Source organism: Theropithecus gelada, chromosome 4 (assembly GCF_003255815.1).
Source record: "Theropithecus gelada isolate Dixy chromosome 4, Tgel_1.0, whole genome shotgun sequence".
Classification (NCBI taxonomy): Eukaryota; Metazoa; Chordata; class Mammalia; order Primates; family Cercopithecidae; genus Theropithecus; species Theropithecus gelada.
In genome coordinates this window covers 31,958,663-32,022,585 of record NC_037671.1, presented here as the reverse complement: position 1 = coordinate 32,022,585, position 63,923 = coordinate 31,958,663, and the positions used below count along the sequence as shown (strand labels likewise).

At 38.1% G+C, this 63,923-nt stretch overlaps 1 protein-coding gene across 1 annotated transcript; it reads left to right on the top strand.

The window, feature by feature from the left end:
* The first annotated feature begins 27,152 nt into the window (after positions 1-27,152).
* On the top strand, positions 27,153-28,091 carry LOC112623425 (olfactory receptor 2B6-like). Its single transcript, XM_025383840.1, has one exon. The coding sequence runs from the start codon at positions 27,153-27,155 to the stop codon at positions 28,089-28,091; it is 939 nt and encodes a 312-aa protein (XP_025239625.1).
* Positions 28,092-63,923: the final 35,832 nt, after the last annotated feature.

Genomic DNA, 63,923 nt, shown 5'->3' with positions numbered 1-63,923 from the left:
ATGAGATACCATCTCACACCAGTTAGAATGGCGATCATTAAAAAGTCAGGAAACAACAGGTGCTGGAGAGGATGTGGAGAGACAGGAACACTTTTACACTGTTGGTGGGATTGTAAACTAGTTCAACCATTATGGAAAACAGTATGGCGATTCCTCAAGTATCTAAAACTAGAAGTATCATATGACCCAGCCATCCCATTACTGGGTATATACCCAAAGGATTATAAATCATGCTGCTATAAAGACACATGCACATGTATGTTTATTGCGGCACTATTCACAATAGCAAAGACTTGGAATCAACCCAAATGTCCATCAGTGACAGACTGGATTAAGAAAATGTGGCACAGATACACCATGGAATACTATGCAGCCATAAAAAAGGATGAGTTTATGTCCTTTGTAGGGACATGGATGCAGCTGGAAACCATCATTCTCAGCAAACTATTGCAAGAACAGAAAACCAAACACCGCATGTTCTCACTCATAGGTGGGAACTGAACAATGAGATCACTTGGACTCGGGAAGGGGAACATCACACACCAGGGCCTATCATGGGGAGGCGGGAGGGGAGAGGGATTGCATTGGGAGTTATACCTGATGTAAATGACGAGTTGATGGGTGCAGCACACCAACAAGGCACAAGTATACATATGTAACAAACCTGCACGTTATGCACATGTACCCTACAACTTAAAGTATAATAATAATAAATAAATAAAAAAAAAAAAAAAAGAATGAACAAATTCTTGAATAAATGGTAGTGAAAGAAGTAAGTTAGAGAGGCATTCCAGTACAAGGGAACAGCCAAAGGAAGGGTCAGGGACATAATACAGCCTGGGAAATAGGGTATCTGGCGGCTAGTACAAAAATAAGGCTCTGGAGGCTGGTAGAGGCTGGATTACATTTCTGTGAAATATATGATTTACAGTCCAGAGATTAACAATCTTTTCACTCTACAAACTTTTTAAAAATGTCCAAAACTGCACGAGTACCCACATGTTAGTAATTATACTTTTATTATCTGTTGATAAATAGTGAAAAAGGTTATAATGAATTCATCAGTAATTTTAAATAACGTTTCGTTTTATTCATTAAAAAAAGACATATAAGCCCTCAAACACAATTTTGGTATACAAGGTCTTGTTTATTATATATTAGTCATTGTTTTGGATCAACTCAGAGAAAAGTATACAGCCCTTTTTGAATTACTTAAAACTTAACTTTTGTTACTAATAATTGGTTATAAATTAGGGCATGCTTTATTTAAATACACTCAAGCACTGAAAAGGAATAGGTATCTGTGTTCTAGAGTAGGCTGTGGTAAACTGGGAGAACAGGCCAAATCCAAAAGCTTCCTGGTTTTGTAATAGAGTCTTATCAGAACACAGCCAGACACATTAATTTATGGATTATCAAAGGTTACTTTCACACTGCTACGAAGACAGAGATGAGTGGCTGACAGAGCCCATATGACCACAAAGCCCAAAAGATGTATTAACTGGCCATTTAATTAAAAAAAGAAGGAAAAAAGCTTGGCAATCCTGTTTTGTAGTATGGTGAATTATAAAGAATTACTAAATGATATCTTACATTTGCTCATGAAGTTAACCTTTGATTTAATAACGTTGTATATTTGATCACTCATTCTAACACTTGATAGCAAATGACTTTTTATTTCAGCTATTCACAAGAAGGGACATTCACCAGCAGTTAGTAATTAATTATATCTTTTCAATCTTCAATTAAATAGAGAGTTCACAGAATTTCATCTGGGGCCTGTTTTCAAACTATGCACACTTGACAAAAGGAAAAGAGCTCAGATCCAAACAGGACACGGGTATCAGTGTTTTATAAATCAAAATTTCTCACCCTTAGCCCTATGGACATTTTAGACCAGATAATTATCTGTTGTCAGGGTCTGTCCTCTGCATTTTAGGATGCTCAGTAGCATCTTTGGCCTCAGTGCACTAGATGCTAATAGCATCTCCATTCCCCCTAAGTTGTGACAAGCAAAAAAACCTCCAGACGTTGTCAAATATGCCCTAGAAAGCAAAAGTGCTCCTGGCATAGAAGCACTGCCATAAATCAGGGCATACTGTTATATCAGGAGGCATGTTTTATTACGTAGGAGTAAGCCTACAGAGTCAGTGAGACTAGCAGCAGTCATTCCAGGGCACAAAGCATAGGTGCGCACGTACAAACACAAAAGCACAAGAACATATGCAAACATATTTGATAAAATGTTTTTAGTGTCCTTTTGTTTTATTATGCATGGTTTTAAATTTTCATTTTTATAAGAGAAAAGGCCATTTTGACATGTTGAACTATCTTTTTCAGAGCAATGTTATTTCATTTAAAAATTTTTTGAAGGAAAGATTTTACTTAATTTTATATTATTAAATATTAAGGCATGAGGTAAAATCTGTGGAAATGAGAATGTGAGGTAAATGCTCAGTGATTCCAATTGCATTCACCTCTCCACCATGGCATCTGCTGTTTAGGGAGGCTGGGTTATCCAGTTTCTGGATCTGGGTGTGGGGATGGGATAGTCAGATAGGAATGGCACGAGTTGGAGAAACATGGGTAAGAAAGGGTGACAGGTGAAGTGCTATCTCTGAGGTAGGTTAGAGTCGGACATCTGGAAAGTTGGGGAAGGAAGGAGCCTTAAGGTGATATAGCCTAGGGCTTTCCCAACTACTTTGACAGCCATTTGTTCTGTTATGAAATCCTAATGTCACTTGAACAAGACCCTCAGTGGGCCTCATGTTGGCTCCATTACTTTCTGAAAGTGTTTTCTTCATCTTCTGTTTTGTTCTTGGGTTCAACACCAGATGGTGCCAGGAGACCACAATGCATCCAGCAAATTCTTCCTGTCATATCCAGCCTCCTCTGCCTTACCCAGAGATTCTTGGGTTTTATTGGTGAAATTTCTCCTAATTCCCTTCCTCTGCCAAATCCTCCTATTTCTCTGTTGAAAACAACAGTAATGTCTTCCCTATCATAAAAATCCTTGTGTGCCTTTATAATCCAAACATATTAGATGACTGTACAACGACGATACTTGTCATTTGTTCTGTGACTATCCTTTAATATATTAAAATTTATTTCTTTATAAATAAAAATATATTTCAAGTATAAATAACTGGTTGAGTTTGCCATTTTATATAATTTGGAGAGTTTCTGAGGTCAAGAATTTAGAACCATGGAACTCAACACTGAAAAGCCACCAGTGAGGGCCAGCACATACCCAGAAGTTATTGTTTTGGGAATGGTCTGTCAATTTGGGGTCCGGGGTTTAGTGGATGTGCATGTGGAGGAAGGAGAAAGAGAAAAGACTTTTGAATAGCTAGAGCCTTCCGTGATTGAGCAAAACAATAGTGTATTTACTGGGCCTTTTACCTTAAGACCTTGGTGAGTTTCTTAGCCTAGATTCTCTAAAAATCAGAGCTTAAGGCAAAAAAGGAAATATTAAGACTTTATTTGGGACATACAAATAGAGGGCAGCAAAGGTGAGGAAAAAAGGGGACTGAGAGAAGGGAAATATGAAGCAAGGTGAGGTGATGCATTTTCACACTGGCTACCACTTCTTGAGAAACTTTAGAAGGCTGGCTCACAGATGCTTTAATCTGCTCTTGCCACCCTCCTTCAGACAAGGTAGGAGGAGGAATCTTGCTTTGGGTGAAAGAAAAAGAAAAGAAAGTATTAAAGTATATCAAAGTAGAAGGAGCTGTGTCAAAGTCTGCTAATATAGTAGGTCAAGTGAGATGAAGATTAAGAACTGACCATTGGATTTAGCAATAAGGAAGTCTTCTGTGACACTAAGAGAGGAGTTTTGCTAGAGAAAATGAAGGCAACAGCCACACTGGAATGGAAGCAAGAGAGAACAGTAGGAGACAACTTAGAGACAGAAAGTATAGAAAACTCATTAATGGTGCTTTGCTGAAGGCAGAAAGAAATGATTCAATAGCTGTAGGGAAAGAGGGGGTCAAGAGAAGGCAGAAAGAGTTTTTTTCTGTAAGATGGATGTAATGGCAGCATGCTTGTGTTCCATGGTAATGACCTATAGAGTACGCAAAATTACATAGCAGGAGAGCAAGGGTGAACTCTGAAACAAAGTCTTTAGGTCGGTGAGGGGGTGGATCCAGGGCAGCAAAGGATTGATCAGCCTTTGCTAGAACACAAACAGTTCATCAATAGGAACCAGACAGAAAGTAGAACACATGGATATAGAAGTAGCTGGGTGTGTTGAGGTAGCATTGAAATCTGATAGAAATTCCTTTCTGATTTCTCCAATTTTCTCTGAAGTTTTGAAAAGCAGGGGCATCAGCTGGGAGTGAAGAAAAGGAAAGGATGTGCACTTGGATAGAGAAGAGAAGGTGTGAACAGACACCTAGGAAAAGGGAGAGTACAGAAATTATGAAATACAGAAAACTAATGATTTTCTTTTCTGGATTTTCCTTTTGTTTTGTTGCATTTCGTTTTTTTCAAAGGTTTATCTGGTGATATGATCCTGGGGGAGGAAGAGCTGAGCTCTACATTTGGCTCAGCCTGTCATGGTGTTTCCCCATAGGTCTCTTTTTTTTTTTCACTATATCTCTGACTATTTTATCATTTTCATCAAATGACTTCTTAAAACAATTGAAATAGTCATTTATAAAAGTCATTTGTATATAAACATTCTATTGTTTTCATACCTGTGTTTTAACTACAGTAAATACAGCACTTGATATACAGAAAGTTAGTTCCAAATGTCTTCGATTGTTCAACTGCCTTTATAAATCTCCCACTATAACTTATTTAAAAAACAGAATATTGTACATGTACTATCTAGAAATTAAAATGATTTACTCTTCCCCAACATTTAGATAATACATATTTAGAAAACACCATCCTAAGAGTTTTAATTCTATTAAGCTTCCATTTGAACTCCTGTATGACAATTTAACAGCAATGAAACTAGAATAGAGAGAATTTTTAATTACTTTAGGACAACAGTGATATGGCTGTTTTTCCTGGATATTAAAAGTAGGTTCCCAGCTGCATCCATGTCCCTACAAAGGACACAAACTCATCCTTTTTTATGGCTGCATAGTATTCCATGGTGTATATGTGCCACATTTTCTTAATCCAATCTGTCACTGATGGACATTTGGGTTGATTCCAAGTCTTTGCTATTGTGAATAGTGCTGCAATAAACATACGTGTGCATGTGTCTTTATAGCAGCATAATTTATAATCCTTTGGGTATATCCCCAGTAATGAGATGGCTGGGTCATATGGTACTTCTAGTTCTAGATCCTTGAGGAATCGCCATACTGTTTTCCATAATGGTTGAACTAGTTTACAATCCCACCAACAGTGTAAAAGTGTTCCTATTTCTCCACATCCTCTCCAGCACCTGTTGTTTCCTGACTTTTGAATGATCGCCATTCTAACTGGTGTGAGATGGTATCTCATTGTGGTTTTGATTTGCATTTCTCTGATGGCCAGTGATGATGAGCATTTTTTCATATGTCTGTTGGCTGTATGAATGTCTTCTTTTGAGAAATGTCTGTTCATATCCTTTGCCCACTTTTTGATGGGGTTGTTTGTTTTTTTCTTGTAAATTTGTTGGAGTTCTTTGTAGGTTCTGGATATTAGCCCTTTGTCAGATGAGTAGATTGCAAAAATTTTCTCCCATTCTGTAGGTTGCCTGTTCACTCTGATGGTAGTTTCTTTTGCTGTGCAGAAGCTCTTTAGTTTAATTAGATCCCATTTGTCAATTTTAGCTTTTGCTGCCGTTGCTTTTGGTGTTTTAGACATGAAGTCTTTGCCCATGCCTATGTCCTGAATGGTACTACCTAGGTTTTCCTCTAGGATTTTTATGGTATTAGGTCTAACATTTAAGTCTCTAATCCATCTTGAATTAATTTTCGTATAAGGAGTAAGGAAAGGATCCAGTTTCAGCTTTCTACTTATGGCTAGCCAATTTTCCCAATTCTGTGCTATTTTTCAAGGAAAAACATCTGGGTGGTCTTAGGAGATGATAAGCATATGTAAATAGAAATATAATGACCAGATCATGGAGGGTAGCAATCTCACTGTACTCTTTCATGTTGTAGTAGCAATGTCTCCTCAACTTTACCATACCAGCCCTGAGATTTCATTTATCAAGAAATCTAAAACCAAATCTAATCATGACACTACTCTCCTTAAAATTTGTCAAGACTCTCATTTCCAGGCTGGGTATGGTGGCTCATGCCTGTAATCTTTGCATTTTGTGAAGCCAAGGCAGGAGGATTGCTTAGGTCCAGGAGTTTGAGACCAGCCTGGGCAACATAGTGATACCACGTTTAAAAAAAAAAAAAAATGAGACTTTGGTCTTTGCAGTAATAGGGGTGGAGCTAGAGGCCATTATGCTAAACAAATTAGTGCAGGAATGGAAACCCCAATACTGCATGTTCTCACTTTTAAGTGGGAGCTAAATATTGAGTACATTAGGACACAAAGGAAAGAACAATAGACACTGGGACATATGGCGTGGGGAGATGAGGATCGAAAACCAACCTTGGTTACCATGCTTATTACATGGGTGACAAAATAATCTGTACACCATACCCTTTAGCACTGGGCATTCATAGAGCCCTAAATCTGCACACAGCCATATGCATGCATATGAATTTGCTTGCATATGAAATGCAAGGAAATGTGACACACACTTTACCTATATAGCAAAACTGCACATGTACTCTGAACCCAAAATTAAAGTTTTTTAAAAAAGAAAAGCTACCTATTGGATATAAAACTCATTACCTGGGTGACAAAACTATCTATACACCAAATCCCCATAATAAAAAATTTACCCATGTAACAAAACTGCACATGTACCCCTTGAACCTAAAAAAAGTTAGAAAGGAAAAAAAAAAAGAAACTCACTTCACCTACAAAGATACATAAAGAGTGCAACTTAAGTGTCTAGCAAGAGAAGAATGGATAAAGAAAATGTAATAGATATTTAAAGTGCTGAAGGAGTTGGTTCCAAGATGGCCAAATAGGAACAGCTCCAATCTCCAGCTCCCAGCGTGAGCAACACAGAAGATGAGTGATTTCTGCATTTCCAACTGAGGTATAAATGAGGGTTCATCTCACTGGGGCATGTCGGACAGTGGGTGCAGGACAGTGGGTGCAGCCCACCAAGCAGGGGCTGAAGCAGGGTGAGGCATCGCCTCACCCAGGAAGTGCAAGGGGGAAGGGAATTCTCTTTCCTAGCCAAGGGAAACCGTGACACACAACACCTGGAAAATCAGGTCACTCCCACCCTAATACTGCATTTTACCAAGGGTCTTAGCAAACAGAACACCAGAAGATTATATCCCGTGCCTGGCTCAGAGGGTCCCACGCCTACTGAGCCTCCCTCATTGCTAGCACATCTGTCTGAGATCTAACTGCAAGGCAGCAACAAGGCTGGGGGAGGGGCACCCGCCATTGCTGAGGCTTAAGTAGGTAAACAAAGTGGCCAGGAAGCTGGAACTGGGTGCAGCCCACCGCAGCTCAAGGAGGCCTGCCTGCCTCTGTAGACTCCACCTCTAGGGACAGGGCATAGCCAAACAAAAGGCAGGAGAAACCTCTGCAGATTTAAATGTCCCTGTCTGACAGCTTTGAAAAGAGTAGTGGTTTTCCAAGCACAGAGTTTCAGATCTGAGAACAGACAGACTGCCTGCTCAAGTGGGTCCCTGACCCCCGAGTAGCCTAACTGGGAGACACTCCCCATTAGGGGCAGACTGACACCTCATACCTCACATGGTCTGGTACCCCTCTGAGACAAAGCTTCCAGAGGAACGATCGGGCAGCAACATTTACTGTTCAGAAATATTCACTCTTCTGCAGTTTCTGCTGCTGATAACCAGGCAAACAGGGTCTGGAGTGGACCTCAAGCAAACTCCAAAAGACCTGCAGCTGAGAGTCCTGACTGTTAGAAGGAAAACTAACAAACAGAAAGGACATCCACACCAAAACCCCATCTGTACGTCACTATCATCAAAGAACAACGGTAGATAAAACCACAAAGATGGGGAAAAAACAGAGTAGAAAAGCTGAAAATTCTAAAAATCAGGGTGCCTGTCATCCTCCAAAGGAATGTAGCTCCTCACCAGCAACGGTACAAAGCTGGACGGAGAATGACTTGGATGAGTTGAAAGAAGGCAGCTTCAGATGATCAAACGTCTCCAAGCTAAAGGAGGAAGTTCAAACCCATCACAAAGAAGATAAAAACCTTGAAAAAATATTTGACGAATGGCTAACTAGAATAACCAATGTAAAGAAGTCCTTAAATGACCTGATAGAGCTGAAATCCATGGCACAAGAACTACGTGACAATTGCACAAGCTTCAGTAACTGATTCGATCAACTGGAAGAAAGGGTATCAGTGACTGAAGATCAAATGAATGAAATGAAGGAAGAAGAGAAGTTTAGAGAAAAAAGAGTAAAAAGAAACAAACAAAGCCTCCAAGAAATATGGGACTATGTGAAAAGACCAAATCTACATCCGACTGGTGTACCTGAAAGTGACGGGGAGAATGGAACCAAGTTGGAAAACACTCTGCAGGATATTATCCAGGAGAACATCCCCAAACTAGCAAGACAGGCCAACATTCAAATTCAGGAAATACAGAGAATGCCACAAAGATACTCCTCGAGAAGAGCAACTCCAGGACACATAATTGTCAGATTCACCAAAGTTGAAATGAAGGAAAAAATGTTAGGGGCAGCCAGAGAGAAAGGTCAGGTTACCAACAAAGGGAAGCCCATCAGACTAAGAGTGGATCTCTCAGCAGAAACTTTACAAGCCAGAAGAGAGTGGGCACCAATATTCAACATTCTTAAAGTAAAGAATTTTCAACCCAGAATTTCATATCCAGCCAAACTAAGTTTCATAAGTGAAGGAGAAATAAAATCCTTTACAGACAAGCAAATGCTGAGAGATTTTGTCACCACCAGGTCTGCCCTACAAGAGATCCTGAAGGAAGCACTAAACACGGAGAGGAACAACCGGTACCAGCCACTGCAAAAACATGCCAAAATGTAAAGACCATTGATGCTAGGAAGAAACTGCATTAACTAACGAGCAAAATAACCAGTTAATATGATAATGACAGGATCAAGTTCACACGTAACAATATTAACCTTAAATGTAAATGGGTTAAATGCGGCAATTAAAAGACACAGACTGGCAAATTGGATAAAGAGTCAAGACCCATCAGTGTGCTGCATTCAGGAGACCCATCAGTGTGCTGCATTCAGGAGACCCATCTCACGTGCAGAGACATACATAGGCTCAAAATAAAGGGATGGAGGAAGATCTACCAAGCAAATGAAAAACAAAAAAAGGCAAGGGTTGCAATCCTAGTCTATAATAAAACAGACTTCAAACCAACAAAGATCAAAAGAGACAAAGAAGGTCATTACATAATGGTAAAGGGATCAATTCAACAAGAAGAGCTAACTATTCTAAATATATATGCACCCAATACAGGAGCACCCAGATTCATAAAGCAAGTCCTTAGAGACTTACAAAGAGACTTAGACTCCCATACAATAATAATGGGAGACTTTAACACCCCACTGTCAACATTAGACAGATCAACAAGACAGAAAGTTAACAAAGATATCCAGGAATTGAACTCAACTCAGCACCAAGCAGACCTAATAGACATCCACAGAACTCTCCACCCCAAATCAACAGAATATACATTCTTCTCAGCACCACATTACACTTCTTCCAAAATTGACCACATAGTTGGAAGTAAAGCACTCCTCAGGAAATGTAAAAGAACAGAAATTATAACAAACTGTCTCTCAGACAACAGTGCAATCAAAATAGAACTCAGGATTAAGAAACTCAATCAAAACCACTCAACTACATGGAAACTGAGCAACCTGCTCCTGAATGACTACTGGGTACATAACGAAATGAAGGCAGAAATAAAGATGTTCTTTGAAACCAATGAGAACAAAGATACAACATACCAGAATTTCTGAGACACATTTAAAGCAGTGTGTAGAGGGAAATTTATAGCACTAAATGTCCACAAGAGAAAGCAGGAAAGATCTAAAATTGACACCCTAACATCACAGTTAAAAGAACTAGAGAAGCAAGAGCAAACACATTCAAAAGTTAGCAGAAGGCAATAAATAACTAAGATCAGAGCAGAACTGAAGGAGATAGAGACACGAAAAACCCTTCAAAAAATCAATGAATCCAGGAGCTGGTTTTTTGAAAAGATCAACAAAATTGACAGATTGCTAGCAAGCTAACAAGAAAAGAGAGAAGAATCAAATAGACACAATGAAAAATGATGAAGGGGATATCACCACCAACCCCACAGAAATGCAAACTAACATCAGAGAATACTATAAACACCTCTACATAAATAAACTAGAAAACCTACAAGAAATGGATAAATTCCTGGACACCTACACTCTCCCAAGACTAAACCAGGAAGAAGTTGAATCCTTGAACAGACCAATAACAGGCTCTGTAATTGAGGCAATAATTATTAGCCTACCAACCAAAAAAAGTACAGTACCAGACAGATTCACAGCCGAATGCTACCGGAGGTACAAGGAGGAGCTGGTATCATTCCTTCTGAAACTACTGCAGTCAACAGAAAAAGAGGGAATCCTCCCTAACTCGTTTTATGAAGCCAACATCATCCTGATACCAAAGCCTGGCAGAGACACAACAAAAAAAAGAGAAGTTTAGACCAATATCCCTGATGAACATCAATGAAAAAATCCTCAATAAAACACTGGCAAACCGAATCCAGCAGCACATCAAAAAGCTTATCCACCATGATCAAGTGGGCTTCATACCTGGGATGCAAGGCTGGTTCAACGTATGCAAATCAATAAACGTAATCCAGCATATAAACAGAACCAAAGACAAAAACCACACGATTATCTCAATAAATGCAGAAAGGGCCTTTGACAAAATTCAACAGTCCTTCATCCTAAAAACTCTCAATAAATTCGGTATTGATGGAACGTATCTCAAAATAATAAGAGCTATTTATGACAAACCCACAGCCAATATCATACTGAATGGGCAAAAACTGGAAACATTCCCTTTGAAAACTGGCACAAGACAGGGATGCCCTCTCTCACCACTCCTATTCAACATAGTGTTGGAAGTTCTGGCTAGGGCAATCAGACAGACATGATTCTGTATTTAGAAAACTCCATCGTCTCAGTCCAAAATCTCCTGAAGCTGATAAGCACCTTCAGCAAAGTCTCAGGAAACAAAATTAATGTGCAAAAATCACAGGCATTCTTACACACCAATAACAGACAAACAGAGCCAAATCCTGAGTGAACTCCCATTCACAATTGTTACAAAGAGAATAAAATACCTAGGAATCCAACTTACAAGGGATGTGAAGAAACTCTTCAAGGAGAACTACAAACCACTGCTCAGTGAAATAAAAGAGGACACAAACAAATGGAAGAACATACTATGCTCATGTAGAGGGAGAATCAATATTGTGAAAATGGCCATAGTGCTCAAGGTAATTTATAAATTCAATGCCATCCCCATTAAGCTACCAATGACTTTCTTCACAGGATTGGAAAAAACTGCTTTAAAGTTCATATGGAACCAAAAAAGATCCCACATTGCCAAGACAATCCTAAGCCAAAAGAACAAAGCTGGAGGCATCACACTACCTGACTTCAAACTATACTACCAGGCTACAGTAACCAAAACAGCATGGTACTGGTACCAAAACAGAGATATAGACCAATGGAACAGAGCTGAGCCCTCAGAAATAATACCACACATCTACAGCCATCTGATCTTTGACAAACCTGACAAAAACAAGAAATGGGGAAAGGATTTCCTATTTAATAAATGGTGCTGGGAAAACTGGCTAGCCATAAATAGAAAGCTGAAACTGGATCCCTTCCTTACACTTTATACAAAAATTAATTCAAGATGGATTAGAGACTTAAATGTTAGACCTAAAACCATAAAAACCCTAGAAGAAAACTAGGCAATACCATTTAGGACATAGGCATGGGCAAGGACTTCATGTCTAAAACACCAAAAGCAATGTCAACAAAAGCCAAAATTGACAAATGGAGTCTAATTAAACTAAAGAGCTTCTGCACAGCAAAAGAAACTACCGTCAGAGTGAACAGGCAACCTATGGAATGGGAGAAAATTTTTGCAATCTACTCATCTGACAAAGGGCTAATATCCAGAACCTACAAAGAATTCAAAAAAATTTACAAGGAAAAAACAAACGACTCCATCAAAAAGTGGGCCAAGGATATGAACAGACACTTGTCAAAAGAAGACATTTATGCAGCCAACAGACACATGAAAAAATGCTCATCATCACTAGGTATCAGAGAAATGCAAATCAAAACCACAATGAAATACCATCTGACACTGGTTAGAATGACAATCATTAAAAAGTTGGGAAAAAACAGGTGCTGGAGAGGATGTGGAGAAATAGGAACACTTTTACACTGTTGGTGGGACTTTAAACTAGTTCAACCATTGTGGAAGACAGTGTGGCGATTCCTCAAGGATCTAGAACTAGAAATACCATTTGACCCAGCCATCCCATTACTGGGTATATCTCCAAAGGATTACAAATCATGCTGCTATAAAGACACATGCACACATATGTTTATTGCTGCACTATTCACAATAGCAAAGACTTGGAACTAACCCAAATGTCCATCAATGACAGACTAGATTAAGAAAATGTGGCACATATATACCATGGCATACTATGCAGCCATAAAAAGGGATGAGTTCATGTCCTTTGTAGGGACATGGATGAAGCTGGAAACCATCATTCTCAGCAAACTATCGCAAGAACTGAAAACCAAACACTGCATATTCTCACTCACAGGTGGGAATTGAACAATGAGAACACCTGGACACAGGAAGGGGAACATCACACACCAGGGCCTATTGTGGGGCAGGGGAAGCAGGGAGGGATAGCATTAGCAGATATACCTAATGTAAATGACGAGTTAATGGGTGCAGCACACCAACATAGCACATGTATACATATGTAACAAACTTGCACGTTGTGCACATGTACCCTAGAACATAAAATATAATTTAAAAAAACAAAAAAAAGTGCTGAAGGAAAGCAAACAAAAACCTTTGACCCTCTAGAAGTTTATCTAGCAAAAATATCCTTCAATCATGAAGGTAAAATAAAGACTTTCCCAGACCAAAAACAAAAGAAGCCTCTTGAGGCTGTACCCCAAGCCCCAGGCTATGATCACTTATATTTGGCCAGAATATACCTCTTTAAATTAAAAAAGAAAAAGAAAATGTTATATATATATATATGTATGTATATATGTATATATGATGAAATACCATTCAGTCATAAAAAGGAATGAAATGCTTTCATTTGTAGCAACATGGATAAAATTGGAAGTTGTTATGTTAAGTGAAATAAGCCATGAACAGAAATATAAATATATCATGTTCTTACTGGTATGTGAGAGCTAAAATAGTGGATCTTATAAAGGTAGAGAGTAGAATGGTGCTTATCAGAGTCTGGGAATGGATACAAGGAAAAAAAGATGAAAAGGAGTTTGTTAGTGAGTACAAATATGCAGTTAGATAGAAGGAATGATTTCTAGTATTTTATTATACAGCAGAGAAATTATAGCTAACAATTGTTTGTTGTATATTTCAAAATAGCTAGAAAAAATTATAATTTTCACAACACAAAGAAAAGTATTTGTAATGATGGGTATCACAATTACTCTGATTTAATCATTATACATAATGTGCATCAAAACACACGGCAACTGTGCATATGTGTATCAAAACACAACTACCCCCAAAATATGTACAACTATAATATATCAAAAAATTAAATAAATAAATAGAGTGCTCATCTTAGAAAACCAGTGATGCCTATAAAAAGGGACTAATATGTAAATATAAGCATCAAAACAAAAAAAATCAAATATTCTGAAATACCAAAGAAATACCAAAAAAGAATTAAAATAAATGTGAAATATTTTATATACCTTTTACAAATATATATGTATACATTTAGAAAGGTATGTCATTAATTTACCTGACTGGGGCTTTTTGGAAGACCACATTTATGAGGCTAACTGTATTTGAACCTAACTCACACCTTCACCAGTGCAAAAAGCATTTTCCCAGCAGGCGTTTGTTGAAAATAATTTCAAGTGACTGCTTTAATTTCACTTCTTACTAAAGCAATGTACCACCAATGGGGCAAACCACAAATTAATCAAAAAACTAAAAACACAAATCTAAGGAATGACATGGCCAGAGGGATTTTCAAAATCTTTGCCATATGCAAGGAAATTAATATGCATGCATATGGCTGTGTGCAGATTCAGGGCTCTATGAATGCTCAAGCAAGAAGTGAGAAGATCCTAAGCTCTCATCTCTGGCTGACCTTCAGTATTTCAGGAGGAAATAAGTGGAGGCTAAGGTAGAGATGTAAACTGCCTGACTGGGTGTTGAAGTCATGCGTCAACATGCACATAGAGGTCTTTGACAAAAACTGGAAAATTTATTAGTCCCAGGCATTGAAAGAAATTTCTGTCCAATTATTTGCTGGCCACTAAGCTACCTGAGTACAGACTTTAATGGCCCTACACCACAAAGAAGGCAGACTTTAGAGAATTATTTGGGAGTATTCACTAAACAAGCAAGCAACAACTACAATAATAAGCAGCAAGAACAAATTCTAGTGAGACAGGGAGAATCTGGTTTCCACAGTTGCCATTTCTAGTATTTAAAATATCTAGTTTTCCAAATTTACAAGAAAGTAAAACAACCCCATGAAAAAGTGAGCAAAGGACATGAGCAGACACTTTTCAAAAGAGGACATACATGCAACCAACAATCATATGAAAAAAATTCAACATCACTGATCATTAGAGAAATACAGATCAAAACCACAAGGAGATAGCATATCATACCAGTCAGAATGACTATTATTAAAAAGTCAAAAAACAGATGCTGGCAAGGTTATGGAGAAAAACAAACATTTATAAACTGTTGGTGGGAGTGTAAATTAGTTCAACCATTGGGAAGGCATTGTGGGAATTCCTCAGTCTTAAAGACAGAAATACTATTTGACCCAGCAATCGCATTACTTGGTATATACCCAGAGGGATAGAAATTATTCTATTATAAACACACACACATGCTTAAGTTCATTGGAGCACTACTCACAATAGCAAAGATACTATTGAAAAATAGCAAAGACATGGAATCAACTTAAATGCCCATCAATGATAGACTGGATAAAGAAAATGTGGTAGATATACACCATTTTACTATGCAGTCATAAAAAAGAATGAGATCATGTTCTTTGCAGGAACATAGACGGAGTTGGAGGTGATTATCCTTAGCAAATGGATACAGAAACAGAAAATCAAATACCACATGTTCTCACTTACAAGTGGGAGCTAAATGATGAGAAAATACGGACACATAAAGGGGAACAATACATACTGTAGCCTGGTAGAGGGTGTAGGGTGGGAGGATGAAGAGGATCGGGAAAAATAACTAATGGGTACTAGGCTTAATAGCTGGGTGATGAAATAATCTCTAAAAAAAGCCCCATGACACAAGTTTACCTATGTAACAAACCTGCATATGTACTTTTGAACTTAAAATAAAAATTTTAAAAATAAAAATAAATAAAATTAAATATCTAGTTTTCAACATAAAATTCTGATACAGGTAAAGAAAAACACAGAAAGTAGAAGTCAAAAAAGGAGGGGTAAATGCAATCAGTAGTAGCAAGTCTAGGTGTTGAACTTGTTGGACAAAGGCTTTAATCAGCTTCTTTAAAATATGGTCAAAGAACTGAAAGAAACCATGTTTAAAGAACTACAGCAAGATATGACAACTATTTCTCACTAAACAGAGAAAATTAATAAAGAGATAGGCATTATTTGTTGTTAAAGAACCAAGTCAAATTCTAGAGATGAAAAAATACAGTGACGGAAATAAAAAATTCAGCAGAAGACCTGAACACCGGATTTTAACAAGCAGAAGAAAAAATCAACAAACTACAAGACAGGTCAGTTGAGATTATCTAGTCAGAGTAATACAAAGAAAAACAGAACAAAGAAAAATAAAAGAGCCTAAAAAAATCTGGGACATCATCAGTCATAGCAAACCACTGAAAATATCAGATATTGGCAAAGAGGTGAAACAACAGGAACTCTCTTTCATTGTTTACAGAAATTAAAATGTGTACAACCACTCTGTAAGACAACTGGGCCATTTCATACAGGACTAAACATTTTTACCATACAATCCAGCATTCATGCGCCTTGGTATTGACCCAAATGGCTTGAAACTTTATGTCCATACAGAACCCATACACAAATGTTTACAGTAGCTTTATTCTGAATTGCTAAAGTTTAGACACACACACACAAAAAAACACGCACATACAAAAGTGTCCATCAGTGAATGAATAAGCAGACTACAGTACATGAATAGAATGGAATATTATTCGGTTATAAGAAAGGAGCTATCAAGCCAATGAAAGACCTGGAAGTAACTTAAATGCGTATTACTAAATCAAAGAAGCCAATCAGAAAAGGCCACATCTTATATGATTTCAATTATATGATATTCTGGAAAAAGCACAGTTATGGAAACAATAAAAAATCAGTGGTTGCCAGGGGCTCCAAGGGAGGAGAGGATGAATGGATGGAGCACAGGGAATTTTTAAGGCAGTGAAACTATTCTTTATGATACTGAATGGAGGATACATGTTATTAAACATTTGTCAAAACCCATAGAATGTACAACATACAGCATCAACTCTAATGTAAACTATGGAATTTTGTTACTAATAATATATTAATATTGGCTTATCAATTATAACAAATGTACCACACTAACATAAGTTGTTAATAATAAAAGAAACTGGATGAGAGAGTAAAAGGGGTTACATGTGAGATTTCTACACCTTCCATTCAATTTTTTTGTGAACCTAAAGCTTCTGAAAAACAGTCTATTCATTTAAAAAATGGAAGAGACAGACAAGATGTATTTAAAAACATAATCCAAGGATATGCTGTCAACAATATATTCACTTTAGATTCAAAAATGAAAATCGATTGAAACTGAAAGGATGAAAAAGGTATTCCATTCAAACAGTAACCACGATAGAGTGCTAATGGCTATACTGATATTATACACTATCAACAAAAAGACAAAGATTATTACTGGAGACAAAAAAGGACAATTTATGATGATGAAATCACTGGTCCATCAAGAAGATACATCAATTATAAGTATGTATGCACCTTGCAGCAGATCTCCAGACTGTATAAAACAAAGACTAACAGAACTGTTTGGAGCAATAGATAATTCCACAATTATAGTTCAATGTCAACATCGCACTTTCAATAACAATAGAATAATCAGACAGAAGATCTACAAGGAAATAGATGATGTGAATAGCATTATAAACTAACTAGAGCTAACTGGCATCTGCAGAAAACTCCACCCAATAGTGGTAGAATACATGTATTACTCAGGGCAATGGAACATTCTACAGATTAGGCTGTAAGTTAGGTCATAAAACAAATCACAATACATTTAAAAGATTGAAATCATGTAAAGTATGTCCTCTATACACAATGGAATAAAATTGGAAATCAATATCAGACAAAATATTGTGAAATACCAAGTAAGTGGCAATTAAACAATACATTCCTAAATAATGGATGGATCAGATGAAATCATAAGGGAACTTAGCAAATAATTTGCGAAGAATGAAAATAGAAACACAACATACCAAAGCTTACGGAACGCAACAAAAGTAGATAAGCTAGAGATGTGTTTAAAAGAAAAAAAAATCCTTTATTAGTCATTTTCTCTGAAATGACAGAGTGTCTGTGTATGTGTGCTGTGTGTGTATGTGCATGAGTGTGTGTAAAAATCAAGTAACAATAATAAGTTCATGATGGTTTAATTGTATTTTTTAATTTGCTTGTCAAAAACTATGCATCCTAGAGGGGAAGACTTCAGAAGCAAAATAACTAAGAAAGCTTTCATTCTTTTGCTGAAAATTAAAAGAGACTATGATATAGAAATTCTGTGTAGAATACTCATATTAGATATTCCTTCTTAGGTGATATTTGAGATCAAATCTGAGACACAGAAAGGAGCCAGTCATGATAAAATCAGAAGAAGAGCATTTTAGACAGGAAAAAAAAAAGCTAATTCAAATGTCCTGAAGCAGGAAATGACCTTGGTCTGTTTGTAATGGAAAGTTATATTCATCTATGGTCCCAGCAGAAAATAGATGGCATGATCCTCCTGGAAAACTGAGGGAAGTTTAACAAAAGAAGTACTTACAAAGGTGTGAGAAGGATTTAGAAACACCAAGAAGGGATTTCTGTATGTGTATTATATATGCACTACCCTGGACCTAGCAACAGTGGGGAGGCTTTAGCAACCAACACAAACCCCGAAGTAGCAAAGGGAGAAAGTACTATTAGAAAGCAGAAAGAGAGAGAATCTGTACATGGCTACATCAATGACCTGTGATCTTTTGTTGAGCAATACAAGTAGCCTCATTTGTTCCACTTGAGGGGGATGGTAGGGGAAAATACTTCAAACTAGCTGCTGCCTCACTCTAATCCTCAGCTGAGGACTCATTGACTGAACACAACCAGAAGCCAGATATCAAGGAATTATCTTGATTCCACCTCTAGACACACAATGCAGGGTAGAAACAAACATGGTTGGAGAGAGAGTGGATCTGGGTCAGGGGAAGGGGGAATGGAAAATATCCAGCATGTATGTAATTCAGAAAGATGCACATCCTGTGGCACTAGTGGTTACCTTTAAAGAAAGGAGAAGGACTACAGAATTTCAGAGTAGGTTGTCAAAGAGAATACCTGTAATCCCAGCTACTTGGGAGGCTGAGGCAGGAGAATCACTTGAACCCGGGTGGCAGAGCTTGCAGTGAACGAAGGTCATGACACTGCACTCCAGCCTAGGCAACAGAGCAAGACTCCATCTCAAAAAAAAAAAAAAAAAAAACTTTCCATTTCTATCTGCTATTCTATGTACTTGAATTTGTTTTTCAACATAATGTATTTACACATTTTGTATGTAATTTTCAAAATCTTAAAGTGATCTGTGTATCTGCCTAATGTTATGTGGCATGTGCATGGTGAAAGAGTGAAGAAATTGTCATTTCAACATTTTAATATCAAAGCATTAAATATTACAAAGTGTTTTTAAACTATCACTTGATTCTTTCTCATTGGAAATATCTCTTTTTATTATTTTTCTTCCTTTTCAACTCATTTTTGTGCCCCTTTATTCTTACAGCTAGAAATGATTAAATTTTATGTGCAATAGTTTAAGAGCTAATGAGGTAAGATATTCAGGGAACTCTCATATAAATTCTTCAGAATCATTTATTCAAACTAGCTCATCTCTAATTGAATCTCATTTAAAATTGCTGTCTACTGTTTTGAGAAATTGAGTAAGCGTATTTTAAAATACATCTGACAACAGAAGAGACTTCCTACCAACCTCAGTTCAGTAGGTAACTAATTGTACATAAGAAGCATTTCCATAGAGATCTCTGTCCCAAGGAATTTTCTCTGCTCACTCCTCATCTGGGATAAGGATTAATGGCCTGTTGGAAAACAATGCCCAAGAGTTCTCAGGAAGAGCTTAAAAATAACACACCCACAAAGCATTCTGATATTTTCTACTATTGTCTTCCTAACTCATGCTTTCTTCTCTTTGGAACCCTATAGCAACTGAAAACCTAAGTTGTAAAGCTAATTCTTAGATACTTCTGTGTACTACAGTTTATCCATCTTCTGAAAGCTTGAAAACTTCAAGTGTATTCCTTCACAATTCCTTTTTATTGAAGGATATTTATCAAAATAAAGTAAGTAAAAAGGCACGTTTTTAAAGTTCATGCTTTCTTAGGAAATTGAAATATGTGTAGATCATACTGCCACTGCCTAATATACATCTGAAAGGTAGAGAGCATTTCATTTTTAACCTTTGGAAACATTTACTCAGTGCTTCTAAGAAGCAACTAGATTTCTCTTTGTAATTAATCTCCCTCTCAGTCTCTCACTGAAACCAAACTTAAAATCATTTAAAAATTTAAATAACTTAAAAATTTAAATGATTTTAAATTTGGTTTCAGTGAGAGACTGAGAGATTGATACACTATATCTAAGAAATATTAAAAGCCTGAAACAAATATGAAGCCTTCATTCAGTCATGTGGATTTTTAAAATATATGGTCATGGCTGGATGGATTGACTTGTTTGTGTGTTTCATCCACATTTCTAATGTCAGATAAAATAACTTATTTCTTCTGATAATCTTTTACTATATAGAAAGTTTACAAGTGTTCTACATATACAGAAAATATTGTGTGTGGTAAAAATGAAGTATAAGCTACACTAGAATGAAAATGGAATGATGGGTGCTGATGAGTTGATGGGTGCAGCACACCAACATGGCACAAATATACATATGTAACAAACCTGCACAATATGCACATGTACCCTAGAACTTAAAGTATAATAATAATAAAAAAAGATAAAAAAAAAAAAAGAAAGAAAATGGAAGTGGAGATAAAATGAAGAAATCAACAGGAATTGGTCTGGTAGTTTATTTACTTATTTATTTATTTATTTATTTATTTATTTATTTATGTGAAAGCAAGTTTATTCAGAAAGCAAAGGAATAAAAGAATGGCTACTCATTAGAGCAGCCCCAAGGGCTGCTGGTTGCCCATTTTTATGGTTATTTCTTGACGATATGTTAAACAATGGGTGGATTATTCATGCCTCCCCTTTTTAGAACATGTAGGATAACTTCCTGATGTTGCCATGGCATTTGTAAGCAAATGTACCCTACCATATAGGGTAACTTCCTGACGCCATGGCACTGGTGGAAGTGTAGCAGTGAGGATGACCAGCAGTCACTCTTGTCACCATCTTGGTTTTGGTGGGTTTTGGCCAGATTCTTTACAGTAACCTGTTTTATCAGCAAGGGCTTTATGACCTGTATCTCGTGCTGACCTTCTATCTCATCCTGTGACTTACAGTGCCTTAACCATCTGGGAATGCAGCCCAGTAGGTTTCAGCCTCATTTTACCTAGCTTCTATTCAAGATGGTGTTACTCTGGATTACAGGCCTTTGACATTTTCCTCCTCCCTTTTACAAAAGAACCCTTAATCCTAAGGGTTGCAGAGGGACAAAGATCCATCTTCTTCTGTAGCTCCCTCAGGATGAAGAGGAGCATTGATATTCCTGCCTAACAATTAGGGCCTCTTGTATTTGGAGTAGAGACGAACTCAGTCAGAAAGTATTGGTATGAAGAGAGCCATTTATAACTCTGAGTTTCAACAAGAGGTGCTATCTGAAAGACTAATAAGTGTTCCATTTAAGAAAACATTCAGTAAGCATATTCTGCATTCCTATACTAAGAGTATAAATGCAATGTATTCCACAGCAGCAAAGCAAAATAAGTAAAATTATTCGAGGTAAACTAAATTTGAAGGCTTTCCATGAACTGAGCAACTGTTAAAACCAAGCTGATATAGGGTTGCCAGATGATCCCAATACATGCCCAAGATTAGAATATTGATTCAGATTTTTACATTACCCAACCATCTTATGTCTTCTGAGTAACAGTCAGAGATCACTGGTTGGTTCACAGGAATAAGCAGGATTAGCCTAAATTGTAGAAAAAAACTTAAAAGCAACTCATGAGACTAGATTTTAATAACAAATGTACCATAGTTCTTGAAACGTTATTTTTCTCTCTCCAGTTTCCCATTTTTACTAAAGACAAATCATGATAAAACTGATTTACTTTATTGCACTTGGCCTGATTATTTGTATAAAGTGCAGCAAGAATAATTATTTTTTACATAAGCACTTTTAAATTGACTTTGATGGAACTCTGTTCCATAGAAGGAATCTCAGATACGACTTTTTAAAGCCAAGCTCAGCCTATGGGTTTGCACCTTCAAATACCTATAGTGTATGTTATTAATAGTTACAACTGTTACATTAAATTATTGTGTTCCACAGAGGAACCAAAATTTCTTTATCAATCGTGTTGGTGGTTTATAGTCAACTATACAACTCTAATGGGTGTTCCTAAATGCAGGTTTCTGATAACTTTGTAATTGTGACATTAGAATAGAGGAAACAACTTTTGCAACTCTCATGAAGAACTGGAATGTTCATGGGTATCAAACAGAACAAGAGTTAACTGCATAAACTAAACTAAACTAAACAACGAAAGTAATCTTTTTGACTTTGCTTAAAACATTGCTGACTTTTTTGTTTTGTTTTCCAGAGTCAAGAAAACTTTTCTTTTGAGCTATTTACAGCTTTTAGCAATTGAGTAAAGTATACTTCTGTGAGAAAAAAAAAAATGTGCATATTTGTTTTTCTCTATCTGATTTCTCCAGAATTTGGAGACTATTTGTGAGTATTCTTAACTTATGGCAATATAGTTATTTGCATAAGTGCAATAAGAATCTGTTTTCTTTTGTAACAGGACACAATCGGAGAAATTGGTTATTTAACCAAGGCTTTGACTGCAATGGTATGTTTTCCTTTAAGGAATTCAACTTGACTAATACAGCCAATAAAAGCCCTTTGGGGAACTGACGTCTTACCTTGCCTACGCAGTCCCTGTACAGGGTTTCTGACCTGTGGTAAGTAAAGAATGCCATTTTCTAACAGAACCAGGAGCCCTAAGTTATCTTGGGACCCCAAGAGGAGAGGAATTTACTCAACTCATGGATCTGGCACTTTAATAAAGTGTCTTTAAACATTTGTGGTTAAGTAGAACCCCATATAGTAAAATAGTGAGGAAAAATTTCTTGAAGTATAAGATCTAAAAGATAGAAAAAATCCCAAAGCTAAAAGAAATAAAATACAAGAATGACATGGGAAAAATATGAGATCTAAGATTAGAATTACAGAGCTTAAATATACTTCAGAATTAAATCACATTGATTAGTCATTCCTACTCTGATGTCTCTAGAGAAATGTCCAGAGAAATGGAGGAGCTCAGGGTGACCACCATTCACAGACAAACTACACTTAATAAAGTTAATAAGACAACAAAATCCCAAATAATACAAATTTAATGAAATTCTGGAAGGCATACTGGAGTGAATATTATCGTTAAAATTAGTTATAATTACGGAAGAATTCATAGAGGATCAAATCTAAAATTACTCTTTAAAAAATGAAAGGTGGTCCCTGGTAGAAAAAATATAAAAAGTGAACATAACAATGTTAAATAAATAGATAGTATGTATCTAATAGTGAGATTATTTAATAATGTGAGTAAATTGCAATTCTCAGAATACAGGCATGCACCACATAATGACGTTTTCATCAATGACTGACCACATATTCAACAGTGGTCCCATAAGATTATAATGGAGGTAAAAAAATTCCTATTGCCTAGTGATACTGTAGCCATAATAATGTCCTAACATAATGCATCACTCAGGTGTTTGCAGTGATGCTAGTGTAATCAAACCTACAGCACTGCCAGTCATATAAAAGAATAGCACATACAATTGTGTAGTACATAATAATGATGATAAACAAATATGTTACTGGTTTATGTACTTGCTATACTATACTTTTCATCATTTATCATTTTTATAGTCCTACTTTAAAAAAAAAAAAGGTAATTGTAAAACAGCCTCACACAGGTCCTTCAGAAAGTATTCCATAAGAAGGTATTGTTATTATGAAATCACTTGGACTCGGGAAGGGGAACATCACACACCGGGGCCTATCATGGGGAGGGGGGAGGGGGGAGGGATTGCATTGGGAGTTATACCTGATGTAAATGACGAGTTGATGGGTGCTGACGAGTTGATGGGTGCAGCACACCAACATGGCACAAGTATACATATGTAACAAACCTGCACGTTATACACATGTACCCTAGAACTTAAAGTATAATAATAATAAAAAATAAATAAATAATTTTTAAAAAAGAAGGTATTGTTATTATATCATAGGAGATGACAGCTCCATACATGTTATTGCCCCTGAAAACCTTCCAATGGGACAAGGTGTGGAGCTGGAAGGCAATGATATTGATGATCCTGACCCTGTGGAGGCTTGGTCTAATGTGTGCATTTGTGTTTTCATTTTTAACAAAAAAGTTTAAAAAGTTAAAACAAGATAAAAGCTTAAAAATAGAAAACAATTTATAGAAAAAGAATACAAAGAACATATTTTTGTACAGCTGTATGATGCATTTAAGGTGTTATTAAATAATCAAAAAGTTAAAGAAATTTAAAAGTTTATGAAGTAAAAATGTTATAGTAAGCTAAGATGAATTTATTATTAAAGAGAGACGACAAATACTTTTGTAATAAATTTAGTGTAGGCTAAATGTCAGTGTTTACAAAGTCTATAGTAGTATACAATAGTGGTCTAGGCCTTCACATTCACTCCCTTCTCACTCACTGACTCACCCTGAGCAACCTCAAGTCCTGCAAGCTCCATTCATGGTAAGTGCCCTATACAAGTGTACCATTTTTTCTTTTTTACCATATTTTTTATTATACTCTTCTATTTTTATATATGCTTAATACATAAATACTTACAATTGTGTTACAATTGTCTACAGTATTTAATAAAGCAACATGCTGCACAAGTTTGTAGTCTAGGAGCAATAAGCTATAACATATAGCCAAGGTGTGTAGTAGGCTATACCATCTAGGCTTGTGTAAGTGCACTCCATTATGCTCACTCAATGGCAAAATCACTTAACAATGCATTTCTCAGAATGTATCCCTTTTGTTAAGCTCTGCATGACTGTATTTATTTTGACATCAAATTAACTTATATTATGCCTTTCTTTCTTTTTATTTCTTTTCCTTTCTTTTCTTTTTTTTTTTAGATGGAGTCTCGCTCTTGTCGCTCAGGCTGGAGTGCAATGGCATAATCTTGGCTCACTGCAACCTCCACCTCCTGGGTTCAAGTGATTCTCCTGCTTCAGTCTCCCAAGTAGCTGTGCTTATAGGCACCGTGCCTGGCTAATTTTTTTGCATTTTTATTATAGACCGGGTTTCACCATGTTGGCCAGGCTGGTCTCGAACTCCTGACCTCAGGCTATCTGCCCGCCTCAGCTTCCCAAAATGCTGGGATTGCAGGCGTGAGCCACCAGGTCCCGCCATGCCTTTATTTCATCTTCCATTTCCAACACAAATTTTCACCTGAAAAAGCACTCAGGCCAAGACTTATTTCTAAATTTGATACACTCATATAACATCTTCATTAAATCAAGGTCGAATAATGTGAAGGGGGTCACACTCATTCAGGAAACAACCCTAGGGTGCAGATGCTTTCTCGGGAATCTTGAAACTCTGAGTTTATAGTCTCAATATTTTATCACCTCATTTAAAGCAACGATTACTTTTCAATCTTTAGAATGTTCTTAGTCATTACCAGAGTATGAAAATAAATGATTAACAATATCTTAAAATATGGATACTAAAATTTTCTTTGTCATAGCATTTGGGCATGGATACTAAACTATTTAATGGTATCAAAAGTATATGGGAGTGTTTGACACGGATGGCTCATTAAGGACTAGTTGGAAAGAGTATTATTATTGTTATTACACACTTCTGGCTTAAGGTAGCATATAATCAAAGGGCAACATTCACATGTTAGCCCTGAGTAGCTCTGTGTGACACCTCAGAGGATGACTTTGAAGATGTAATGAAACAGTGAATGTGGAAGCTGTGCTTTATAAACATATAAATGTAATCTATTACCATTAAACAACTGACTAGCAGAGTGACTCAGAATGTTGTCACTGAGACGCTATCTTAACTTTCCATCTGAATATTTCTCATCCTGCAGGAGATTGTGATTTTCATAAAACACACATCACCATGAAAAGAAAAGCATATGAGCAAAAAATTAATCTTTCTCAAAATACTGCTTCATTAAACTAGTTGATGTTAGTATATCAATCTGCTTTCTAGCTGAAAAAAAAAAAAAGTCTTGAAAATGTAAAATAATTTCAGATTTGACTGTCTCTGAGCCTAAACTGGGACATCCACTTTTCTCCTGACAACAGTTACTTAGAACTAAAATACATATTTGTAGTTATGTAAAATCAGTGGGTAATGACAACTGTCCAAACTCTTACATTAAAACAGAGGATAATCTCACTGAATAAAAAATACTTCTTCAAGATGAGTATGTAAGCTAAAATGTAACATAAAATATCAAATGTCCAATGGTTGAACTAAATAGTAATGAATAAAACCCCAAAAATGCAAAACCAAATTCATCATCATAGGAGAACCTTGCCATTACAGGTTAACTCCGTCAATTTATACTTGAGGAAATAAACAATAAAAATATTTAATTTTCCTGTTCAAATTCAAATCGCTCAGATAGATTTGTTTAAATCCAAAGTCTTCTTGCTTCCCATGGAGATGATATGATTATCCAACCAACTAGTTGGAGCTGGACAATGCTATCTAGATGATTCTTATGACTCCAGGTTTTCTCCTCCTTTTTCTCCTACCATTGCTACTACAATACGTTTATTCTTCTTGACATTTCAGTAATTCCTTGCAACAGGGTTCTGAAAATAAGCCATCCTGTTCCTCAGCCCCAGGCCACATTTACTCTATCAGACACCTAAAGACAGAAAACAATAAATTTCATTCTAGCAACCTCCTCAGCTGATTTTTATGCAACTCAAAGATTGAAAACTGTTATTTTGAAATTTCCAAAATAGTCACTTCTACTTTGTATTTAATCCTCACCTCACTCAAGAATGATGGTTATTGTCAGCCTTCTTACACAGAAGAAGAAATTCTGTTTCAAAATGGTTGGGTTACTGGATTAAGATAACTGCCTTTAATTTGTAGTGTCATGTGGGAAAATAAGATCACCTGATACTAGATGTTTTATGTTATTCTGACCCCAGGTTACTGCACCCTGTCATCTATAAGTAGATAATCAATCAATGCATCACCATGTTTTGTCAATGCCCATAACTCTACCTTCTTTGGCACATCCCTACTACAGGTGAAACAAATTGAAGATAATGCCACTAATTAATGAAAGCCGTCCTGAAGAATTTACTCTGTTAGGCTTTGCAGACCGCCCTTGGCTAGAGCTTCCTCTGTTCACTAGTCTTCTTATAACATACCCCTTAGCCATGATGGGAAACGTCACAATCATTCTGGTGTCCAGGTTAGACTCTCGTCTTCACAGCCCCATGTATTTCTTCCTCGCCAACCTCTCCTTTTTGGACATGTGTTACACCACAAGCATTGTCCCTCAGATGCTGGTTAACCTGGGAAGCTCTAAGAAGACCATCAGCTATACGGGGTGTGCAGTTCAGCTTTATTTCTTTCACATAATGGGGGGCACAGAATGTTTGCTCTTGGCTCTCATGTCCTTCGATCGCTATGTGGCCATCTGCAGACCTCTTCACTACACCCTCATCATGAATCAGCGCATTTGTATCCTATTAGTTTCCACCGTGTGGCTAACTGGAATAACCTATGCTGTCTCAGAGGCCACTGCTACATTACGGTTGCCACTGTGTGGTCTCAATAAGCTGGACCACTTGCTGTGTGAGATTCCTGTTCTGATAAAGAATGCCTGTGGTGAAAAAGGTTCTAACGAGCTCACACTCTCTGTGGTATGCATTTTTATGTTAGCTGTTCCACTATGCTTAATTCTTGCTTCCTATGCTAGTATTGGACATGCTGTATTTAAGATCAAATCTTCTGAGGGAAGGAAAAAGGCCTTTGGGACATGTTCCTCCCATCTCATTGTAGTTTTCTTATTTTATGGCCCAGGCATTAGCATGTACCTTCAGCCTCCCTCCTCCATCTCAAGGGATCAGCCCAAGTTCATGGCTCTCTTCTATGGAGTGGTGACTCCCACACTCAATCCCTTTATCTACACCCTGCGGAATAAGGATGTGAAGGGGGCATTATGCCACCTGGTGAGGAGCATTTTCAGCTTTAAGTGATAGTTGGTAGATATCAAATGAAATTATTGAACAATTAGAGTAGGTTGCTATAGTTTTCTGTAACAAATTCTTGTCTCATAATCAAATATCGGTTTACATGTTCTTGCAAAATATGTTATGTCTCTGAGACTCTGTAAACATGTTCGGCAAGGATTATACTTGACTAGTATGCACATTTTATTATGAAAATATATTAAAATAGTTATATACTAGTTGGTACGTACTGAAATAGTAGCTGTGTTAAGTAGTAAAAAATATTAGTAAAATGAATTCATTAGTTCAAGCTACCTGTAAAAATAGCATGGCAAGCACTCATCAGTTCATCACTCTCTCTGAGTTGTCCCAAGTCTAAATGCGCAGTGTGGCTACACTGGTCATTCAGTGTGAAGCACTTTATACTTTGGAAGAATCATGAGTCTCATAAGTTTATCAACCCCAATTTATGTAGATGCTATTGCTTCTTAAAATGCTTTGTAATTCTTGTTTAACAAATAAGTATGCAGTGATTTTGTATTTTTAATTAAAGAATTTATTATTAAATATGGAAATGAGTGGTCTAGTGGGACAAAAAGTATGAATAAGTTTCCTATAGTTTCCTTTTACATACTATAATAATGAGTCTTCTGAATCAGTGAGATAACAAGGAAGTGATATTAATAACGAAACACAACGGAAGTATTTCTGTGCATAATTGGGAATAGCCAGGAATGCCTTTTGGAACTAACTGTGTAAGAATCAGTGTGAGAAAGAAATAAATTGTATTTTTGGAACAAAAAGCAACTTGATTACTTCAACAAACAATATAAGTTTGTTTTTTGATGTAAATGTTGAATGCAAATGGTATTCAAAATCTGTATCATTAAAAGTTGAAAGCGCTAAAACTTAGTTCTAGGACTCACACTCCAAAACTTAAAACTTTGTCATGAAATTAGTTATAACTTAGGAGAGCAAATTACTTGATTTTATATTTATTTGGTGTTGAATTAATATGTTGAGAGTTCAACATGGTGTTGTGCAGTGAAGAAATAAACACTTGTAAGAAAAACAAAAGCTCATTTGGATTTTCCTGGCATATCTTCTGGTATGATCAAGATTTAAGCCAATAATTGGCAGGAAAACCTCATGTTATTGGAAACAAGAATCAACTGCAAAATAACAGATCATCTGGTGCTGGTACAGATCCTCAGATCATTGAACTTCTGTATATTTAGTTTGGAAAAAAATTTTAAGTAACTTTAAAAATTGGCATATTTCTGGTTGATTGCCAGAAAAATATTTTCAAATTTTATACACATGCACACACAAAGACATGACCTAATTCTGTGATGTTAAACGATAGCTTTGATAATTTTTATTTAAGTATCATTTGTCTAACTTAGTCTTATATACAGAAATATATAGTAATTTCTAGTTTTGAGGGCAAAACCCAGAAAGATTTGTGTCAAAAGCTTTGCTGTAGAAACTCATCACGGTTCATCTGACTCTTTCTCAAATATCCTCTGTCCTTGGCTAATGTATGTACTACTTTCAAGACCTGTAAAAAATACTCATTTCAGAGGCATGAATGAAATCTAGACACAGTGAAAAATCAGGATTTCCTAAGAATTAAATGCAAAAATCTCAGAATAAAGAATACTGAGAACGGTGGTCTGGAAAATCCACAGAAAGGTTTTATTTGGACTTCATATTTCCAGGGAGTATATACTGTTTTAGTATGCTACAGCATGAAGGATACTTCAGTCAACTTTTGAAAAGTACTGTAGAAGGAAATGCACATATTATACTGGAAAGCGAAAGTGTGCTCTACCTTTTGAGTAAACCACCAGCAATTCTGAGATTGCCTTTTTTTTTTTTTTTTTTTTGAGATGGAGTCTGGCTCTGTCGCCCAGGCTGGAGTGCAGTGGCCGGATCTCGGCTCACTGCAAGCTCCGCCTCCCGGGTTTACGCCATTCTCCTGCCTCAGCCTCCGGAGTAGCTGGGACTACAGGCGCCCGCCACCTCGCCCGGCTAGTTTTTTTGTATTTTTTAGTAGAGACGGGGTTTCACCGTGTTCGCCAGGATGGTCTCGATCTCCTGACCTCGTGATCCGCCCGTCTCGGCCTCCCAAAGTGCTGGGATTACAGGCTTGAGCCACCGCGCCTGGCCTGAGATTGCCTTTTAAGGAAAGTGATCTAAAGCTTTTATTTCCCCAAGCAAGGAGGCCTTTCCTAAACAACAAATGGAAGAAAACAAAGCATGTTGACCCCAGTTTTAAAGACACTAAAAATGTATTTGAGAAAATATTTAAGGTAGAACTCAAGAAGATTTAACAGTGGCTTTCTCCATATTAGAGACGTCCTCAGATTTGCATAGCATAATAACCGCAAGGCAAGAAGTGCATCTTGCTTTAAAGGAGATGATTAAAATACATGTATTCAGGATTATGATTCAAAAAATTCCTCTATGGCCAATTTACAACTAATTTCTTTTCAAACTGTGATACTCAGAATTTCAATGCCTTGGAGGAGTCCCAGAGGCCACAGAGCATGATGGCGGGATGGAGAATGTTAGAAATAGTGGAGTAGGAAAATCCATGTCATATTTTCTTTGAAGACAGGACATTTGATACGAACATGGATAACTGCTTCCCTATTATAAAAAGTAATCATTTTACTTTATTTTCATACTATATAAATGGTATATTTGGACTAAATGGTCAAATATTTACTTGAGCAAAAAGTATACTATCTAATACACATAAACACAAAATGAAACTTAAGTGAGTAGTGAGAATTCATTTAAGCCTTTAGGAATTTTTTCCACATAGAACTAAAGGCTTTTAGTTCTATCTTTATTTTCATTAAGATTTGTGTCATACAAAAATATTTTTACCTCTTTCTAGATGTATCCATTTGTAACCATTGATCTTGAGGCCTCAGACTCTTGATACATACTGAGACGTAATTATTTTATATAAAGACGGAGCTGACCTAAATAGCTGCTTATGTTTCACTTTGTCATACAAAAGGAAATTAAATCCATTGTATTAAAGGGTCTTTAAATCTACTTCTCAACACTCATATTTTTCAGCTACTACATTGTGCACCTCCCCTAAAACCACCATCACCTCCCATACAACCACAGCATGTACTCTAATACTTCTACTTCTTAAACTCTTCTGCATTTTCTCACGCCTGTATACTAGCTTATTTTTGCATTCTGAAATGCCTCCTCCAGTTTTTAACCTCTCTAAAACCTTCCTTAAAATTAATTATAATATAGAACGCAATAAGCACCAACATGCATGTTCAAGAATGTGCCTTTGAGATGAAAAAGACTAAATACTCAAAGAAGAATTAAATATATTTTCAAAGGGTAGATAAAAATTGTAATATTTAATAGGAGTAACATAGTAATATATCACTGGCTGAGGAAATATCATAATCAAAAAGTTAAATAAAAAGGAGAAGTCACAACTATTGAAAAGCTGCCATAAGTTATAAAAAGTTACTAAAAGTGTTAAACACATTGGATCCGCAGTCTTATTTAACCTTTCGATAACCCTTTAAGGTATGTATTAGCCACACTTGATAGATAATAAAAATGTGGTTTAATAATTCTTGAGCTTGCATAGTTTAGGTCAGAACTGGAATTTGAAAGTTTTCAATTACCAAAAATTCATGTTTTTTCCACCTTATAACAAACTCATGAAGAACTCAATGTTTCCATCTGAAATCACATGGGGCAATATGTAAGACTGAAAGAAGGATATATGTTGAACTAGAACCAGGAACCAGAAACAAGGCTGATATTAAAGAATGTGTGTTTCTATAGAAGATGAGAATGTGATGGATTTTAAACTCTGAGATTATATAAGATCTTTATTTTGTGACTATATTTGGCAAAGTAAAAAAATCATTTGCAGTAGGAAAACACAGGAAATTACTTAAATGTACTTCAACAATCTATGCAATAGAAAATGAGCCTCTCTAGTAGGATAAGAGAAGTAAAACTGAAAAAGATGGGGAAAGTGTGAGAGATTAACATAGGAAGTTAACTTGGAAACTTTGTTAAATGTGTGTCCTCTGGGAAAGAGATGAGCCAAAGACAGTGGTGCTGATGCTTTAAGTCTGCAGGACTGACCAGAAGGTGTAGATTTTTTCAAAGACTTTAAAATCAAGGAAAGTAGTTTTTGAAACAGAAGTTAAAAGGACTCTAGAAAAACTGAAGTCAAATTCCACGGAAGATGTTATTAATTATCTACAAGAAGAAATAGATATCTATTTGTGGGAATAGTGGCTCACGCCTGTAATCCCAACACTTTGGGAGGCCAAGGCGGGCAGATCACTTGAGGCCAGGAGTTTGACACCACCCTGGTCAACACGGTGAAACCCCATCTCTACTAAAAATACAAAAATTAGCCAGAAATGGCGGCCCGTGCCTGTGGGCCCAGCTACTTGGGAGACTGAAGCACAAGAATTGCTTGAACCCAGAAGGCGGAGTTTGCAATGAGAAGAGATCGTGCCACTGCACTCCAGCCTGGCCCACACAGTGAGACTCTGTCTCTAAAACAAAAAAAAAAAAAAAAAAAGAAAAAGAAAGAAATAATTGCAAAAAGAGAAAACAAATTGTTATCAAAAAAGTTATTCGTAAAGGATAAATCTAAATGAATTTTTAGCATTTCTTCTTTGGACACATTAAAGAGATCCAACATTTAACATGATGTTTTATCGAGATAAAGGTTTATGCATATAATATTTAGTATAATATAAATATACATTTTAACAATAATTAATATTGGAAAGTGGACAACAGTAGTTTCTGCAGACACTTCTAAGTCTTAGAGGCTGTAATCCCCTTTTTCCAGAAAAACTCTTCAAAGTAAAATACAAGGAATACTGATAAGTTTTTAATTGAAGATTGTTTTAATATATGTGATATGTTATCTGCCTTAGGATAGTGAGGAGGCAGGGCTCAGTGGGCAATAGAGAGGATTCAAATGTTTTGGCAAATAAACTGCTTTAAATGTTGCTTCTGGAATTTCTTACCTTGCTATTATTCCAATATTCTCCCACTGAGCAAAGAGTAGAGTTAACTGCACCATGGGGACATCACCTCCTTCTACTCTCAGGGGATTCATTATCTCAGACTGCAAATTTTTAAGTGCAGCAAATCCTCTAATCATTTCTCTCTTGATTCCATAGAAACTGTTTTTACTATAGAGAGTACCAACTAATGACTGAATCTGAGTTCACTTAGTGACTCTTAGACAAAATGGCACATCTGACAGGTCACATTGTAAGGCGATTAATAAACAATGTTGACTGGTCATTCTGTGTACATCAACAGCTTTGTTAGTAAGTAGTTATTGTGTGGCTTCTCTTTATAAACAAATGAATATGTTAACATAAATCATTTTCTGATTAATATATTCAATTTACAGTGCACAATATTTGGTATGAACATTATATCGTGTTATAATTAAGACTGTATTTTGAAATTCATGATTGGCAAGAAATGGCCAGGTAGCCTTTTCTATTTGAACTATCTGAAAAATGTCTTCAAATTTTTAAATGACAGTCAGTATTCAAAGTACTTTAACAAACATCTCACCTGAAATAAAGATTTTTATGGCTGAAGGAGAAAAAATTTGAGATGCATTCCTTTTAAAATATTTATAATAAAGGACTGACACATGGTCTATTGTCTATGAAACTCCTTTGAATAATTCCATATATCTATGAATTCAACTATGTCTTTAACATGAAGCTGCTACTAAATTATTCACTGTTTTAATTAATATCTACAAAAAATTATCTGAAAATGGAACATACTAAAATGCTTTTGATCTCGTGATTTAGCTGAAGTCAATTGTCAGCTATTATTAACAGTAATTTATAGCCTGATTTTTTTATGATCCTATTCCAAAATGATTCTATTGGTGAAAATGGCATAGACTTTTGTCCTACCCCTTTTGTTTTGCATTAACTGAAAATCAAACATCAAATATTACCTTCTCTTTTCCACTCTCCTTCTGACTAAAACATGTTTTCCTTTCTTTCTGGCTAAAATGTTGCAGGACCATTTTATTTTACTTTATTTAGTTTCATTTTCCCTTTAGTTCACATATAATTGTACACACCTATGAGACACAATGGGATGTTTTGATATAGATGTACAATGTGGAGAGACCAAATTAGGGTAATTAGCATATTCATCTCCTTGAATATTTACCAATTCTTTGTGATATCATTCAAAATCCTCTTTTCTACCTATTTTGAAATATACGATATATTATTGTTAGCAACAGTCAACCTATCATGCAATGAAATGCTACAACTTATTCATCCTAACTGTAACTCTGTACCCATTGATCATACTCTCCTCATTCCCCTTTTCCCCCTACCCTATCCTACTCCTCTGTAACCACTGTTGTACTCTCTACTTCCATAAGATTAACTTTTTTAGGCAATAGGATCATTTTAAATAAGCCTCTTATACTTTGTTACTATTAACATGGAAGCTGGAGTAGAGACTTTATCTTTCAGTAGCTTAATGAAGTCATGAAGAAAAATTCAGTATAGTTCATTGCACTGGTTGATTTAGAAAGTTCTGGGACGTATTTTGGCTAATGGGAAAACTGAAGTACCACTTGATCCCAATACATCTCTCCATTTTCCCCATGATTCACATTCAATTATTCCTGATATGAGATCACTTTCCCTGCCTCAGTGCTTATTACTAACCTGTACTGTTGCTGATACCAAGACACTCAGAGAGTTGCATTCTCCCTCATCCTCTGAAGAGTTTCCATTTACATAGGGTGTGAGCATCTGTGTGTGAAGGAGTTGAGGGAGCAGTGTTAACATACATTTCTGGCACTATAAACTTTCTAAAGTGTTGGTAGTAATGATTGGCTAACAGAACTTTACTGTTTGAATTTCACTTTTATGTTAGATACAGAGGGTACACGTGCAGGTTTGTTACATGGGTATGTTTCACCCAGGTAATGAGCATAGTACCCAATTTCTAATATCCTAAATTTAGGTAGTTTTCAACCCATGCTTCCCTCCCTCCACCTGCCTCTAATAGTCCCCATTGTCTATTGTTGCCATGTTTATGTCAATGTGTGTGCAACGTTTAGCTCTCACTTATAAGTGAGAAAGTGTGGTGTTTTATTAGTCCACTTAGGAGTATGACCTCCAGCTCCATCCATGTTGCTTCTAAGGACATGATTTCATTCTCTTTTATGGCTGAAGTTTTCATAATGTATTTATGCCACATTTTCTTTAATTCACAACTGATGGGCACCTAGGTTGATTCCACGTCTTTTTTATGGTGAATAGTGCAGCAATGAATGTACAAGTGCATGTGTCTTTTTGGTGTAATAAACTATTTTCCTTTGAATATATACCCCGTAGTGGAATTGCTGGATCAAATGGTAGCTCTCTTTTGAGTTCTTTGAGAAATCTCCAAACTGCTTTTCACAGTGGCTGAAGTAATTTATATTCCCACCAACAGTGTGTAAGCATTTCCTTTTCTCTGCAGCCTTGCCAGCAGCTGTTGTTTTTTGACTTTTTATAATAGCCATTCCAACTGGTATGAGATGGTATTTCATTGTGGCTTTTACTTGCATTTCTATGATGATTAGTGATGTCAAGCATTGTTTATATGTGTGTGGGTGACTAGTATGTCTTCTTTTGAGAAGTGTCCGTTCATAACCCCATTTTTAAAATGGGCTTATTTGTTGTTTGTTTTAAGTTCCTATAAATTCTGGATATTACACTTTTGTCAAATGCATAGTTTCTGAATATTTTCTCCCATTCTGTGGGTTGTGTGTTTACTGTTGACAGTTTCTTTTGCTGTGCAGAGGAGCTTCAGTTTAATTACTTCCCACTTGTCAATGTTTTGGTTTTGTTGCAATTGCTTTTAGGGACTTAGCCAAAATTTCTTTGCCAAGCCCAATGTTGAAAAGGATATTTCCTAGGTTTTCTGCTAGAATTTTTTTTATAAACTTTAAGTTCTAGGGCACATGTGCACAACGTGCAGGTTTCTTACCTAAGTATACAGGTGCCATGCTGGTTTGCTGCATCCATCAACTCGTCATTTATATTAGGTATTTCTCCTAATACTATCCCTCCCCTAGCCCACCACACCACAACAGGCTCCAGTGTATGATGTTCTCCACCCTGGGTCCAAGTGTTCTCATTGTTCAATTCTCACCTATGAATGAGAACATGCGGTGTTTGGTTTTCCGTCCTTGTGATGGTTTGCTGAGAATGATGGTTTCCAGCTTCATCCATGTCCCTGCAAAGGACATGAACTCACCCTTTTTATGGCTGCATAATATTCCATGGTATATATGTGGCACATTTTCTTAATCCAGTCTATCATTGATGGACATTGGGGTTGGTTCCAAGTCTTTGCTATTGTGAATAGTGCTGCAGTAAACATACGTGTGCATGTGTCCTTAAAGTAGCATGATTTATAATCCTTTGGGTATATACCCAGGAATGGGATGGCTGGGTCAAATGGTATTTCTGGTTCTAGATCCTTGAGGAATCGCTGCACTGTCCTCCACAATGGCTGAACTAATTTACACTCCCACCAACAGTGTAAAAGCATTCCTGTTTCTCCACATCCTCTCCAGCATCTGTTGTTTCCTGACTTTCTAATGATCACCATTCTCACTGGTGTGAGACGGTATATCATTGCGGTTTTGATTTGCATTTCTCTGATGACCAGTGATGATGAGCATTTTTTTCATGTGTCTGCTGGCTGCAGAAATGTCTTCTTTTGAGAAGTATCTATTTATATCCTTTGCATATTTTTTGATGGGGTTCTTTGTTTTTTTCTTGTAAATTTGTTTAAGTTCTTTGTAGATTCTGTATATTAGCCCTTTGTCAGATGGCTAGATTGCAAAAATTTTCTCCCATTCTGTAGGTTGCATGTTCACTCTGATGGTAGTTTCTTTTGCTGTGCAGAAGCTCTTTAGTTTAGTTAGATCCCATTTGTCAATTTTGGCTTTTGTTGCCATTGCTTTTGGTGTTTTAGTCATAAAGTTCTTGCCTATGCCTTTGTCTTGAATGGTATTACCTAGGTAATAGGGTTTTTTTATGGTTTTAGGTCTAACATTTAAGTCTCTAATCCATCTGGAATTAATTTTTTGTATAAGGTGTAAGGAAGGGATCCAGTTTCAGCTTTCTACTTATGGCTAGCCAGTTTTCCCAGCACCATTTATTAAATATGGAATCCTTTCCCCATTGCTTGTTTTTGGCAGGTTTGTCAAAGATCAGATGGTTGTAGACGTGTGGTGTTATTTCTGAGGCCTCTGTTCTGTTCCATTGGTCTGTATCTGTGTTTTGGTATCAATACCATGCTGTTTTGGTTACTGTAGCCTTGTAGTACAGTTTGAAGTCTGGTAGCATGATGTCTCCAGCTTTGTTCTTTTGACTTAGGATTGTCTTGGCAATGTGGATTCTTTTTTGGTTGATGTGAACTTTAGTTTTTCCAATTCTGTGAAGAAAGTCATCAGTAGCTTGATGGGGATGGCATTGAATCTATAAATTACCTTGGGCAGTGTGGCCATTTTCACAATATTGATTCTTCCTATCCATAAGCATGGAATGTTCTTCCATTTGTTTGTGTCCTCTTTTATTTCGTTGAGCAATGGTTTGTAGTTCTCCTTGAAGAGGTCCTTCGCATCCCTTGTAAGTTGTATTCCTAGGTATTTTATTCTCTTTGAAGCAATTGTGAATGGGAGTTCACTCATTATTTGGCTCTCTGTTTGTCTGTTATTGGTGTATAGGAATGCTTGTGATTTTTGCACATTGACTTTGTATCCTGAGACTTTGCTGAATTTGCTTATCAGCTTAAGCAGATTTCGGGCTGAGATGATGGGGTGTTCTAAATATACAATCATGTCATCTGCAAACAGGGACAATTTGACTTCCTTGTTTTCTAATTGAATACCCTTTTTTTCTTTCTCTTGCCTGATTGCCCTGGCCAGAACTTCCAACACTATGTTGAATAGGAGTGGTGAGAGAGGGCATCCTTGTCTTGTGCTGGTTTTCAAAGGGAATACTTCCAATTCTTGCCCATTCAGTATGATATTGGCTATTGGTTTGTTATAATTCTGCTAGAATTTTTATAGTTTGAGGTCTTACACTGAAATCTTTCATCTATCTTGAGTCAATTTTTGTATATGGTAAAAGTAAATGTCCAGATTAGGGCTAATTAGCTATCCCAGCACCATTTCTTGAATACAGAGTCCTTTTCCCATTGTTTTTGTTTTTGTCAGCCTTGTTGAAGATCACACCACAGGTATTAGGCTTTATTTCTGAGTTTCTATTCTGTTTCATTGCTATATGTGTCTGATTTTGTGCCCATACCATGATATTTTGGTGACTACAGCCTTATAATGTAGTTTGAAATTGGGTATTGTGATTCCTATGGCTACGTTCTTTTTTCTTAGAGTTGCTTTGGCTATTCGTGATCTTTTTTGGTTGCATATAACTTTTAGAATATTTTTTTCTAATTCTGTGAAGAAGGATGTTGGTTTAAATTGCTTTAGGCAGTACAGTTGTTTTAACAGTATTGATTCTTCCAATCCATGAGCATGCAATGTTTTTCCATTTATTTATGTTGCTTCTGATTTCTTCCAGCAGTGTTTTATAGTTCTCCTTGTAGAGATCTTTCACCTCCTTGGTTAGCTGTATTCCTAGATATTTCATTTTCTCTGTGGCTATTGTAAATGAGATTGTTCTGATTTGACTCTCAGCCTTCATATTTTTGGTATACAGAAATGATACTGATTTGGTACACTGATTTTGTACCCTGAAACCTTGTTAAAATCATTTATCAGTTCTAGTAGCCTTCTGGCAGTCTTTAGGGCTTTCTAAGTATAGAATCATATCATCAGCAAAGAGAGATGGTTTGACTTCTTTTCCTATGGGAATGCCTTTTATTTCTTTCTATCTCCCGATTGTTCTGGAGAGAATTTCACCACGCCTATACTGAATAGGCATGGTGAGAGTGGGCATTCTTGTCTTGCTCCAAATCTCAAGGGGAATTCTTCCAGCTTTTGCTCATTCTATATGATGTTAGCTATGGGGTTTTTTTTTAATAGATGGCTCTTATTATTTTGAGGTTTGTTCCTTTAATGCCTAGTCTGTTGAGAGTTTTAATCATGAACCCTCAGGATTCATGGAGATGTTGGATTTTACCAAAAGCTTTTTCAGCATCTATTGAGGTGATCATATGGCTTTTCTTTTTAATTCTGTTTATGTGATGAATCACATTTGTTGATTTGCAGATGTTCAACCAATCTTGCATGCCAGAAATAGAGCTTTCTTGATTGTGGTGTATTAACTTTTTGATGTGCTGCTGGATTTGTTTGGCTAGTATTTTCTTGAGGATTATTTTTCCTTCTATGTTCATCAGGGATAATAGGTGGAATTTTTTCTTTCTTTCTTTCTTTCTTTCTTTTTTTTTTTTTTTTTTTTTTTGGTATTAAGCTAACTCGCCTACCTTAGTGTGGGTCACATATCTTGGCTTGATAATCCCAAGCTGTTCTTAGAAACCCAGGTAGCACCAGGACATCCTGCAGCTCAGGGTTGGGCTCTGGCTACACTGTGAGATCTGATGTGCTCCTGAGTTGCTGGGAAAGTACTCACGTGAAGCAAGGCACTCAGCTGGGCTGTGGAAGCTGCACAATGCACCTGCTTCCTCTAGTGCAGCTAGGCATAGGACCTGAGAGGAGCCTGCAGGCAGGAGGGCTTGCAGAACAGACGTGTCCCAGTCCCACAGGGAAGCCAGCCCTGCCCTCCTCTGGCTTGGCAGTCAGCTGGGGCAAGAGCCTTGAAGAGGGAGACAGGAAGCTCTCAGGGATGGGTATCTATGGCTACCCTCCACTGAAGCTGCCCAGCACACAAAAGCTCCCAGGCTCTGCACTGTCTGAAGGACTGTCTCTGCCTGTTCCCCAGGGAGATCCCCCTGCCAGCTAACACATCTATGGGGGACACGGGGTCTCTTGTAGCTAGGATCCCAGAGGTCCATGACAAGAGTGAGCTGTCCCTCAGTTCCCTTGCTCACCAATTTCCCAGGAGCCATGTGGGGCTGGGAACTAGCCCTGGCATTCAGGTACCACTTGCAGGGTTCCCAGATTTCTGCCTCTATGGCCTCAGCTTCAGCTTTGTCTCTCCATACACTCAGCATTTTCTCTCCTAAGATCCAACCAATATTTGTTGATTTACTCAATAATTTGGTCTCTCTTAGTGAAAGCAGCGCTTCCTGGCTGCATCTAATTGAACAGCTTGTCCCTTCCCATCTGTGTAAAACATTTTTTATACATGCTTTATTTTGACATAATTTTAGCTTTACACAAATGTTGCAAAGATGGCAAAGAATTCCCATATACACCTCACCTCACTTTCCCTTAATGTTACATTTCTCTGGTATATTTTTCAAAATTAAGAAACTAACATTGGTATGTTACTACTACCAAAACTCTAGACTACCTTTGAATTTCAGCAAGGTTTTCTTTAATGTCCTTTTTTTGTTGCAGAATCCTATCCAGGACACTCCATTGCATTTAGTTGCCATGTCTTTCAGTTTCCTGAATCTCTGGTATCTTGTTTTTCATGATGTTGAAAATTCTGAGTACTGCTCAGGTATGTTATAGAATGCACTTCAGTCATGGTTTGTCTGATGTTTTCTAATGCTTATGTTATGGGATCCTTGGGGTATCACTTCACCAGCTGAAAACCTCTATGGCTAGTGGTACCTAAGCCTGGGTTTTACTCAGGCCCACTGGCCCACTCAGCCTGGCAGCCTGTGCTCAGCTCACATTACCAGTCTGGATACTATGCCTGCCAAAGGCAAGCAGAGCAGCCAGGGGTGTATGAGCGAGCAAGCGTGGGGTCCAGCCACTGCACACAGCCAGGCATGCTTGCTGTGGCAGGGCTGTAGTTCCTGGCACTGACAGGGGTGCCAGCTCCCTGCAAGTCTGCGGCTGGACCAGGTGTACTGCAAGCAGCTCCCACACCAGGAACCACAGAACTACCCAAAAAGGGTGTCACAGCCCTGGCTCAGGGAGCTCCTAGGTCTAGGCTCCCCAAAGGGCTGCAGCTCTTATCTCCTTTATGTCACCTGCAATGAGGTGAAGAAAGGGTATGTTCCAGCCCTGTTTGTGTGACGGCTCTTTCAGCCATACCATTCAGCGGACCCCAAGTTCTTGTCCCGCACCCACGGGGTATGTGGATAAGCGGAGGGTGAGTAAGGTGAAGAGGAGTTTTATTGAACAATAGAACAGCTGAGAGGAAACCCGCTCCTCTCCATGGCCAGGGTGTCCTGACTGGTGTTCAGCTCTCAGCAGAGAGGAGACCCTGGAGTGGGCAGTTCCTCTCCTCAGACAGGTCATCCCATAGAGTGTTCAGGTCTCAGCAGAAAAGAGACCCTAGGGTAGGTAATTCCTCTCTGCAGCTGGTTGTCCTGACATCTTTTTGTGTCTGGCTGAGTCTGGGAGTTTTTATGGACTTCAGAGGAGAGGAAGTGCCTGCTGATTGGTCCTTGAGCAGCCATGGACAGGCTTGGAAAAAGCACCCTAAGTTCACACTCCAGTCTGCAAGGCTGGCAGCCCGTCTCCCAGGTTTCGACCCTTCCCTGGGGGTTGAAGGTGGGGCCTCAACGGGGACCCGTCCCTTTCTGCCCAGGAGCCTGTCGGCCTCCTGCCACTGTTGACGGTGCCCCAGGCTGTTCCTGCCAAGCAGCACCTGCAGGCCAGCACCAAGCTGCCCTCAGCAGCACCCCCTCCAGCCTCCCTCCCTTGCTTACCGGTGCCCAAAGCCCAGAGGGGGCTGAAGTGGCAGAAGACTGGCATGTCAGTACTGCCCCAAGTGTGGGCACATCAGGCCAGGTTGCAACAGCACCTGGACTCAGCCTCAACCGTGCTCTGATATCAGAGCCGGTGCCAGGAGCAGGGAGAGGCCAGACACCAGGAGCAGGCACCTCCAAGCCTACGGGGGCAAAAAGGTCTTTCCCTGGCCCCCAAGAGTGCAGAGATGCCCGGGTCTGCAGCTGCAGCTCGGGCATCTGCAACTGTGCACAAGAGGGCAGGGCTATTACCTGCTCCTGTCACCTAAGAGCACAGGGATGCCCAGGTTTGTAGCCACAGCTTGAGCAGCTGCAGGTGCACACAGGAGGGTGGGGCTTCTGCCGGCTCCCGAACCCCAAGCGCACAGGGATGCCCGGGTCCGCAGCCGCTGCTAGGCAACTGCAGCTGAGCCTGGGGAGCACAGGGCTCTTGCCTGCCAACTCTTAAGGGATGGGGGCTTCCGCCTGTTCCCGGCTCCTGCGGGCTCCATCGAGCGCACAGCCCCAACCGCACCTCCCCTACTACAGTCGGCGTCCCGGTTCAGTCGGGCCTCAGCTGCAGTCAATGACACTGGGCCTTTGAATTTTTGGAGAGGAGACCACAGAGGTAAAGTGCCCTTTTTATCCCATCAGAGCAGGGGTTACATAATATCTACATGGCATCACTGATGTGCTGACTTTAATCACTTGGTTAAGGTAGTGTTTGCACTAAATAAAACTTAAACTTACAGTTGTTACCTTTCAGTACTCTATTCCTTGGAAAATAGTCACTGAGTGCAGCCTATGCTTAACGAAGGAGATCATGAGCTTCACATTTGAAAGTGGGGACTATTAATAGACTAGTAAGGAAGATTTCTCTCTTCGTCTCATTTATGTATTTATTCAGTCGTTTATTTGTAACAGTATGGACTCATACTTTTTATACTTCAGGTTATAATCCATTGACATATTATTTATTTTGTTGTTGAAATTGCTCCAGCTTCCCCGTTGAGAGCTCTTTCATGTTGGCTGCTAGGTCCCTTGGACAGGTCTTCATCCTTTTGTTATCCTTTTCTCTTCAGGGCCCCTCCTTGATTTCTGGTATTACTGGTTCTTCTCCAGGCTTCTCTTACATATTTTTTCGCCAGCCTTAGAAATATCTTAGAATCAGACATTGCCCTAAGGATCTCTGGTTCTTTTCACTGGAAAATGGCATTAGAAAACATTATCTGAATGGGACATGTACACATTGCTATGAGGGTAACATTGTTTCTAGGCTATTTCACCAGAAAAGGCTAGGCAATGTGTGTCTACACAGTAAGCTCTGAACACACATGTATCTGTCATTGTTTCAATATTTGTCCATCTGTGTGTGTGTCCGTGTGTATTTGTGCTTGTGTTTAAACATGAGGTCATAGTAATAACTCTGACTCTAACACAGTCCCTAATGTCATTCTGGCCTTCCTTTCTTGCTTCTCGGTAACTTCTTATACCAACAGGGAGAAACCTGGATGCCACTGTTCATCTTTAAACATTTTTGTTCAACTAGTATGTATGTGAAGCAATTACAGAATTAGCTGAACCCGCATGAGAAACAAATTTACTATTCAGAATACCATATTTACGCACAGTTACTTTTGTCTATAGTCTGATATTTTTTAACCAAAATATTATTTCTCGAAGTAAGTCAGGTCACTTTTTACTTCTTCTCTACCCTTTTCAGTGTTGTTAGCTTATATATTTATATAAAGTGAGGTTGATTTGTCACCGTCATACCATTCTAGAATCTTCCCACATCTTGGTGATATTTTTACTTGTTTATTTGCATGCATTTGAGTGCAGTTTTGTGATACACTACTTGGAGATTAATAAATCATAGACTTGGGTATTACTAGTGCAGCACCATACAAGACAACTCCATCATTTAAAAATTTCCCTTGTGTGTCTTCTTTGTAATCAACTAATCTCCCCTACACTAAGCCCTGAATACCACTGGTGTGTTTCCATCCCAATGGGTTTTTTCCCCAGATGTCTTATGAATGAAATCATACAATATTCAGACTTTGAAGTCTGGCTTCATCTATTTAGTAAAACACACTTAACATATATTCATGTTGTTGCATGTATCTGTAGCTCATTCCATCCCACTGGTCAATAGTATTCATTGATCAATCAATTTCCACACAATCATAGATCATTGTGTGGAAATACCCAAGATTATCTTTCCCCTGTTGAAGGGCATGGGTGGCTTACAGTTTTGAGTAATTATGAATAAAACTGATATAAACATTTGCATGCAGATTTTTACATGGACAAAAGTTTTAACTCACTGGGGTAAATACTTAGGAATGTGATTGTTAAGTCATATAAAAGACTATATTAAACTTTATAAAAACTGCCAAATAGTCAGTGTTTGCGTCACTTTGCATTTCTACCAGCAATCAAAGAGAGTTCCCCTCACTTTGCATTCTTGCTAGCATTCATTATTTTCAGTGCTTTTGTCTCAGTGACAAACAAAATTGTGAGAATTTATTTTTAATCTTATTATATGAGTACTTTCATAATACTCCAATTTTGTATCTTGGTTTACAAAGCCTTAATATTGACTATGTAGCTTTTTATAGGAAAAAATACTGGTATCTTGACTTTCATATAGATTTTCTTAAATCAGTGAGATTTCCATCGGTCAACTTAACTGTAAATCAATTATTACAAGCTTTTTTAAATGTGAGAAATCATGTCTTTGATAAGAATAGGTCAGTTTTTTCATTTTTTTCTCTAAGAATTTTTGTTGTGTGTGTGTGTGTGTGTGTGTATCTATCACTTAATGTGTATTTGAAAACTTTCCAATTAACTTTTTCTAATACAAATGATCTATTAAACTTTATTCCATTTTCTCAATACAGTTTAGAAATTACTTGAACATTTGGCTAAATGTTCTGAACCTTACTTTCAAACTACATTTTCTTACTAAAAAAATGCTTAGACAGTGTGGTAATTCCTCAAAGATCTAGAACTAGAAATACCATTTGACCCAGCAATCCCATTACTGGGTATATACCCAAAGGATTATAAATCATGCTACTATAAAGACACATGAACACATATGTTTATTGTGGCACTCACAATAGCAAAGACTTGGAACCAACCCAAATGTCCATCAATAATACACTGGATAAAGAAAATGTGGCACATATACACCGTGGAATACTATGCAGCCTAAAAAAGGATGAGTTCATGTCCTTTGTAGGGACATGGATGAAACTGGAAACCATCATTCTCAGCAAACTATCACATGGACAGAAAACCAAACACTGCATGTTCTCATTTATAAATGGGAGTTGAATAATGAGAAGTCTTGGCCACAGGGTGGGGAACATCACACACTAGGGCCTGTTGGGGGGGGTGGGGAGCTGGGGGAGGGATACCATTAGGAGATATACCTAATGTAAATGACGAGTTTCTGGGTGCAACAAATCAACATGGCACATATACACCTGTGAAACAAACCTGCATGTTGTGCACATGTACCCCAGAACTTAAAGTATAATAAAAAAGAAATGCTTAATTCACGCTGAATATGTTCAGTGTGATTTTTAAAGGCTTCATGATTCAATGTTATTCATATAACCTAATTTCTATTTTATTTCTCTCTCCATGAAGAGTCTTTTAAGAGGCCAGGCACAGTGGCTCACACCTGTAATCCCAGCACTTTGGGAGGCCAAAGTGGGAGGGTGACTTGAGGTCAGGAATTTGAAACCAGACTGGGCAACAGGGTGAAACACTGTCTCTACTAAAGATACAAGAATTAGCCAGAATTGGTGGTGCATGCTTGTAATCGCAGCTACTTGGGATGCTGAGGTAGGAGAATCACTTCAAACTGGGAGATGGAGGTTGAAGTGAGCCAAGATTGCAGCACTGCACTCCAGCCTGGGCGACAGAGCAAGACTCTGTCTCAGAAAAGAAAAAAAAAAAAAACAGTATTTTAAGAAGCATAAACAAATTTCCTCCAATCGCCTTTGACTGAACATTGATTGGTACTCATTCTGATTTAATTCAATTCTAAGTCGCAGCATCCACTTTATCTTCTCCAAGTATAGTAGCGAATATCCATCAATTGGTCACCCAGTTATTTGGTTTGATTTCTTATCACTTAGCATTTAATCCAAGGATATAAATATCTTTTTGTCCATTTGGTAAACTTGTCATCCAATCCTTGAGTTTCTTTTGCAAACAGGTTAGGTTTTTCTCAAGATTAAAATGCTCATCCAAACCCTTTTTTTTTTTTTTCTGTCTTAAGTTGTTTTTTTCCTCTACTAACATAGTTTTAAAGCTATTTTGGCATCAGCTTCTCACCATTTAAAAGACTTCAACACCTCTTCCAGTAACTGAACCCATATTCTAAACCTAGCCATGAATGTAATTCATTCTTAAGTTTAGGGTGTTTTTGTTTTTTTTTTAAGATGACATATAAATGGCCAATAACCATATGAACAAACGCTAATCATAAGAGAACTTCAAATTAAAACCACAATGAGATATTATCTTATGCCAGTCAAAATGGCCATTCTTTAAAAAATCAAAAAAAAAAAAGAAAAAGAAATTTTGCTGAGGATATAGAGAAAAAGGACTACATACAATGTTGGTGGGAATGTAAATTAGTACAATCTCTATGGAAAACAGTATGGAGACTTTTCAAATAACTGAAAATAGAGCTACCATTTGATTCAGCAATCCCATTACTGGATATCAAACTAAAGGTAAACAAATCATTATATCAAAAAGAAACCTGCACGTCTATGTATATCGCAGCACTATTCACAATAGCAAAGTATTAGAATCAACTTGAGTGTCCATCAATGGACTACTGGATTTCTAAAATGTGATTTTATATATATATATATATACATATACTTTAGAATACTCCTTGACAATAAAAACACTGAAATCATGTCTTTTACAGCAATGTGAATGTAACTGGAGGCCATTGGCTTAAGTGAGATACCTCAAAAACAGAAAGCCAAATTCTAGATATTATCAATTATAAGTGGGAGCTAAACAATGGGTACATGTGGATATAGAGTGAAATATAGGCATTGGAGACTCCAAAAGGTGGGAGGTTGGGAAAGGGTTGAGGGATGAAAGACTACCTATTGAGGACAATGTATACTATTTGAATGATGGATACACTGAAAGCTCATACTTCACCACTATGCAATAAATCCATGAAACACAACTGCACTTCTACACCCTAAATCTGTAAAACTTCACATTTTCCTTAAACATTCCTTTTTTTCAAAGCATCTATTTTGAATTCAAATTTCCTATACACTTAGAGGATTTGATGCCTTGCTCTAAGGGCAGGACTCCATGACAAATAATGTATATGCTTCATACTCTTTTTTTGTTTAAGAGACAAAGTTTCACTCCTGTTGCCCAGGCTGTAGTATAATGGTGTAATCTCGGCTCACTGCAACCTCTGCCTCCAGGGTTCAAGCGATTCTCCTGCCTCAGCTTCCCAAGTAGCTGGGATTACAGGAACCCACCACCACGCCCAGCTATTTTTTCGTATTTTTAGTAGAGACGGGATTTCACCACGTTGGCCAGGCTGGTCTCAAACTCCTGACCTCAGGTGAGCCACCTGCCTCGGCCTCCCAAAGTGCTGGGATTACAGGCATGAGCCACCACGCCAATCTCATATACTCTTTTAATCAGCCTAATTTATTAAAACATTACATTAAGTGCTGGGATTATAGGCATGAGCCACCACGCCAATTTCATATTCTTTTTTAATCAGCCTACTTTATTAAAACATTACATTAGTCTTCAACTACAGAAGAAACTGCTCTAGTAAACTCTTTTTACTCTCTTTGCATAAAGTTGGCTTTTATAATTGTAAAATCCAAATACAGCTGCACTTACCACCATCTCCCATGGTAAGCCATAGAACTCTGATGTGAGTCTCATGTCTCCTTGCAACAGTGACTTGGCCTCAATCAGCTTCTCCAGGACCTGCATAAAGTAACACCTCATAGCAGTAAGCAGGTCCTCCATAGCACCAGATCTGCCTTTGGTTGCCAAGACACTCTGATACTACAACAAACTGCAGAGAACAGTGGGAGTGTTCTGCTTGGAACCTAAATCTGCACCTAGCAACCAGGACAGCACATCAATGGGATGCCAATGGGGGAGGATAGATGGGGCTTTCTCAACATTTTCACTAAATAGCACATGAAAAATGGGAAAGTACAGGCTTTTGTTGATCCAAGGAGATGGACCACAAAGACTGTATTTCTTCTAGGCACTAACAAGCAACCCTAAAGTATGAGAGAATTAATGTCATTTCATACACGTACACTTCAGGAATTACTAAGAACGTGGCAGTAAAGAACTTACATGTCTATATCAATAGTCAACGTCCTCTTAATGTAAACATGTCTTTCTGAGGCTCTAGTAGATCTAATATTTAAAAATTCAAAGGTTCCTCACCTCAACATTCCATCTTAGGTTTTCGTTTGTTTGTTTGTTTTTGTTTGTTTGTTTGTTTTGGTTAGCTGAGGGGGATAAGCATGAGAGAGTTAAATTATTGTCATTAACTCATCAATCGAATTTTCAAATGTAACAACTCATAAAGAATCAAGGTAATTTAGGTTTTGGATTTTTTTTTAACTTTTATTTTAGGTTCATGGGTATATGTGCAGGTTTGTTATACGGGTAAACTGTGCTTCACAGAGGTTTGGAGTACAGATCATTTCATCACCCAGGCAATAAGCATGGTACATAATAGGTATTCTTTCTGAGTTTCTTCCTCCTCCCACCCTCCACCGTCAAGTAGACCCAAGTACATGTGGTTCACCTCCTAGTATCCATATGTTCTTATGTTTAACTCCCACTTATAAGTGAGAACATGCAGTATTTGGCTCTCTTCTAGTTAGTTTGCTTAGGATGATGGCCTGCAGCTCCATCCAGGGTGCTGCAAAGGAAATTATCTCATTCTTTTTACAACTGTATAGTATTCCATGGGGTCTATGTACCACATTTTCTTTACCCAGTCTACTGTTGATGGGCACTTAGGTTGATTTCATGTCTTTGCTGTTGTGAATAGTGCTGCAGTGAACATACTCGTGCATATGTGTTTATGGTAGAATGATTTATATTCCTTTGGGTATATACCCAGTAATGGGATTGCTTGGTCGAAGAGTAGTTCTGTTTTAAGTTCTTGGAGGAATCATTACACCATTTTCCACAATAGCTAAGCTAATTTACATTCCCACCAGCAGTGTATAAGCATTCCCTTTTCTCCATAACCTTGATGTATCTGTTATTAATAATTTGACTTTTTGATAATATCCATTCTGCCTGGTATGAGATGCTATCTCATTGTGGTTTTGATTTGCATTTCTCTAATGATTAACGATCTTGAGCATTTTTTCATATGCTTGGCCACATGTGTGTCTTCTTTTGGAAAGTGTCTGTTCATGTCTTTGCCAACTTTTAAATGGTATTGTTTCTTTCTTGAAAATTTGTTTAAGTTCTTTATAGATGCCGGATATTAGACTTTTGTCAAATCCATTGTTTTCAGATATTTTCTCTCATTTTGTAGGTTGTCTGTTTCCACTGTTGATAGTTTCTTTGACTGTGAGAAGTTCTCTAGCTTAATTAGGCCTCATTTGTCAATTTTTGTTTTTGTTGCAATTGGTTTTGGCATCTTCATCATGAAATCTTTGCCAAGTCCTACGTCCAGAATGGTATTTCCTAGGTTATCTGCCGGAGTTTTTATATTAATAGTTTTCATTTTTACATTTAAGTGTCTAATCCATCTTGAGTTGATTTTTGTATGTGGTGCAAGGTTGCCGTCCAGTTTTAATCTTCTGCCTGGAGCTAGTCACTTATCCCAGCACTCTTTATAAAATGGGGAGTCCTTTCCCTATTGCTTGTTTTTGTCAGCTTTGTTGAAGATCATTTGTTTGTAGGTGTATGGCATTATTTCTGGGTTCTCTATTCTATTCCATTGGTCTATATATCTGTTTTTGTTTTGTTTTGTTTTGTTTTTTACCAGTACCATGCTGTTTTGATTACTGTAGCCCTGTAGTATAAGTTGGGTAAGGTGATGCCTCTAGCTTTGTTCTTTTTTCTTAGGATTCCTTGGCTATTAGGGCTCTTTTTCGGTTCCATACAAATTTTAAAATAGTTTTTTTCTAATTCTGTGAACAATATCATTGCTAGTTTGATACAAATCACATTGAATCTATAAATTGCTTTGGACACTGTGGCCATTTTAATGAGTCTTAGTACCCATCAGCAGGAAGTTTTTCCATTTGTTTGTGTCACCTCTGATTTCTTTTAGCAGTCTTTTGTAATTCCCATTGTAGAGATGTTTTACCTTTTAGGTTAGCAGTATTTCTAGGTATTTTATTCTTTTCATGGCAGTGGTGAATGGGATTGCATTCCTGATTTAACCCTCAGCTTGGATGCTGTTGATGTATGGGAATGCTAAATTTTTGTATGTTGCTTTTATATCCTGAAACTTTTCTGAAGTTGTTTATCAGATCAAGGAGCCTTTGGGCCAAGACTATGGGGTTTTCTCATACAGATTCATGTCTTTTGCAACCAGGAATAATTTAACTTTGTCTTGTCCTATTTGGATGCCTTTCATTTCTGTCTCTTGCCTGATTGCTCTGGCCAGGACTTCCAGTACTATGCTGAATAGGAGTGGTGAGAAAGGGCATCAATGTCTTGTGCCAGTTTTCAAGGGGAATGCTTCCAGCTTTTGCCCATTCCGTATGATGTTGGCTGTGGGTTTTTTATAGATCGCTCTTATTATTTTGAAGTATGTTCTTTCCATGCCTAGTTTATTGAGGGCTTTTAACATGAAGGGATGTTGAATATTATTGAAAGCCTTTTCTACATGTATTGAGATAACATGCAGTTTTTGTTTTCATTTATGTTTATATGATGAATCACATTTATTGATTTGCATATGTTGAACCAATCTTTTGTCTCAGGGATAAAGCCTACTTGATCATGGCAGGCTTTATCCCTGGGATGCAAGGGGTCGTGGTAGGCTTTTTCCCTGAGATGCAAATGATCACACCCTAATCTCTGGAACATGTGACTATACATTACTTTACATGGCAAAAGGACTTCATAGATGTGATTAAAGTCAGAATCTTGAGATGGGGATATTATCTTGGATTAGGCAGGTTGGCTAAAATAATCACCTGTGTCCATATAAGAGGGAGGCTGGAGGTCAGAGAAAAGATACTCTGCTGCTGACTTTAAAGATAGAAGAATGGGCCATAAGCCAAGGAATGTAGGTTACCTCTAGAAGATAGAAAAGGTGAGGAAACAGCTATTTCATCAAAAAGCTAAGAAATTGGGTTTTTATATGCTGTTGGATTTGGTTTGCTAGTATTTTGTTGAGGAGAAACAAGGTAATTTGAAAGATCTTCAAATTTCAAGGATTTACATTCCTGCCAAATGACTCCCCAAACCCATAGCCAGTCACTGTTCTTCAGCATTGCCCACTCTCAAACACAATACAACAACTTTCCATTTCCTGAGAGGGTAAAGAAATGTGGTGTTATAACTAAATAAATATTTGTCAACAATATTACCATCTCTTGGTGTTGTGTACTCCATGCGTTTCCAGTGAATTGTTCATTAGGAAACCCCACTACTTTATTCAAAGTTTTGGTCATTTGACCTAAGATAAACAAAGTTATCTACTCCTCCCAAAGAAAAGTGTCAGATATGTCAAGATCATCTCAGTTTGCCAACAGTAAGAAAATATTTTAAGAAGTATGGAGATATATAAAAAAGATATATAAGCCAACTGAAAGGGGTCCTCTCTAGCCAAAACACTGATCATTTCAGCATCAAAATCATGACAGAATGAAACAAGAATGCATAAGACCATATTAGGATATATAGATAGACACATAGATAAATAATACCTGATACACGCACACGCGCACACACACACACACACACACGAACAAAGGAAAGCTATTCCTTCATATCGAATGTCAGCTCTATTAGTTTTCCATTGTTGTTAAAACAAATTATTACAAATTTGGTGTTTAAAATAACAAAAATATCTTATATATCTGGAGATAGAAAGACTAAATTGGATCTACAGTCCTGCACATCTTCTGCAGGCTCTAGGAGAGAATATGTTTCCTCAACTACTACAGCTTCTAGTAGCAACCTGTATTCCATGGCTCATGGCCCATTCCTCTATCTTTAAAGTCAGTAGCAGAATATCTTCTCTCTGACTAAGAACGTGGCAGTAAAGAACTTACATGCCCTCTTTCTTATATGGATACGTGTGATTATGTCAGCCTACCTGGCTAATACAGGATAATAATCCCAACTCAAGGTTGAGAATTTAATCACATCTATAAAAATCCTTTTGCAGGTTGAAATTCCAAAATCCAGAATGCCTCCAAAGGATCACAACTTCTCATGAGCAAGAGAACAAAACTGGATGGAGAATGAGTTTGATGAATTGTCAGCGTCAGAAGGTGGGTAATAACAAACTCCTCCAAGCTAAAGGAGCATGTTCTAACCCAATGCAAGGAAGCTAAGAATCTTGAAGAAAAGATAGAGGAATTCCTAACTAAATTAATCAGTTTAGAGAAGAACATAAGTGACCTGATGGAGCTAAAAAACATAGCATGAGAACTTTGTGAAGCATACAAAAGTATCAGTAGCCGAATTGATCAAGCAGAAGAAAGGATATCAGAGATTGAAATTCAACTTAATGAAATAAAGCGTGAAGACAAGATTAGAGAAAAAAGAATGAAAAGGAACAAACAAAGCCTCCAAGAAATATGGGACTATATGAAAAGATCAAACCTACATTTGATTGTTGTACCTGAAAGTGACAGGGAGAATGGAACCAAGCTTAAAAACACTCTTCCGGATATTATCCAGGAGAATTTCCCCAACCTAGCAAGACAGGTCAACATTCAAATTCAGGAAATAGAGAGAAAAATACTAAGATACTCCTCAAGAACTGCAACCCCAAGACACATAATCATAACATTCACCAAGGCTGAAATGAAAGAAAAAGTGTTAAGGGCAGCCAGAGAGAAAAGTTGGGTGACCCACAAAGGGAAGCCCATCAGACTAACAGCAGATTTCTCGGCAGAAACCCTACAAGTGACGGGAGAGTGAGAACGAATATTCAAAATTCTTAAAGAAAAGAATTTTCAACCCAGAATTTAATATCCAGCCAAACAAAGCTTCATAAGTGAAGGAGAAACAAAATCCTTTACAGACAAGCAACTGCTGAGAGATTTTGTCACCAACAGTCCTGCCTTACAGGAGTTCCTGAAGGAAGTACTAAATATGGAAAAGAAAAACCAGTACCAGCCACTGCAAAAACACACCAAAGAATCAATGTTGTGAAAATGGCCATACTGCTCAAAATAATTTATAGATCCAATGCTATCCCAATCAAGCTACCATTGACTTTCTTCACAGAATTAGAAAAAAAAAGCTTTAAATTTCATATGAAACCAAAACAGAGCCCATACACCTGAGACAATCCTAAACAAGAAGGACAAAGTTGGCATCATGCTATCTGGCTTTAAACTATACTACAAGAATACAGTCATATTTTAGGGGGGTGCCCAAGATGGCCAAATAGGAACAGCTCCAGCCTCCAGCTCCCAGCGTGAGCGACACAGAAGACGGGTGATTTCTGCATTTTCAACTGAGGTACCGGGTTCATCTCACTGGGGTATGTCAGACAGTCGGTGCTGGTCAGCAGGTGCAGCCTGACCAGTGAGAGCAGAAGCAGGGCAAAGCATCACCTCACCTGGGAAGTGCAAGAGGGAAGGGAATTCTTTTTCCTAGCCAAGGAAAACTGAGACACACAACACCTGGAAAATCGGGTAACTCCCACCCTAATACTGTGCTTTACCAAGGGTCTTAGCAAACAGCACACCAGGAGATTATATCCCACACCTGGCCCAGAGGGTCCCACGCCAACGGAGCCTCCCTCATGGCTAGCACAGCAGTCTGAGATCTAACTGCAAGGTGGCAGCGAGGGTGGGGGAGGGGTGCCTGCCATTGCTGAGTCTTAAGTAGGTAAACAAAGTCCCCAGGAAGCTCGAATTGGGTGGAGCCCACCGCAGCTCAAGTAGGCCTGCCTGCCTCTGTAGACTCCACCTCTGGGGACAGGGCATAGCTAAACAAAAAGCAGCAGAAACCTCTGCAGATGTAAATGTCCCTGTCTGACAGCTTTGAAGATAGGAGTGGTTCTCCCAACATGGAGGTTGAGATCTGAGAATGGACAGACTGCCTGCTCAAGTGGTTCCCTGACCCCTGAGTAGCCTAATTGGGAGACATCCCCCACTAGGTGCAGACCAACACCTCACACCTCACACGGCTGGGTACACCTCTGAGACGAAGCTTCCAGAGCAAGAATCAGACAGCAACACTCACTGTTCAGCAATATTCTATCGTCTGCAGCCTCTGCTGCTGATACCCAGGCAAACAGGGTTCTGGAGTGGACCTCAAGCAAACTCCAACAGACCTGCAGCTGAGGGTCCTGACTGTTAGAAGGAAAAGTAACAAACAGAAAGGACACCCACACCAAAACCCCATCAGTACGTCACCATCATCAAAGACCACAGGCAGATAAAACCACAAAGATGGGGAAAAAGCAGTGCAGAAAAACTGGAAATTCAAAAAATCAGAGCGCATCTCCCCCTCCAAAGGAATGCAGCTCATCACCAGCAACGGAACAAAGCTGGATGGAGAATGACTTTGACAAGTTGAGAGAAGAAGCCTTCAGTCGATCAAACTTCTCAGAACTAAAAGAGGAACTACGTACCCAGCGCAAAGAAACTAAAAACCTTGAAAGAAGAATGGATGAATGGATAAATAGAATAATCAATGCAGAGAAGACCATAAACAAACTGACAGAGATGAAAACCATGACACAAGAACTACGTGACATATACACAAGCTTCAGTAACTGACTTGATCAACTGGAAGAAAGAGTATCAATGATTGAAGATCAAATGAATGAAATGAAGGAAGAGGAGAAGTATAGAGAAAAAAGAGTAAAAAGAAATGAACAAAGCCTCCAAGAAATATGGGATTATGCAAAAAGACCAAATCTACATCTGTTTGCTGTGCCTGAAAGTGATGAGGAAAATGGAACCAAGTTGGAAAGCACTCTGCAGGATACCACCCAGGAGAACTTCCCCAACCTAGCGAGGCAGGCCAACATTCAAATTCAGGAAATACAGAGAACACCACAAAGATACTCCTCGAGAAGAGCAACTCCAAGACACATAATTGCCAGATTCACCNAAAAGAGACAAAGAAGGCCATTACATAATGGTAAAGGGATCAATTCATCAGGAAGAGCTAACTATCCTAAATATATATGCACCCAATACAGGAGCACCCAGATTCATAAAGCAAGTCCTTAGAGACTTACAAAGAGACTTAGACTCCCATACAATAATAATGGGAGACTTCAACACTCCACTGTCAACATTAGACAGATCAACGAGACAGAAAGTTAACAAGGATATCCAGGAATTGAACTCAACTCTGCACCAAGCGGACCTAATAGACATCTACAGAACTCTCCACCCCCAAAACAACAGAATACACATTTTTCTTAGCACCACATTGCACTTATTCCAAAATTGACCACATAGTTGGAAGTAAAGCACTCCTCAGCAAATGTAAAAGAACAGAAATTATAACAAACTGTCTCTCAGACCACAGTGCAATCAAACTAGAACTCAGGACTAAGAAACTCAATCAAAACCGCTCAACTACATGGAAACTGAATAACCTGCTCCTGAATGACTATTGGGTACATAACGAAATGAAGGCAGAAATAAAGACATTCTTTGAAACCAATGAGAGCAAAGATACAACATACCAGAATCTCTGGGACACATTTAAAGCAGTGTGTAGAAGGAAATTTATAGCATTAAATGCCCACAAGAGACAGCAGGAAAGATCTAAAATTGACACCCTAACATCACAATTAAAAGAACTAGAGAAGCAAGAGCAAACACATTCAAAAGCTAGCAGAAGGCAAGAAATAACTAAGATCAGAGCAGAACTGAAGGAGATAGAGACACAAAAAACCCTCCAAAAAATCAATGAATCCAGGAGTTGGTTTTTTGAAAAGATCAACAAAATTGATAGACCGCTAGCAAGACTAATAAAGAAGAAAAGAGAGAAGAATCAAACAGATGCAATAAAAAATGATAAAGGGGATATCACCACCGACCCCACAGAAATACAAACTACCATCAGAGAATACGATAAACACCTCTAAGCAAATAAACTAGAAAATCTAGAAGAAATGGATAATTTCCTGGACACTTACACTCTCCCAAGACTAAACCAGGAAGAAGTTGAATCCTTGAATAGACAGATAGCAGGCTCTGAAATTGAAGCAATAATTAATAGCCTACCAACCAAAAAAAATCCAAGACCAGACAGATTCACAGCCGAATTCTACCAGAGGTACAAGGAGGAGCTGGTATCATTCCTTCTGAAACTATTCCAATCAATAGAAAAAGAGGGAATCCTCCCTAACTCATTTTATGAGGCCAACATCATCCTGATACCAAAGCCTGGCAGAGACACAACAAAAAAAGAGAATTTTAGACCAATATCGCTGATGAACATCGATGCAAAAATCCTCAATAAAATACTGGCAAACCGAATCCAGCAGCACATCAAAAAACTCATCCACCATGATCAAGTGGGCTTCATCCCTGGGATGCAAGACGGGTTCAACATACGCAAATCAACAAACGTAATCCAGCATATAAACAGAACCAAAGACAAAAACCACATGATTATCTCAATAGATGCAGAAAAGGCCTTTGACAAAATTCAACAGCCCTTCATGCTAAAAACTCTCAACAAATTCGGTATTGATGGAACGTATCTCAAAATAATAAGAGCTACTTATGACAAACCCACAGCCAATATCATACTGAATGGGCAAAAACTGGAAGCATTCCCTTTAAAAACTGGCACAAGACAGGGATGCCCTCTCTCACCACTCTTATTCAACATAGTGTTGGAAGTTCTGGCTAGGGCAATCAGACAAGAAAAAGAAATAAAGGGTACTCCGTTAGGAAAAGAAGTCAAATTGTCCCTGCTTGCAGATGACATGATTGTATATTTAGAAAACCCCATCATCTTCACACAAAATCTCCTTAAGCTGATAAGCAACTTCAGCAAAGTCTCAGGATACAAAATCAATGTGCAAAAATCACAAGCATTCTTATACACCAGTAACAGACAAACAGAGAGCCAAATCATGAATGAACTCCCATTCACAATAGCTTCAAAGAGAATAAAATACCTAGGAATCCAACTTACAAGGGATGTAAAGGACCTCTTCAAGGAAAACTACAAACCACTGCTCAGTGAAATAAAAGAGGATACAAACAAATGGAAGAACATACCATGCTCATGGATAGGAAGAATCAACATCATGAAAATGGCCATACTGCCCAAGGTAATTTATAGATTCAATGCCATCCCCATTAAGCTACCAATGAGTTTCTTCACAGAATTGGAAAAAACTGCTTTAAAGTTCATATGGAACCAAAAAAGACCCCACATTGCTAAGACAATCCTAAGCCAAAAGAACAAAGCTGAAGGCATCATGCTACCTGACTTCAAACTATACTACAAGACTACAGTAACCAAAACAGCATGGTACTGTTACCAAAACAGATACATAGACCAATGGAACATAATAGAGCCCTCAGAAATAATACCACACATCTACAGCCATCTGATCTTTGACAAACCTGACAAAAACAAGAAATGGGGAAAGGATTCCCTATTTAATAAATGGTGCTGGGAAAATTGGCTTGCCATAAGTAGAAAGCTGAAACTGGATCCTTTCCTTACTCCTTATACGAAAATTAATTCAAGATGGGTTAGAGACTTAAATGTTAGACCTAAAACCATAAAAACCCGAGAAGAAAACCTAGGTTATACCCTTCAGGACATAGGCATGGGCAAGGACTTCATGTCTAAAACACCAAAAGCAATGGCAACAAAAGCCAAAATTGACAAATGAGATCTCATTAAACTAATGAGCTTCTGCACAGCAAAAGAAATTACCATCAGAGTGAACAGGCAACCTACAGAATGGGAGAAAATTTTTGCAATCTACTCATCTGACAAAGGGCTAATATCCAGAATCTACAAAGAACTCAAACAAATTTACAAGAAAAAAACAACTCCATCAAAAAGTGGACAAAGGATATGAACAGACATTTCTCAAAAGAAGACATTCATACAGCCAACAGACACCTGAAAAAATGCTCATCATCACTGGCCATCAGAGAAATGCAAATCAAAACCACAATGAGATACCGTCTCACACCAGTTAAAATGGCAATCACTAAAGAGTCAGGAAACAACAGGTTCTGGAGAGGATGTGGAGAAATAGGAACACTTTTACACTGTTGGTGGGACTTTAAACTAGTTCAACCATTGTGGAAAACAGTATGGCGATTCCTCAAGGATCTAGAACTAGAAATACCATGCGACCCAGCCATCCCATTACTGGGTATATACCCAAAGGATTATAAATCATGGTGCTATAATGACACATGCACACGTATGTTTATTGCAGCACTATTCACAATAGCAAAGACTTGGAATCAACCCAAATGCCCATCACTGACAGACTGGATTAAGAAAATGTGCCACATATACACCATGGAATACTATGCAGCCATAAAAAAGGATGAGTTCGTGTCCTTTGTAGGGACATGGATGCAGCTGGAAACCATCATTCTCAGCAAGCTATTGCAAGAACAGAAAACCAAACACCACATGCTCTCACTCATAGGCGGAAATTTAACAATGAGATCACTTGGACACAGGAAGGGGAACATCACACACCAGGGCCTATTGTGGGGAGGGGGTAGGAGGGAGGGATAGCATTAGGAGACATATCTAATGTAAATGACGAGTTAATAGGTGCAGCACACCAACATGGCACATGTATACATATGTAACAAAGCTGCACCTTGTGCACATGTACCCTAGAACTTAAAGTATAATTTTTAAAAAAAATGAACACAGTAACCAAAACAGCATGGTATATGTACCAAGACGGATATATAGACCAGTGGAACGGGACAGAGGCTTCTGAAATAACGCCACACATCTACAACCATCTGATCTTCAACAAACCTGACAAAAACAAGCAATGGGGAAAGGATTCCTTATTTAATAAATGGTGTTGGGAAAACTGGCTAGCCATATGCAGAAAACTGAAACTGGACCCCTTCTTTACACCTTATGCAAAAATTAACTCAAGACAGATTGAAGACTTAAATGTAAGACCAAAAACCATAAAATCCCTAGAAAAAAACCTAGGCAATACCGTTGAGGATATCGGCATGGACAAAGACTTCATGACTAAAACACCAAAAGCGATGGCAACAGAAGCCAAAATTGACAAATGGAATCTAATTAAACTAAAGAGCTTCTGCACAGTAAAAGAAACCTTCTGAACAGGCAGCCTACAGAATGGGAGAGAAATTTTGCAATCTATCCATCTGACAAAGGGCTAATATCCAGAATCTACAAAGAACTTAAACAAATTTACAAGAAAAAAAACAACCCCATCAAAAAGTGGATGAAGGATGTGAACAGTTTTCTAAAAAAGACATTTGTACAGTCAACAAACATGAAAAAAAGCTCATAATCACAGATCATTAGAGAAATGCAAATCAAAACCACAATGAGATACCATCTCACACCAGTTAGAATGGTGATCTTTAAAAAGTCAGGAAACAACACATGCTGGAGAGGATGTGGAGAAATAGGAATGCTTTTACACTGTTGGTAAGAATGTAAATTAGTTCATCCATTGTGGAAGACAGTGTGGCAATTCCTCAAGGATCTAGAACGAGCAATACCATTGAACCCAGCAATCCCATTACTGGGTATACACCCAAAGGATTATAAATCATTCTACTATAAAGACAAATGCACATGTATGTTTATTGCAGCACCATTCACAATAGCAAAGACTTGGAACCAACCCAAATGCCCATCAATGATAGACCGGATAAAGAAAATGTAACATGGGCCGGGCGCGGTGGCTCAAGCCTGTAATCCCAGCACTTTGGGAGGCCGAGACGGGCGGATCACGAGGTCAGGAGATCGAGACCATCCTGGCTAACACAGTGAAACCCCGTCTCTACTAAAAATACAAAAAACTTAGCCGGGCGAGGTGGCAGGCGCCTGTAGTCCCAGCTACTTGGGAGGCTGAGGCAGGAGAATGGCGTTGAACCCGGGAGGCGGAGCTTGCAGTGAGCTGAGATCCGGCCACTGCACTCCAGCCTGGGTGACAGAGTGAGACTCCGTCTCAAAAAAAAAAAAAAAAGAAAATGTAACATATATACACCATGGAATACTATGCAGCCATAAAAAAGGATGAATTCATGTCCTTTGTAGGGACATGGATGAAACTGGAAATGATTATTCTCAGCAAACTAAAAACAGGAACAGAAAACCAAACACTGCATGTTCCCACTCATAAGTGGGAGTTGAACAATGAGAAAATATGGACACAGGGAGGGAACATCACACAGCAGGGTCCGTCAGGAGGTGGGTGGGCTAGGGGAGAGATAGCATTAGGAGAAATACCTAATGTAGATGATGGGTTGATGAGTGCAGCAAACCACCATGGCATATATAACAAACCTGCACATTCTGCACATGTCTTCCAGAACTTAAAATATAAAAAATAAAATTCATTTTGCCATATAAGGTAACATATAATAACTTGTCCCAGTGATTAGGGTATGATCATTTGAGAGAAGGAGAGGAAGTATTTAGCCTGCCACACAAACTAATTAATTTGGAAGGAATTATGAAACTTTAATAATCATTACTTGGAAACCACTATAGTAATAAGTGTTTCTGGGAAGGACTATTAAGGGATGCTTACTAATAAAACTAGTGGATGAAAGCTAGTTAAAAAACAGAATGCTATCTAATCTCAACATACTTCCCCACATGACATTTATATATTACTGAGAAAAGCACTGATTTTTATAGTAAAGATGCCTGGCAGATACAACATTAACCAAGTAATCAAAGCCAATATTGCCCGTAACAGAATAAAGAAATACCATGTACATTCTGATAAGATGAACTAAGGAGAACACAATTGCACTTTTGTGGTATTCCTGACAAAAATTTACAGGGCAAAAGAAGCTGATGCTTCAGTGCAGTTAGTCATCATTCCTATCTGGAAAAAAGCTGCCTTCACTGTTAGTTCTACAGTAAAGTTGCTTGCCTCATACATTCATTTGTTCTTTGGAAATTCCAGTTCACAAACATTGACATGAGGTTTAGACTTCACAAGCGGAGCATCTCAGGGCTTCTACTTCGCCTTAAGTGTTGTGGACATAGGAATGGGTCGTCAGAGCTAAAAATGTATTGTCCTTACCCTGATTTTTTCACATACAAGTTGCCAGAGCTTACACAAGCACCTATCTCCTCCCTTCAGTTTGATAAAGTGAGAAAACTCATTCTTGTTGTTCTACTTGTGATAAAACTGCATAAAGTTTGTTTGATTGGTTTGAAAAGTACAAAACAATAAAAACAATAATATCTGTGTTACTCTTTGGGGGAATTATCGGTAACTGATCTCTTTCAGATTACAAATTAAATAGTACAGGCTAATATGACTAGGATTCAATATTAGATATCCTATAATTATAACCTTGCCAAGACCAGCTCAATCATGGAGACCCTAACCCAGCAGCACTAGAGGAATTAAAGACACACACACAGAAATATAGAGTGTGGAGCTGGAAATCAGGGGACTCACAGTCTTTAGAGCTGAGAGCCCTGAACAGAGTTTGACTCACACATATTTACTGACAGCAAGCCAGTGATAAGCATTATTTCTTTTTTTTTTTTTTTTTTTTTTTTTTTGAGACGGAGTCTCGCTCTGTCGCCCAGGCTGGAGTGCAGTGGCCGGATCTCAGCTCACTGCAAGCTCCGCCTCACGGGTTCACGCCCTTCTCCTGCCTCAGCCCCGAGTGGCTGGGATTACAGGCGCCCGCCACCTCGCCCGGCTAGTTTTTTTGTATTTTGTAGTAGAGACGGGGTTTCACCGTGTTAGCCAGGATGGTCTCGATCTCCTGACCTCGTGATCCACCCGTCTCGGCCTCCCAAAGTGCTGGGATTACAGGCTTGAGCCACCGCGCCCGGCCAGCATTATTTCTATAGATTATAGATAAACTAAAAGTATTCCTTACGGAAAACAAAGGGATGGGCCGAAACAAAGGGATGGGCTCTGGCTAGCTGTCGGCAGCAGGAACATGTCCTTAAGGCACAGATCGCTCACGCTATTGTTTGTGTTTTAGGAACACCTTTAAGCGGTTTTCTGCCCTGGGTGGGCCAGGTGTTCCTTGCCCTGATTCTGGTAAACCCACAACCTTCACCGTGGGCACCATGGCCATCACAAACATGTCACAGTGCTGCAGAGATTTTGTTTATGGCCAGTTTTGGGGCCAGTTTATGGCCAGATTTGGGGGCCTGTTCCCAACGTAACCTTCCAAAAGAAAACAAAAAGTCTACACATATAAAAGAAAATATATATGTATTGTAAAAGAAAAAGGAGAAAAGAGCACAGAAAGTTAAAAAGCCAAAAAAAAATTAGATAGTGAGAAGTGATATCAATAAAATGGCAAAATAGGACTTTCCAGTGCCAGTTGGTCCCCAGACCCATGCCAGTATCCAAGGACCTAGCCTGCAGACCAGCACATAAAGCTGGGCCCCATAAACCCAGGCTCCAGACAAGCCCCCAAGGCAGCAAGTTCCACTCTAGCACCAGGCCAGTTCCAGGCTTCAGGTTGATCCCCACTGCTCTAGGCTCCACTGGACCTAAATTCCAGGCCCACACCAGTAGATATCACCTCATACCTCACACCAGTTAGAATGTCTACTATGAAAAAGACAAAGGATAACAGGTGTTGGGAAGAATATGGAAAAAAGGGAATTCTTATACATTGTTTTTGGAAATGTAAATTAGGACTGCCATGAGGGAAAACACTGTGAAAGTTCCTAAATAAATTAAAAATAGGGCCAGGCACAGTGACTTATGCCTGTAATTCCAACACTTTGGGAGGCCGAGGTGGGCAGATCACCTGAGGTCAAGAGTTTGAGACCAGCCTGGCCAACATGGTGAAATCCCATCTCTACCAGAAACAAGCAACTGGGGAAAGGATTCTCTGTTTAACAAATGGTGATGGGAAAATTGGCTAGCCATATGCAGAAAACTGAAACTGGACCCTTTCCTTATACCTTATGCAAAAATTAACTCAAGGTGGATTAAAGACTTAAATGTAGAACCCAAAACCATAAAAACCCTAGAAAAGAACCTAGGCAATACCATTCAGGATATAGGCATGGGCAAAGACTTCATGACTAAAACACCAAAAGCAATTGCAACAAAAGCCAAAATTGACAAATGGGATCTAATTAGATTAAAGAGCTACTGCACAGCAAAAGAAACTATCATCAGAGTGAACAGGCAACCTACAGAATGGGACAAATTTTTGCAATCTATCCATCTGACAGAAGTCTAATACCCAGAATATATGAGGAGCTTAAACAAATTTATGAAAATAAGACAAACAACCCCATCAAAAAGTGAGCGAAGGATATAAATAGACACTTCTCAAAAGAAGACATTTATGGAGCCAAAAAACATATGAAAAACCACTCATCATCACTGGTCATTAGAGAAACGCAAATCAAAACCACAAGATACCATCTCGTGCCAGTTAGAATGGCAATTACTAAAATGTCAGGAAACAACAGATGCTGACGAGTCTGTGGAGAAATAAGAATGCTTTTACACTGTGGTGGGAGTATAAATTAGTTCATCTATTGTGGAAGACAGTGTGGCGATTCCTCAAGGATCTAGAACCAGCAATACCATTT

Coding starts and splice junctions, on each gene's coding strand:
- LOC112623425 (XM_025383840.1), top strand. CDS start 27,153: ATGCCACTAATTAATGAAAGCCGTCCTGAAGAATTTACTCTGTTAGGC.